This window comes from Eutrema salsugineum, unplaced genomic scaffold, assembly GCF_000478725.1.
Source record: "Eutrema salsugineum unplaced genomic scaffold, Eutsalg1_0 scaffold_6, whole genome shotgun sequence".
Taxonomy (NCBI): domain Eukaryota; kingdom Viridiplantae; phylum Streptophyta; class Magnoliopsida; order Brassicales; family Brassicaceae; genus Eutrema; species Eutrema salsugineum.
The window spans coordinates 11,691,740-11,763,828 of NW_006256547.1; the positions used below are offsets into that span (position 1 = coordinate 11,691,740).

At 41.6% G+C, this 72,089-nt stretch overlaps 1 protein-coding gene and 4 non-coding genes across 8 annotated transcripts; 1 reads left to right on the forward strand and 4 right to left on the reverse strand.

The window, feature by feature from the left end:
- Positions 1–788: 788 nt before the first annotated feature.
- On the reverse strand, positions 789–895 carry LOC112083658. The gene has a single exon (XR_002897794.1). It is a non-coding gene; the product is annotated as a small nucleolar RNA R71 (small nucleolar RNA).
- A 23,987-nt stretch (positions 896–24,882) lies between these two features.
- LOC18011566 lies at positions 24,883–28,148 on the forward strand. Of its 4 annotated transcripts, none has more exons than XM_024151867.1 (11): positions 24,883–25,287; positions 25,718–25,812; positions 25,967–26,160; positions 26,430–26,469; positions 26,727–26,808; positions 26,899–26,976; positions 27,081–27,206; positions 27,308–27,429; positions 27,510–27,549; positions 27,695–27,769; positions 27,869–28,148. In XM_024151867.1, exons 1-11 carry the CDS (start codon positions 24,995–24,997, stop codon positions 28,011–28,013), a joined length of 1,290 nt encoding a protein of 429 aa, XP_024007635.1. In that variant the 5' UTR covers positions 24,883–24,994; the 3' UTR covers positions 28,014–28,148. The 4 variants fall into 4 exon arrangements, with proteins under 4 accessions (XP_024007635.1, XP_024007636.1, XP_006396007.1 ...); XM_024151868.1 differs by having other exon boundaries at positions 27,895–28,148; XM_006395945.2 differs by having other exon boundaries at positions 25,721–25,812.
- A 19,437-nt stretch (positions 28,149–47,585) lies between these two features.
- Positions 47,586–47,692, reverse strand: LOC112083569. Its single transcript, XR_002897706.1, has one exon. It is a non-coding gene; the product is annotated as a small nucleolar RNA R71 (small nucleolar RNA).
- Positions 47,693–54,572: 6,880 nt separating this feature from the next.
- LOC112083782 lies at positions 54,573–54,679 on the reverse strand. Its single transcript, XR_002897910.1, has one exon. It is a non-coding gene; the product is annotated as a small nucleolar RNA R71 (small nucleolar RNA).
- A 9,503-nt stretch (positions 54,680–64,182) lies between these two features.
- On the reverse strand, positions 64,183–64,289 carry LOC112083570. Its single transcript, XR_002897707.1, has one exon. It is a non-coding gene; the product is annotated as a small nucleolar RNA R71 (small nucleolar RNA).
- Between the last annotated feature and the right edge of the window lie 7,800 nt (positions 64,290–72,089).

Consider the following 72,089-nt stretch of genomic DNA (forward strand, 5'->3'; position numbering starts at 1 on the left):
CCTTCAGTGCATCGAAAATAACTGGAGATCTAACCGTTGGATTGCTTTGATTGCACTTGTATTAGAAAGCTGATTGTCTCATCTATCTTGTGTCCAGATTTGGGGATGATCAGACTGTGGGAAGGCCTCAATTTGTTTAAAAAACTTCTGACGGTCCAAATTTATCCAAAGATGTGCTTTTTGCTCCCAAGTGCATCCCTTTTGTCAAAATATCCTGAAAACTCTTTTTAGACTCTAAAATATGGAAATCACTTAAAAACCTTTAAAACTGAGTAAAAACACTTGCATAAGATATTGAAAGGATCCATAAAAGTGGTCAAAATCAGGTGTTATCACAGGTCCATCAGGGACAAGCTCAGGAACACTAGAACCAGCAAGGGCATCAGGTCAATCAACCCCACCCTCAACCTCCCAGGCGTCAAGAGCCACCACATGTCTTTGTTTGAGAGAATGACAGGGCTAAATACAGAGCAGGAATCCAAGCTCCACCAGTCCAAAACAACAATTTTGAAGTAAAAGCATCACTTCTAAATATGGTGCAGAATTCAAAATTTCATGGGCTGCCTATAGAGGATCCACTTGAGCACTTTAATCAATTTGACAGAGTCTGTGATCTGACAAATATTAATGGGGTCTCAGAGGATAGCTTCAAGTTAAGACTGTTCCCTTTCAGCTTAGGAGACAAAGCTCATCAGTGGATGAAGAACTTACCAAGAGGTTTAATCCAAACATGGGAGCAGTGTAAGCTGGCCTTTCTCTCTAAATTCTTCTCCACCTCAAGGACATCCAAGTTGAGGAATTAAATCTCAGGCTTTATCCAACACAACAATGAGAGCTTTCGGGAAGCATGGGAAAGATTTAGAAGCTATACAAACAAGTGCCCTCATCATGGGTTATCTGAAGCTTCTTTACTCAGCACTTTCTACCGATGAGCTCTCCCAAAGTTCAGGAATCAGTTGGATACACCTTCCAATGGCAACTTCCTTGCCAAGAAAATCAATGCAGCACTGGAGCTGGTAAAGAACTTGGCTATGAGCAATGACACCTATGGGGAGGATTATGACAGAGCCAATAGAGGACAAGGCTCTAGTGAGGAGCAAATAATGAGAAAGGATATCAAGGAAATTCAGAGCAAGCTTGATAAGGTCTTACTGGCTACTCAGAAGCCACCACACTATGTTGGCGAGTTTGATGACCAAACCACATGTTTTTAAAATGTCAATGAAGATGCCTTGACTCAGGAGGAACTCCACTACATTGGGAACCAGAACAAGTTCAACAGGTTCAACAACTACAATCAGAACATCAGCTATAGAAACCCTAATGTAGCCAACCATGGAGACCAAATGAATCCTCCTCAGCAAGTCCAGAATCAGAGCTTTGTTCCCAAGAACCAGTTTCAAGGGAACTTTCAAAACAAGCAATAGTTTGTGCAGCAACCTCATCAATATGCACAACAGCCACAGCTTTAGGGGAGCAGCTTTACTAGTCAACCGCCTGTCAGCAAGTCTCCACCAGACTTTGGACAACAGGAAATGGGACAGCAGCAGCAGGTTCATCAGCAGATGGGTCAGCAGCAGGCGATTCAGCAGCAGATGGGTTCAGACTTGTGTGGGGTTCTATAGCAGCTGCTTCAAGGTCAACAAAGGGTTGAACATAGCTTTACTGATCTGGGTTCCAAGTATGAAGCAATGAACCATGAGATCAAATAGCTTAAAAAGAATCAAGCTTCTTCCTCTAAACGACAAGAAACACTTCTTGGGAAGCCTGAACCAAAGCCAAAGGAGTATGCCGATGCCATTACCCTAAAAAGTGGCAAGGATATACCTGAGATAAAACAACAAAGCCATGTGCTTATTGAGAACAATGAGCAACTTGGTAGGGAGGTGGCTCAAGGGAGTGAACCAGAAGATGAAGTTGCTAAGAATGACAAGAGCAAAGGTGAGGCAAAATAGATGGTGCCTGAGAAACCATATGTGCCACCACCACCTTATCAGCACAAACTTCTATTTCCAGGAAGGTTCAAGAAGCAGCTCTTAGATAAGGGTATAGCTGCTTTTGAGAAGCAATTGGAGAAGACTCAGTTCAACATGCCCATAATAGAAGCATTCTTTATGGTCCCTCAACTTGGGAAGTTCTTAAAATATGCTATTTTGAACAAGACAAAAGAACTACAAGGAATGGTGGTCTTAAGTCATGAATGCAATGCAATAATTTAGAGGAGGACAATCCCTAGGAAGCTATCTGATCCAGGGAGTTTTACATTGCCATGTACTATTGGTCCTTTGAAGTTTGCAAGCTGCTTATGTGACTTGGGAGCTTTACTGAGATTAATGTCTTTCTCTATTGCAAAGAAGTTGGGGTTCACAACCTACAAGCCTGCAAGGTTATCTTTGGTGCTTGCTGATAGATCAGTCAGGCTCCCCATTGGGATTCTTAAAGATCTTCCTGTGAAGATATGTGATTTTGAACTCCCAACAGACTTCATTGTGTTTGAAATGGATGAAGAGCCTGTTGATCCTCTCATTTTGGGTAGACCATTCCTTGCTACAGCAGGTGCCATAATTGATGTGAGAGGAGGCAAAATTGAGTTGCACCTTGGATCAGAATCTCTTATGTTGAGGTCGGTTTTCACCCCCACGATTTTAACAGCCTAAAAAGACTAAGTGTTAAAATCGGGGTTCGGAAAACCCAATTCTACGATTTACTGGAAAAAGGGGGCGAACCGAAATGAACCGATAAACCAAACGATCAGTTCGATTAAGCCGGACCGAACCAAATTCCACCTTGGACCGAGCCAAATTCCATCTTGGACCGAGCCGAACCAAGAGATGGTTCGACAAAAACCGAGCTAAATTGAGAAAGATCTCAGTTGGACCGAGCTAAATATACAAAGAACCATGAAATTGAGCCGAACCACACCGGTTCAAGAGATTCCCTGTGTACCCGAGCCAAAGAGTAATCCTGTTAACAAAAAGTACATTGGGCCGAAGGAGGAAGAGATTGGGCCAAGCCGGAGGGCCAAAAATATCGATGCGACGAGCTGCAGGATCGCAAAGGCCTGATGGACGAGTCCATGAGATTTTACCCTAAGAGAGATTGGAGTCGTCAGCCACACAAAAGAAAAGGAAAATTTCCAAGAATCTCGAGAGAGAATCTCGGTTAGGCGGCCTGTAGACTTAGTATAAATAGTCGATGTAATTCTTTCATTATGTAACTTTTACGCAATCACATAAACCCTAAGCAATAAAACTAATTTTACGCAATCACAACTCTTACGAGCCTTCCGGACCAAGCGACTCCCGACCGTCGGACGGGGGTGGGTCCAATGGGCCTAGAAAGAGGCCAACCGTTAGACAGTGGTGGGCCAACGGGCCTAGAGATAGAGGACGTTGGGTTCACTGGTAGGAGCGGTTGGTGGGCCAACCGGCCTAGAGAGAGGACGTTGGGCCTAGATTATACGGCGTTGGGCTCACTGGTAGAGACGGTTGGGGGCGTTAAAAGTTGATAGACAATCCAGATGAAAGGCGGATTCGGGGCTCATGGATTTGATAGCCGGTCCGTCTGGTTCCCGGTAAGGGAAGAAGGGAACGGGATCTCACAATTGGTATCAGAGCCTAGGTTAGCTAACCGGCTCGGACCCAGGTAGCGTCTTGGGACGTGGTTGAGAATTCGAGGACGAATTCCTTGGAAGTCGGAGAGAATTGTGACATCCCATTTTCGATATATGTGAAAAGACTTACAAGAATTAATTTGGCTACCTATGTCATCAAAGTGCACTTATCTTTTCCGGTCAAGTGTAAACTCCAGAGTTAAGCGTGCTTATGCTAGAGTAATCTCAGGATGGGTGACTTGTCGGGAAGTACTCTGCGGTACCGTGCGAGTGAGGACAAAGCACGGAGAAATATCACGTGATGATTGCAGGGATAGTAGACAACTCCTACGAGCCTCCCGGACCAAGCGACTCCCGATCGACGGACAGGGGTGGGTCTAATGGGCCTAGAAATAGGCCAACCGTTAGACAGTGCTAGGCCAACGGGCTTAGAGAGAGGACATTGGGCTCACTGGTAGGGGCGGTTGGTGGGCCAACGGGCCTAGAGAGAGGACGTTGGGCCCCAGATTATACGGCGTTGGGCTCACTGGTAGGGACGGTTGGGGGCGTTCAAAGTTGATAGCCAATCCAGATGAAAGGCGGATTCGGGATCTCATGGATTTGATAGCTGGTCCATCTGGTTCCCGGTTAAGAAAGAAGGGAGCAGGGTCTCACAATTGTGACATCTCGATTTCTGATATGTGTGAAAAGGTTTATAAGAATTAATTTGGCTACCTATGTCATCAGAGTGCACTTATCTTTTCTGGTCAAGTGTCTTGAGAGAACTCCAGAGTTAAGCGTGCTTATGCTGGAGTAATCTCAGTATGGGTGACCTCTCAGGAAGTAGTCTGCGGTACCGTGCAAGTGAGGACAAAGCACGGGGAAAGATCACATAGTGATTGCAGGGACAGTAGACACCTCTTACGAGCCTCCCGGACCAAGCGACTCCCAACCGTCAGACAGGGGTGGGCTGAATGGGCCTAGAAAGAGCCCAACCGTTGGACGGTGCTGGGCCAACGGGCCTAGAGAGAGAGGACATTGGACTCACTGGTAGGAGCCTTTGGTGGGCCAACGGGCCTAGAGAGGGGACGTTGGGCTCCAGATTATACGGCGTTAGGCTTACTGGTAGGGACGGTTGGGGGCGTTCAAAGTTGATAGTCAATCCAGATGAAAAGCGGATTCGGGGTCTCATGGATTTGATAGCCGGTCCGTCTGGTTCCCGGTTAGGGAAAAAGGGAGTGGGGTCTCACAGAGACGATCACTATCGATGATGAAGACGACCAAGAAGAGGAGCTCGCCCTTTAGCCGAGCCGCACTTCAGGACGCATTATCTGAGCCAAACTCGAAGAGGCGTTGGAAGGAGCAACTCCCGACCGTCAGACAGGGGTGGGCCGAATGGGCCTAGAAAGAGCCCAATCGTTGGACGGTGCTGGGCCAACGGGCCTAGAGAGAGAGGACGTTGGACTCACTGGTAGGGGTGTTTGGTGGGCCAACGGGCCTAGAGAGAGGACGTTGGGCTCCAGATTATACGGCGTTAGGCTCACTGGTAGGGACGGTTGGGGGCGTTCAAAGTTGATAGTCAATCCAGATGAAAAGCGGATTCGGGGTCTCATGGATTTGATAGCCGGTCCGTCTGGTTCCCGGTTAGGGAAGAAGGGAGCGGATTCTCACAGAGACGATCACTGTCGATGATGAAGATGACCAGGAAGAGGAGCTCGCCCTTTAGCCGAGCCGCACTTCATGACGTATTACCCGAGCCAAACTCGAAGAGGCGTTGGAAGGAGCAATGACTAACGAAGAGGATGACGTCTTGCTTCAAAATCAAAACCTGATAGAGGAGGAGGAAAATCTGTTATGGGTCGAGCAGATGGAACATGATAGCTTGGCACGAAAAGGAAATCAACGCGGCAATGCGTGCTGAGCAGCTCTAAACGGTGGCAGTACAGAAGACGAAGTCAACGAGTCGCGAAAGAACAACCAGATGAAGGAGATGAACGAGCTACTATAGCTCAGACGGCCGCCGAGATGAAGGCAGTCCGATCCCAAGTTCATCATGCAATTCCTTTGAGATGAAGGCAGGCCGCCAAGAAGAATTCCTTTCTACGAAGGGAAAACCAACCCGAAGACGCCCATCACAGCTTTTCGGAACGGAATGGGACGAGCCTTCTCGAGAAACACCCCCAATCTCAGCAAGACGAAAGAGATGCTAGTTTCTGCCTCCTATTTGTCGAACACTTGAAGGGTGCGTCATTGGAATGGTTCTCGAGGCTCGAGCGTAATTCCATTAAGAATTTTCAGCAGCTGTCTGCCGTTTTCCTGAAACAGTATTCCATGTTCATGGACCGAGGAACTTCCGATGCCGATCTATGGACTTTGTCTTAGGGACCAAACGAGCCATTGAGAGCTTACATGGCTCGGTTTAAAGCGGTGGTGTCGAAGGTGGAAGGAGTGAGTGACAAGGCAGCTCTCGAATCCCTGAAAAGATCACTGTGGTGTAAGTCCGAGTTCCGGAGGGAAATGGAGTTGAACATGCCGCTCACGATCCAGGATGCCCTACATCGCTCTGCTGACTTTTTCGTGAAGGAAGAAGAGATGAAGAACCTAGATGATGTGTCTACTGCGTGAGAGAATAAGTTTTTCCCTTAATAAAAACAAATGAAAGCTGAAAGTGCACAGCTAATCAATTGTAGTACTTAGGGATCGAATCCACAGAGATTTGTGTGCCTGGTATTCTTCTACAGTTTCTAACTTTATGTCTAGACTATATTGGTTTTAGATATTAGTTGTTTGTCACGGATTAAACTACAACTAAAAAAAGCGAATAAATCTATCTTAAAAAGCAAGTAGAAAATCGAATAAAAGGCAAATGAAGCAAAGCAGAATATCAAACTAAGGCAAATATAAGGCAGATCTAAATGAGCAAGTAAAAATCGATTGGTTTGTAAACTATAGTTAAAAACACTGAGCTTTTGGGAACTCTACAGGGATCATAATCGGGTTTCACACTAGGGATTATAGATTAGGATTGACGGATATCGAAATATAGGGTTCTAGAGCTAGAGTATGGCGGTATGACTACGTCACTGTCGTGATCATAACGAACTGTTTCTCGCAAACCTGACCAGTAGGTTTCCACTCTGGTCCTGGAAGGGAAAGAACGTAAGAGCTGAACAGGACTCGTTAGTACTCACGATTTCGCCGCAGGTAGGTTTCCACTCCTACGGAAAAATTACATGTTTCATTCTAGGTCGGATACTTAATGAAAACTTTCACAACACTACCTATCTAGATCAGATACGGAGTGATCAATCAAGGATACATGCAATAAGGACGAGAATAAACAGAGAACAATGTTAAAATCCCAGATCTATAAACCTAGATGTCTTAATCGATTATGAGAGCCCCTTTCGGGAACCCTAAGCCCAACTCGGGATCTACTCAGACATGGCTGAGGTTGACATCATCATTGGTTTTAATAAAAGCAATCAAAAACAGTAAAGAAAAGAGATGAAAGAAAGCTTCTCTATTGATGAACTCAGAGTTGAACAATCTTCTTTAAAATCACATAAAACGGCTGGAGAAAAAGGGTTTTTGAAAAAGTATGAAGGTGATGTCTAAAAACGACCTAAATGACAAGTATTTATAGTTTTCAATACTCCATGGTATTGAGGCAGAGAAATGACTTTGGGCTTCAGAAATATGGGCTTTTAATCGGAGATGGCCCGCCGCGGTCGAGAGTAACGTGGACGCGGGAAATAGAGGCTTGGCCGTTGTCGTGACTGCGGTGGATGGGTCGGTGGCCGCGGTCGCGTGACTTGCTGGCCGTCTTCGAGTGTGTGCGGGGCAAATGAAATATATCTTGATATCCAACCGTTGGAATGTCTTCAAACCAAATGCATTTGAAAGCTGGTTGATTCTTCTATAAGTTGTCTAATTTTGAGGGTAATCGGACGGTGAGAAGGTTTTCGTCTCTCCATGAGAGTTCTGACGGTCTGCATTTATCCAAAAGAATCTTTTTGTTCCAATTTGTGTCTCTTTATCCCAAATTACCTGAAAAGTCTTTTAAAATCCAAAAACATAGAAATCCTTTCAAAACCTTTAAAAATGGAGTAAAAACACCTATAAAGATATAAAAGTGATCCATAAAAATAGTCAAAATCCGGTGTTATCACTAGACGAGCAGTACGAGTTGACTAAAGCGGCAATCCGAAATTCTCTGACGACGCGTCAAAGGAATGTGAGAGGCAATGACTATGTGCATCACGAAGGGTCGTGGCTACAAGGAGCCCACAATTATCAAGTGGTAGCAGGACGAGGCAAAGGACCAAGGAACACTTACACTCTGAACCAGCATTTGCGAACACCACCAGTGCTACGGACACTCAACAGCAAACTGTCAGTTCTTGGCTGCCAGAATCGCCGCAAAGCGAACAGCAGGAGAGCCCAAAGAAACTGCAGCTGCCAAGGAACCTGAAGACGAAAAAGCGAGAAGGTGACGAAGTTAACCCCCCGAACCGGGAGCAAGGAAACCGAGGCGAAGCCCAAAAGCGAGGAAGGATGAATAACGAGGATCCGCGAGATGGCCCCAGAAGAAGGATCAATATGATAATGGGTGGATCGCAATACTGTCTTGGCACCGTATCGTCAATTAAAGCTTTGTAGTGGAGAGCCGATGCAAGTGTTAACTGGGCGGAGCCTCCGAGCTATCCCGCTATAATAATCTCGTTTTCGAAAGACGAAACAGTGGGAATCGACATGCCACATAGTGATCCCCTTGTGATCGAGCTTAGTATTAGGGATCACGATGTCGTCAGAATATTAATTAATATCTTCAGCGAAACCATTAGGAGGATGAAAATCGATTTGTCCGAAGTAACTGCCATCCCGAAGCTATTAACGGGATTCTCAGGGAAAACAACGATGACAATCGGGACGATCAGGCTTCCCGTGCAAGCAGAAGGAGTAACGAAAGTTGTGGAGTATTATGTAGCTGATCATTCGGCAATTTACAACGTAATCATGGGAACGACGTGGTTGAACTCGATGCAAGCCGTTCCATCAACATATCATTTATGCGTCAAGTTCCCGACTCCTGGCGGAATCAAGACGATATGGGGAAACCAAAAAGAGTCGTGTATGTGTTTTTTGGCCGAGCATAAGATGAGGAAGCCCATGGTAGACTCGATCGCAGACGAAAACAGGAAAAAGCTAAAGACGAACCGAGAACCTGCGAATGAGCTCGCCAAGCTCTTATAGCAATTACAGATCGGCGAGGCGCGTGAAGAGAAGAGCGCGCCGAGCTGTGATCCGGTGATCTCGGTATGCATAGACGAATTACATCCAGAGCGATGCGTAAAGATAGTAGTTCCATCTTTAAGGTCTCCAAATTTGAGCTGGATCGTACAGTGAGAAGGTCATCATTTGAGGGTGAACTTCTGACGATTTGACTTTGAGCTGAAATCCGGTCTTCTATCAATTTTGTTAAGCTTTTTCCTAAGTTTCCTGAAAAGAGTCTTGAAACTACAAATACTAGAAAAATACAATAAAAACACTTGAAAGCAATAAAAAATATAGAAAACGTATTTCAAAACGATCCATAAAAATAGTCAAAACACGTTGTTATCAAACTCCCCCAGACTTAAAACCTTTGTTTGTCTTCAAACAAAGCAAAAATCCAATCTGGTAAAATGGAAAAAAAAAAAAATAGGGAATGCACAAATCTCAGAGACATGAACTCCTAAGCTAGGACCATAGATCGTACATTAGTTCACAACTTAGTCTAGAAAATTCTCACCAAGACACAAAAGATACTAGTCCACTTTTTCCGTCATGCAAAACATAAACAATCTAAATCTCGATTCCAGTCAACTAGCTCTTTACATTCATTAAGTGCATAAGTGAATTCTCATCAAAGACGTCATCCAGGGTAGACGGCATTTGACATTTAAAGGCTGTTTAAGTGGTGGAGTCAAAGTGTTTCGGATTACCTGATGAATCTGGAGGATGCAAGATATTATGCACAACCGCAAGAGAGAGAGTGGACCTGTTGATATCCGCAATTTTCAGTCACTTCTTCTTGTCCAATGTTGTTGCATAATCCTTCCTCCATTGTTGTGAGCAGCTGTTCCCCCAGACTTAGATCTTTTCCGGGAATCAGAAAAATGATCTCCAAAACTCCATATAATCGAACTCTAACTTGCCCAAAGGATAAAATCGATCATCTTAGTCCCTCTAAGGTTTTATTTCCTTTCCTTTCTTATTTTCTTTTCTTTTTTGGATTTCTTTATTTATTTTTTTTTTAGAAAGGGGAAATAACCTTTTTAGAAAGAGAGAGAGAGTCTAAGGGACGAAAATGTACCAATGTATGGCGATTTTTCTGAAACAAGCTGAGTTTTGTCCTTTGTTGAATCCTTCTGGTAAAGTTTCCGGAAAATCGCAGTTCTTCGTCTTAGTGACTGAAAACTATGTCGTTCCTCTTTCTATCTGACGTTTTTGCACATATCTGCATATAAGACAATGGAAAAAAGAGTGCATGTGGTTCGAAAGAAGCTTTGTTAAGGTAGGGACTAGCTAAAGATGAACTAGCCATTCAGGATCAACAGAGCGTGGTAAAAAGGGTAAAGGAGTCCTGAATGTATGATTCGTTTCCCTGGTCTAATGCTCTAATGAGAAAATTAACATAATGTTAGTGTATTAATCCTTCATCTAAATCGAAATCATTTAAATTTCTCTGGGGTACTTCGTTTCAAATGTCTTCAGCTACCGCCTAGTCTAGTCCAAAATCATGAATGAGTATGTTACTAGGAACAGTCTAAAAGCATACAGTCAACTATCATTGATTCATGTTCACCATTTCCTTTAAAACGTATTTTGTTTTGAAAACCGTTTTTGAAAAATTTTAGAGAAAATGCAAAAAGTGTAGATAATGCAAGAGTCATGAAAGAAAAGTGGTTAAAAATGATGAAATTCTCCCCCAGACTTAAATCACACTGTCCTCAGTGTGAAAGAAGTCGAGCTTAGATGAGGAAACTGCATAGATATATCGAAATAGGTAAGCTAAATGGAACTTACCTGAATCCGGGATGCTGATGGGAATGAACCGGATCGATTCGGGAGGAGGCGCGAAGCTGATAAATGGAAGAGAAATGGTGATGGGAGGTGGTGGGAAGTGATGGATGAGGTGGAATTGGACTTGGTGAGGTGGAATGGATGAAAGTGGGTGGTTTGGGGTCGGGGGTCATGTGAACGACCATTTCCTGCGGTCAGGGTTTACGCGACCGCGGTTGGGATGTGTTTGGCTGCGGTCACAAGTACGCGGCCGTGGTCGATGTAGGCTTAGCCACGGTCCGAACTCATGCGACCGCGGGGGCTTAAATGCGGCATGTTCTTGCTTCTCCTTAGTTCCTGCTGGGCCGAGCAGTCGAGAACCATCCTTTTTATGTTTTTTTGAATTTTTTTTCATTTTTTTGGTTTTTTTTTATTTATAAGAAACACCTGAAACTAAGAAAAAGAAAAATATCAATAGAAAAAGAAAAAAAAATCATAAAGAAAACAATACCTAAATGGGTTGCCTCCCACTAAGCGCTTTTGGTTTAAGTCGTTTAGCTTGATTTGGTGTAGGACGTGATTTAGTCAGATGAAGAAAACCTTGTCCTAAGACAGGTCTTTTTCGAAATCTCCTTGTTTTGCTTAGTAAGTTCTTCCTCACTCCAAAGTTCTGCTTCAAAATCATCTGTTGCAGGACGTTTTCCCGCTTTACTGTTGTACGGGACAGCTTCTGTCAAGACATCTTTGTCGATATTAGCAAATGAGATCTTCCGGTTTGGCCAGTCCATGATGGCTCCGGAAGTTGCTAGAAAGGACCATCTGAGAATCACTAGACGTGTTGCGTCTTTTGTTTCGATAATGTAGAAGTCGATAGGAACAATGAAATCTCCTATCCTCAAAAGAATGTCATAAGCTACTCTTTAGGTGTTGCATTCGAATCATCAGCTATACTTATCTTCATCCTAGTCCTCCGCAGGTGCTTAATACCAATTGTCAAAGAAATTTCCTTGGACATCATGTTTAGACAAGCTCCAGAATCACAAAGCACATTGTTAAACATTTCACCTCTAATAAACAAGAGATGAGAAACTGACCTTGACCTTCGATTTTTTGAAGTGTTCGAACATCGAAAAATTCTTCTATTTCAGGAATGGATTCCTTGCTCTCACAGAAGTAATGGCCGATCATGAAGTCTTTGCAAGCTCTGGCAAAGGTGATTCCTTAAGGTAAACTTCGAATTACATCATTGAACTCATCAAGCTTTTCTTTGCTGGTTTTGTTGGTGTAGTAGCTGCATTCTTCAGGTCTTTGAAGGTGAATTGAGTAAACTGCAGCATCAGGTGATGTCCTAGGAAAGGACATGCGTCAGGCTCTCCCAAAGTAAGTTCCGATATCCTCCTTTGTCTCTTTCCTGTGCCTATAGAAAACTTGCAAACAACCAAGATCCCACACATCATCGAAACCTTTATAGAGAGGGATTGTGTTCACTAACTTGTTGAATTCAATGAGTCTCTCTCTAGATATTGGTGCTCCTAGTTCCACCAATCTTTCTTGATTGCCTCTTTCTATGAACAAACAATAGTCTTCGTCTTTAAAGTATTGTCCTTCATATGCATCTTCATAAGCTAAAGCTATGCTGCAAGGTAGTATCTCATCTTCTTCTTGAGATACTATGGATCTGATGGCGTACACTTTTTGCCCGAGGAAAGGGGTTCTGACTATCCCAGCATATGCATCAGATGAACACTAGCCTGTAAGAGTAGAGGAAAGCTGAGGCGAATCTGACCAATGGTTGGCCGCAGGTGGAGGAGGCGCGACCGTGGGAAACAGATTCGTGGCCGCGGGTGGATGCTTCACGACCGCGGCTGAGGGGCCATTGGCTGCAGTCGTGGGAGGTGCGACCATTGGTGAAAGACTTCAAGGTGTTTTGGTTGTTTCATCTTCCCCTTTGCCTTCTAAGTAGTTTTTTGGATCTTCCAGCTCTATGTTCTATTCTCTTGGGTCAAGATCATTGTTGGGATGTGTTGAATCATACGCTTCATGCCCTTACATAACCTTTTCGAAATTTTCTTTGATTTCATCAAGAGCATAGACTACTTTGTCTACGGTTGAGTCAATCTCTTCTGCTTTGTCTCAGACCTTGTGTACTCTATCCCATATTTCTTCCACGCATGAGTAAGTCTGGTTGCTATTATCATTGATAGTTTCTTCTGCTTCATCAAGTTTGATTTCTAAGGTGCGGATGTTTCCACTAGCCTTGCGAATGCCGACTTCGTTCTCTTCGCCCCGTCCTTCAACTGCGTCTATTCTTCCTTTTATAATCTCGGCATCTTGAGTCTTGATGGATTTGACTTGAGCAGAAAGATCTTCAAGCTTCTTATTGAAGTGAATTGACATATTGTAATTTCTCTCATGAAGGGTGGCCTTAGAGACGGCTTGAGCTTCGATGAACTGATTGATTGTGGCTTCAAGCTGCTCCAATTGATTACTGATCTGGACGTTCTTATCCTGCTGAAGATTTGGTGAGGTAGGCGATGCATAAGTGGTCTTGGGCTCACCATGGGAGGCGTGTAGGGTCGCCCAGGAATGCTCGGTAGTTTGGATCTGAGTTCTGAACTGAGTTGAAGAGGTCGCGTATATTTGGCTCTTCCCTTTGTCTGGTGGCTTGAGAAGTGTTGTAAAAACCACCCTCGTAGTAGGGATTTCGATTTATAGGGTTTATTGCTTCGGAAACTGAAACAAAAAGAACCAAAAAATGGAAATAAACAGAAAAAGAGTCAAGGAGAATCTCGAAAAGAAGACGGAGAAATACAAGCAACAAGCTGATAAGCACCAAAGAGAAATTACCTTTGAACCAGGAGATTGGGTCTGCTTACACATGAGGACCGAGAGGTTCCCAAATCAATGAAGATCAAAGCTCCTACCAAGAGGAGATGGGCCATTCCGGTTCTTAGAAAAGATCAATGAAAACGAATACAAGCTTGAGCTTTCAGGTGAGATGAACATTTCTCCAACTTTCAATGTTACTGACTTAGCTCCTTTCTATTCAGGAGATCATGTTCTGAGGCCAGAAACTTTTCAATAGGGAGGGAATGATGTGGACATCGAGAAAAGCACCATACAAGCTGATGAAGAGCTGATCACTATACCGACTAAGAGGCACACACCAAGGACAAGTTCACACACTAAGAGCTTAAGAGAAGAGTTTAACAAGTCAATAGAGGGGCTGATCACAATCATAGAATGATGTCTACGTGCGTGAGGGTTGTCAAGTTTTACTCTAAATGAAATCAATAAGCTGCAAGTGCACAGCTGATCGATTGTAGTACTTAGGGATCGAATCCACAGGGAAGGAGGTTTTTTTTTGCAAAAGCTTTCGAAAGAAATATTAAGTAAAGAAGTCTAGAACCAGGCGATTTTTATGGGCCTTGGTGGTGTTTTTAAAACGTTAAAATTAATTTTAACGGGAAAATGCGGAAATTAAAGTAACCTAATAACTAAACCTAATGAAATCGACTAAAAACGGGAAAACGTCTAGACCTAAGTTGCTTGAATGAAATCAGCTGGAATGAAGAAAAATAACCTAATGACTAAAGCTTGTATTGAAATTGGCAAAAAATTATACATACGAGACGCTGGATTTTCAGGGAAATTCTCTCTGGGGGATGAACTATTCAAAACATTGCTAAAAAGTAAATTAAAAGATCCTAGCCAAAAATTTTAGAACTCAAGTCACGAACATTTGAATACGCCACTATCGTGATCATAACCAACTATCACTCGCAACCCTGTCCATTAGGTTTCCACTCTGGCCCTAGAAGGGAAAAGATGCAAGCTTGCTTAAGACTCGTCAACATTCAGAGCTCTCTCATAGGTAGGTTTCCACTCCTATGGTTGATCTGCTCTTCTCAAACTAGATCTGGCCCCGGATGAATACTTTCACAAAACCAAGGACAGGGATCATATTGTAGTTCATGACGCTACTCACATACATTTAAAATAAGTTTAGAAGAAAAAGTTCTAGGATTCGGCTTCAATAGCTAATGGAATCCTCATTGAACATATATAGCCCCATCGAAAATCCCTTGAACCCAACAATAAAACTACTCACACATGATTAAAGAAAGCAAACACTTTGTATTGAAAAGCTGAGTAGAAATCGATATTGAAAAAGAAACAAAAAGGGTTCAAGAGATAGATCTCTATCTCCCTAAACTTAAGAGAAAGAAAAGTATTGAAAAACCTAAAAAATAGTCCTTAGCATAAAAGAGCATACGACTTATCAAGTCATTTCTGGGCATCACTTAGGGTTTATCCAAATGAAGGAATTATTTTGGGCTTGAAAATGGGCTTTAAGGTTGGCAAACCATTCTTCGCGGTCGGGAAAGACAGGACCGGTGTGAAATGGGTGTTGGCAGCAAAATGCTTGCCGGCTGGTTTACAAGACATCTTGCTTTTCGCGTAACTTTTGATTGAACCGTTGGATTACCATCTTTAAGGTTTCCAAATTTGAGCTGGATCAGACGGTTAAAAGGTCTTCATTTAAGGGTGAAGTTCTGATGGTTTGAGTCTGAGTTGAAATCTGGTCTTCTATCCATTTTGTTAAGCTTTTTTCTAAGTTTCCTGAAAAGAGTCTTGAAACTACAAATACTAGAAAAACACAATAAAAACACTTGAAAGCAATAAAAAACATAGAAAAAATATTTCAAACGATCCATAAAAGTGGTCAAAATATGGTGTTATCATAGAACATGAAGAACTCAAGGAGAAGCTACTCAAATGAGAGATCACCCGAGAAACACCAATGGAGCCTCTAACCGAGTTCAATACTCTAGAGACACAAGACTTGGAGGCCACGGCTAGATAAAATCTAGTGGAGTTCAAGGACCTTCAAGAGACCAAGAATAAACACCAAGCAACGATTACCCTTAACTCAAGTTTCAAACTGTATCATTCTTGGCGGTCTTACAAGGCAACGAGGAAGCAGCTATGTTTGTCATCTAAAACAAGTGGAAACTCCACTCCTCGAGCCAATATAAGTGTCTACATTACAGATTATTTCTCATGAGTTTCTTGTTTGTTTTGCAGGAACTTTTCCTTAAGTCGTTTTTAGAGTTTAGTAGTTTCTATTTTTCTTTAAGTTAAACGATGAGTTTCTTAGTATCCTTTTGTAACAATTTCGGCCAAGAGAAGCCACCAGTTGAGGAACCATTATATAAGGTTCCTGCTGAGCTTGTAATTATTACCTTTGATTCATAAAATAACCAAGTTTTCTTTAGAGAACAAAATCTTAGCCGTAGCTAGCTCTCTCTTCTTCTCTGGTGCGATTCCTTTGAAGCTGAGAAACCCTAACTTATCATAGAGCTCTCCATCTTCTGTGTGGCATCCTTCACTCCATAGTTACCTTGTGTCTTCAGTCCATCACCCATTCTCACCGAGTCTACTAGAGAGAGCTGTACGGCAAGCTAGAGATTCACCACCACTCACACTTGTGTAAGAACATCTCATAAGTGTTCCTACATCATAACACACCGACCGTCAGACAGTGGTGAGCCCACGGACCTAGAGAGAGACCAACCGTCGGATAGTGGTGTGCCTACGGACCTAAACAGAGACCAACTATCAGACAGTGATTGGCCAACGGACCTAAAGAGAAGGCGTTGGATTCAATAGGAGGGGCAATTGGTAGGCCAACAGGCCTTAAAATAGAATGTTGGGGCTTAGAGTGAGGCTGTTGGGCTCACTGGGAGGGACAGTTAGAGCATTAGAAGTCTATACGGCCGGTCCGTCTGGTTCTTCGAAGGGAAGGCGGGATCGAGGTATCACAGTTGGTATCAGAGCGTAAAGTTAGCTAACTGACTCTGACCCAGGTGGCGTCTTGGGACGTAATTGAGTTGAGAGAATTCGAAGAAAATTCCTTAGAAGTCGGGGAGAGTTGTAACATCTCGATTTCTGGTACATGTGGAGAAGCTTATAAAAATTGATTTGGTTACCTATATCATCAGATGCGCTTATCTTTTCGGGCACTGGTCTTAAAAGAACTCCAGAGTTAATGGTGCTAAAACTGGAGTAATTTCAGGATGGGTGACCTACCGTGAAGTGGTCTGCGATACCGTGTGAGTGAGAACAAAGCACAGAAAAAGATCACGTGTTGATTGCAGGGACAGTAAACAAGTCTTATGAGTTTCCAAAACTAATGCACCGATGATCAGACAATAGTGGACCAACAAATCTAGAGAAATACCAACTGTCAGACAGTGGTGGGCCAACGGATTTAGACAGAAAGTGTTGGAGTCTTAGAGTAAAGGTGTTGGGCTCACTGGAAAAGATGATTGGGGCGTTAAAAGTTGATACGGTCGATCCATCTGGTTCTCCGAAAGGAAGTGAGATATTGATATCACAAAAAAAAAAGACAAAAAAAAAATTGAGATGTTACACTTGTATCGAAATTTAGCTCTTTTCAAACATACAAATCTGTCAAAGATGTTATTTTCTCCTGTTCGAAGAGATTTGAAGTGTAAAAGCGACATTAGCCTCATCCAGAACATCAGCCTCCAAGCAAAGTGGTGTTTGGTTTCCTGGGTCAGTAGCAAATGCGAGTGCTGGTTGTTCTTTCAGACGTGCCGTCCTCACAGGCCATTAAAAACAGATACGCCACGTAAGCTATACAACTCAGATTTTGTTACGCTTATCTGAAAATCACTTGGTGCCACATCATTACAATCTCGTATGCCTAAGATGTGGTGCTCCAAATAGATACACCATAGAAAATAAAGTCAAAAACACGTAAGCCGAAAATACACCACTTGTCTCCATGTCTTGTCTACGCTTTTCTTATTCCTCCTATCCACAAGTGTCCACGTGCGATTATCAAATAGCGATGTCAAAAATCAAAGAGAGTGAAGAATAAACATGCTTACCCCTAAATTTGATAAATGTGTATGAATAAAAAAATAAGTAACTGACTGTAACCAATGTGCTATATATAGAATTTGGTGTAAGATCAAATCTTAAATGAAGATCATTAGAAATAACTAGTTAGTTAAATATATATTCTATAAAACAAAATATTGTGCATGAATGGTATTAACTACAATAATAAAATCAAGTATTTCATAAATATTTGAAATTTAAATATTATAACTGAAGTTTTGAGAGATCATATTTAATAATATAAAAAAAAGTATCATTTGAAACTAATTTATGTTATCAAAATAAAAAAATATATATATATATATATTTGTTTTATATAAAATAAATAAAATATTAATTGAATATTTACTGTGGTTGTGATTGTTTCACCCACGGCCAGCCTCCTCCATACCACCACCGCGATTTTTTCACCAACTACTGGTGTTAAGAAACATTTTTGGGCCCTTGAGCTAATATGCGACATCTAACTCGGATCTTGGTTATGAGAAGCATCATTTCGCAAATACACCAACAAATTGAACAAACCCATCACTTCTCCCTTTTCTAACCTGTGAGAGCAAGAAGGATAAAGAGGGGATGAGTAGTTTAGATTACCCAATAAAATGAACAAACACCAACACCAAACACGAAACATTATTTAACAAAATCTAAAACAAGGGAACAATTTTGTTTCAGAAATTCAAAAAGTCTCAACACATAAGACTCTATTATTTCCCATATAATCTTCCAAAGGATGCTCCACCCATCCATCGATAACAACCATCCATCGTTGAAAGTTCACACTCTTTTTATCACTTCTTCCAAATCATGTTCATACTTGAATATGAACTGGAACTTTTCTTTTGGTAATGCAGTTCCTCGCACAACATCCTACTTACCACTTGTAAGGCATATACCGATAAAGTTTTGACATTCCAGATTCAAAGTACGCTGATAATGCTCAATACTCACCATCTACACTGAGAAAATCATAGCAAAACTCTATCAGAATGCAAAAACTCAGACTAAGGGTTCTTTAAACAAAAAGAAGCATTTAAAGTACTCTAGAAAAAACTAAGCTAAATCCACACAAAAAGCAAATGATATTCACAAAATCCACCAAAATATTGTTATGATATGTCTAAATCTCGGCAAAATTGGCAAAACCCCCAAACAATCACTACAAGAAAATATACATGTTTCTGACGTTATTTCTGACAGAAAAAAGTCGTCGGAAATTTTCGACCACTTTCCTACAGATTTTCGACTAAAATAGAATTTGTCGAAAATCCGTCAGCTATTTCCAATGACCAACAAGTCGTCGGTAAACCGTCAGACATTTCCGATGAAATTCCAATGACAGGCCTCTGTTGAGTATTTTCCAATCGATTTTCGAAGGATCTCCCAACTGCTTTCCAACAGATTTTTGATGGATTTCGCTACCGTTAGAAAATTTAACCGTTACTAGTTGTTTGAGCGGTCGTTTGAAATCCATCAGAAACCCATCGGAATGGGACCTACTTTTTTTATATATATCCTCCTTTCTCTTTCATTTTCTCACTACATATAAAACCAAAACTCTATGTACTCACTAAACGAGTAAAAATGTCTACTTCAAATCCATATAATTATTTTTGATCAGATAATCCTCATCAAATTACGGAAACGAGCCTACTTATGGAAGAATACAAATAAGGTCTTCATCAATTCATGGCATTCGTGACTTCGCAGAAGAAAGCTATAAACTCCGGTAAAATCTATTGTCCCTGTAGTAAATGTCAGAATCATAGATTCATGGTGATAGATGATGTATGGTCACACCTGTATTGTAATGGATTTGTGTTTGGTTACAAAATTTGGTATTATCATGGAAAAAATGGTACAATGGTGGATTATGGTAGTACTAGTGAACCTATTGGTCGTGGCTTAGAAGAATCTGCAATGGAAGTTGAAAGTGTAGGTCATGTTTAGATGGTGAATGATGCTTTTCGTGAAAGTCTCCCATCGATTGCTGAGTATGGCCATATAGGTGAAGAACCCAGCCTAGAAGCTCGGAGGTTCTTTGATATGTTAGATGTTGCTGAAAATCCATTATATGATGGTTGAGAGGATCTCATTCCCCTTTATCAGCTGCAACTAGGATGATGGATGTAAAGACAGATTTCAATTTGAGCAAATAATGTGTATATGCAATAGCTGATTTTGTGAAAAACATTTCAACCTTTTTCTAATTTTTTGTTTCAATTATTAGATTAGTTCTTTGATTTGTTAGGTTGATTTGTAATGGATCTGTTAGATTGATTTGTTAGGTTGTTAGTATATAAGTTATGATGTTAGTTAATTTATAATTTAGATTAATTTTGGATTTGAAAAAATTAGGGTTTGTAGATTATATAGAATTTGGTGGTTTTAGAATTTTATTAGTTTGTGAATTAAAAAGGAATTTATTATTTAGGATTTGAAAAAGTTAAATAAAATTATCAAAATTATTAGTGGTTTATACTTATTTGAAATTTAGTAGTAGAATTATTAAAATTCTAAAAAATTAAAAATAAAAGTTTTTTTAGACGTTAACTATTATTTTTAATGCGAAAATATTTTTTAATAAAAAAGTAATTGAATAATTCATTTTATAATTAGTTAATTATTTATTGTTTATGTATATTTAAATTAATTTATTTCAAAAATTATTTATATTATTATTTTTATTAATAATAATTAAAATTTAATTTTTAATACTATTAATTTTTAATTTTAATTAAATTTTTTATCAATATTTTTATAATTTTTACTAAGGAACGATGAGACCCAAATCCCGGAGTTCCAGAGAGTTAGAGGTCCATTTGAGTTATATGTCTATTCAGACCCTTGTCCAGCAACCCAACTGGAAGCACTGCATCAAACTCGATTCGAAGCTGGAAAATGGAAATTGGTAAGATAAGTTTACGATGTAATTTATTTTAATTTATATTTTAATATTATTTAATATTTTATTTTTTGTTAATGTTTACAGGTTTAAATTATCTGTTGTGATCACAAAAGCGAATCTCCGAATGCTCCATACAATGTTGGGCAAACTTTACGAGATGTACAAAATCATGCCAAAAGTCGTGAAAGACTCTTGGCGTCGATATTTTGCTATAAATTGTGTAATTTTGTAATTAATAAGATGTTTTAACATTTTTGAATCATTAAAATTTTATGTGTCTTTAATTTTGTAGCAAGAGTTAACATGGGACCATACACATACCGATGAGGTGATCACAGCTTTCAACAAATACGCTGCTAAGATAATACTCGATACACATGTACGACCAGCCTAAGCCAGAAGCTCTCAATGACGACGTCTGGAAGGGCTTTTGCGTGCATTGGAGTAAGGATTCAATGAAAAAGCAGTCCAACAAAAACTCGAAGAACCGGAAGAATGACCAAGGAGGAAAAAGGATTTACATTCACAATGGAGGCACAAAATCGGTTGAACGTGAGACGGAGGAAATGGTAATTCTGTTATTCATTTTTTATTTTCTAATTTTTTTTTATTAGAAACTAATTATTTTTTACGCAGAGAAAAGCTGATGGGGGCATTTATATTATTAGATTTATATTATAAACAATTTAAATTTAAATTATTATTATTTAATAAAATTTCTTTTTTTATTAATTAAAATCGTCAGAAATTATCTGTCGATAATCTGTCAGAAATAGAACCGTCGTATTTCTGTAAGAAAGGTTATCAATGGATTATGGACGGAACATTTACGATGACTTTCCGACAATGTTATCACAGTTATACAAAAACAAATTCTGACAATAATTCATCGGATATTCGTCTCAAAGTTGTCAGAAAGTAAGTCGTCGGTTTCCCGTTATAAATTTTTGACTATTTTCCGACGACCCTTGATTCATTGGATATCCGTCAGAAAGTAATCGGAAAGCATGTCGTCGGTCTTTTCATCGGAAATTTATAACTAATTTTTGACTGCTTAATAATTTCCGATGATTTCTAACCGACAAATTTATTTGGTTGGAAATCCGTCAGAAAAGGTGCTTTTCGACAGATTAGCGACAGATATGGTCATCGGAATTGGGCTGTTTTCTTGTTGTGAATAACCTTACATTCCTTTAGAGCCAAAGGCTCTACTTTTAGAGAGTCCAAAGCCCAAACAAATGAGTCTAATTAATTATTGATATTCTTCTATTTTAATTATTGTACCTAGAAATACAACAGAGAAAATTTGTAAATAGGAGTAGTCGGGGGACTTTGGCTTTGGACAAAGTTTTTAGCTTTGAACATTAAAAAAAAGAACTGATGGACTATCAAGCAATAAACAGAGAGACTGTTTCTTAATGAGAATATATAGGATTCAAGAGCGTTTTAGACCAAGTTTTTTGCTGAGTAAACTAGTTTAGTATTTCGATCCTCAAAGAAAGACAAATGTTCGAGTCTAGAGCTAGCTGTAGTTAAGAGTGCTCTTGAGAGATCAAAACTTTGTCCTTTGCACCTTGCTCTTGTCCTTATTTTATACTATGATATTGTGTCTAACGTTTCCGACTGTTACATTTAAGTGTCTTCATTCACCGGTTTTAACGAGTCTTTGGTCTTGACAGGCTTGAACAATGGTTCTGTGTTTAATTCGCTTTGAAAGTATATATTAACTCTAGTAAGTTTTTCAGCACGATCTGTCACCTCGTTTACTCATTTGACCTTGCAGGTCTCTTTGACTTTGCTGACCTTTTTACCTTAGGTTAACTGAACTTTATTTACTAGGCCAGGTTTTTACCCCTCTAGTAATAAAATCTGTGTCTCGAATTGAATAAAAAATATATGAAAGTTGTAAAAAAATCATCAACTTTTACCACAAATGTAGTCTAATTAATTATTAGTATTCTTCTATTGTGATTATTGTACCTAGAAATACAACGGTGAAAATTTAGAAATAGGAGTAGATGGGGATTTGGCATTGAACTTTAAGAAAATAAGAATTGATGGACTATCAAGCAATAAACATAGAGTTTGTTTCTAGATGAGAACATATATTCAAGAGCATTTTGGACAAAGTTTTTGCTGAGTAAACTGGTTTAGTACTTTGATTCGCAAATAAAGACAAATGTTTAAGTCTAGAGCTAAGCTGTAGTTAAGAGTGCTGTTGAGAGTTCAAAACTTTGTCCTTTGCTCCTTACTTTTTTCTATATTTTATAATATGATATTGTGTTTAACATCTCCGACTGTTACATTTAAGCGTTTTCATTTACCGGTTTGAACCAGTCTTTGTTCTTGACAGGTTTGAATAATGGTTCTGTGTTTCATTCGCTTTGATAGTAGATATTAACTCTAGTAGGTCTTTCAGCTCGATCTGTCACCTCGTTTAGTCATTTGACCTTGCAGGTCTCTTTGACTTTGCTGACCTTTTTACCTTAGGTTTACTGAACTCTATTTACTAGGCCAGGTTTTCAGCCCTCTAGTAATAAAATCTATTTCTAGAATTGAAGAAAAAATATAGGAAAGTTGTAAAAAAATCATCAACTTTTACCACAAATGTAGTCTAATTAATAATTGGTATTCTTCTATTGTGATTATTGTATCTAGAAATACAACGGTGAAAATTTGTATGTAGGAGTAGATGGGGGACTTTGGCATTGATATTTAAGAACATAAGAACTGATGGACTATCAAGCAATAAACCTAGAGTTTGTTTCTTGATGAGAACAAATATATATATATATATATATATATATATATATATATATATATATATATATATATTCAAGAGCGTTTTGGACAAAGTTTTTTGCTGAGTAAACTGGTTTAGTATTTCGATTCTCAAAGAAAGACAAATGTTTGAGTCTAGAGCTAAGCTGTAGTTAAGAGTCTTGTTGAGAGTTCAAAACTTTGTCCTTTGCACCTTGCTCTTTTCTTTATTTTATACTATGATATCGTGTTTCACGTCTCCAACTGTTATATTTAAGCGTCTTCTTTCACCGGTTTGAACCAGTCTTTGGTATTGACATGCTTAACTAATGGTTCTGTGTTTAATTTGCTTTGATAGTAGGTATTAACTCTAGTAGGTCTTTCAGCTCGATCTGTGACCTCGTTTACTCATTTGACCTTGCAGGTCTCTTTGACTTTGCTGACCTTTTTACCTTAGGTTTACTGAACTCTATTTACTAGACCAGATTTTTACCCCAGGAAAGTTGTAAAAAAATCATCAACATTTACCACAAAAATGTAGTCTAATTAATTATTGGTATTCTTCTATCTTGATTATTGTACATAGAAATACAACGGTGAAAATTTGTAAATAGGAGTAGACTGGAGACTTTGGCTTTGATCTTGAAGAAAAGAAGGACCGATGGACTATCAAGCAATAAAAAGAGAGTTTGTTTTTCGATGAGGATATATATTCAAGAGCGTTTTAAACAAAAAAAATTTGCTGAGTAAACTGGTTTATTATTTCGATTCTCAAAAAAAGACAAATGTTTGATTCTAGAGCTAAGCTCTTGAGAGTTCAAAACTTTGTCCTTTGCTTCTTGCTCTTATTTTTATTTTATACTCAGATAACGTGTTTAACATCTCCGACTGTTTATTTAAGCGTCTTCATTCATCGGTTTAAACGAATCTTTGTTCTTGATAGGCTTGAATAATGGTTCTGTGTTTAATTCCTTTTGATAATAGATATTAACACTTTCGACTAAAAAAATAGATACTAACACTAGTAGCTTCTCCAGCTTGTTTACTCATTTGACTTTGCAGGTGTTTTTGACTAAGCTGATTTTTTTACCTTAGTTTTACAGAACTCTATTTACTAGGCCAGTTTTTACCTCTTCAGTAATAAAATCTAATTGAGGAAAAAATATAAAAAAGTTGTAAAAAGAAACATCAACTTTTACCACAAAAGCATGAACTAGAAGGAGAGTACGTAATTTGAAACAATCATAGTTTATTGACTTTAAAGTTAAATCATGAACTTTTAAAATCAGGAGATGGAAGTTGTCGATTTGGGATTTAACCAACAAAAACTAAAACGACAATGTATCGATTGTTTTTTTTTTTGTTTAGTCAACCAAAATTCATAACTTAAATTTAAAATCAACAAATTACGGTGTTTTAAATCAACAAATTATCCAAAATTGATGTTTTTTTTTTTTAACATATTTTCCCAAAAGGACTAGAAATCCAGTTGAGAAGATTTGCAATGATTAATTATATACGGCCAAATTTATTTTAAACCTACGAGATTAAAAAGTATTAAAGTAAATTAATTAAATCTGCATTTTTTCAGAATATAAATGTCGTCTCGGGTGTGCTGCTCTCCTACTACTGATTCACTTCTCTCTCTTTCTCTAGCTCGCTCGCTAGCTAGCTTCCACGGATCGAAAGTCTGCAATTCGCTTTCTAGGATTTCTCATTTTTCGAATTCGTTTTCCATGGCGCGTCTGTGAACAATGGCGGCTAACTCCGCAGTCTCTCTTCTTGATATCAGGCTCCGTCAATTCGGCGTTGGCACAAGTAATCATGAATTGAGCCTGAAAAAGTGGAGAAGTAGGCTGCTATGGTTTGATGGCGATCAAGCCAGTGCTCCGAGGCGATTTAGCTGCTGCGCAGATATGCTTTCACCGATGCGCCTCTCTGTGGCGGGTTTCGAGAACTCGGAGGAACGGCGTTTCGATCAGAAGACGACCGCTCATGGAGCCGGAATCAAAACTTCCTCCTCTGCAATGCCGTTTGCATCTCCCAAGTAAGTTATTTTTCGACTGTGCAGTGTAGAGATGGACTTGATTTCGCTCTGTAATTTGTTTCCATTCTAAGGTCAATTATATTTTTTCCAATCGAAATTCTTCCTTTGAGCACGAACTACACATTTGGTTTTATTGTGGTATCGGTCCTTGTGAAGATTCCTGTTCCAATTTAACATAAAAGCAGTGATATGTTTTAATGCTTCTGCCATGCCTTTTTTCCCCAAAGTTCATCTAAGAAATGTACAGTAGTCTCTTCATTTCAGTTCTGCTGCCCATTTATTTATTGATTTTGGTAGTCTTTTTTTTCAAGGTGCTAAGATGGTCTTAATCTCTTATTTTTTATGGCTGGTTAGGAAGTTTCTGATGTTGTTTATGCATGTCTCTATGTATTCAAATGACGAGAGACTCCTCATCAATTGTGGGTTTTAGCAGGTCTCGGTTTGTCTCCAAGCAAGAGAAGTTCTACCCTCGTTGCACTCCAAGGCTTACTGGCCCTCAGTCCCGTGATACTCCCCCTAAAAGAGGTGTGATTTACTTCTTTTTGTGTACTAGGTTTACCTGCATACCAAGTCATGTTGCTTATTTTACTAGTGTAGTGCCCATGCCATGTTTAATAATTGAGATGTCTTCTCTGACAGATTTTTTTTTGTTTTCACCTTGTCATTTTCATTACTCTAGACACTGGGATTGCTAATGAAAAGGATTGGGGCATCGATTTGTTGAATGAGAATGTGAATGAGTCTGGTAGTAATGAAGATGGCAGTACTTGGTTTAGAGAAAGCGGACAGGACCTGGGGGAAAATGGCTACAGATGTAGGTGGACAAGGATGGGCGGTCGATCCAATGATGGCTCTTCTGAGTGGACAGAAACGGTACAATTTCTTTAGAGATAAATTTGACAGACTGCCCTGGCTTTTCTTTTTATTATGGCTGTTGATAAATCCACACTTGACTATTGCTTGATTCGTAAATTGTGAGAAAACCTCTTGAGGTTAAGAAAATGCAAATGTTAGAGGCTTTATGCCTGTCCCTTAAATACTGTGTTCCATGAATTGAGTTATCCTGAGGTTATTCTTCGTAACCCCATGAAGTATCACCCCAGGTGGACGCGTTTAATTGGATTTATTGGTATCCTTGACAGTGGTGGGAGAAAAGTGACTGGACCGGATACAAAGAATTAGGTATTATCCTTATCCTACCACACTTGAGAGTGTTCATTTCTTATTACTTTTTGGAAAACATCATATCTGTATTTAATAGGTGGTAGACACCGGGAAGCGTTTCTACAAAGTTGGTTAAATAGGGATGTTCAATTGAGTTGTTCATTGGAATGTTATAAGTTGACTTCATCTCTGGCTCGTTTTGCCCCACTTCATTTCTCTTTTCTCTTTTTCCCTGGGTTTATGTTACTCACCCTACTGGAGTGAACTTCTTGTAGGCGTGGAGAAATCTGGTAAAAATGGTGAGGGTGACTCTTGGTGGGAAACTTGGCAAGAAGTCCTTCATCAAGATGAGTGGAGGTCTATGTTCAAACTTTCCCTTTTCCATATTTAGCATCTTTGCAAACATTTTTCTCAATGCTAGATTCTTATAGTCTTATCTAATTTCAGTAATCTTGCGAGGATTGAAAGGAGTGCACAAAAGCAAGCGAAATCAGGAACTGAAAATGCTGGTTGGTACGAGAAATGGTAAGTCAATAACAACACAGTTTGTTAATATACCCTGCAGTGTCTACTTTTGTTTGATATAGAGAGACTCTGCTGGACGAAAATTATCATTCAATAAAAACCAGGTGGGAAAAGTACGATGCTAAAGGGTGGACAGAAAAAGGAGCACATAAGTATGGTAGACTAAATGAGCAGTCATGGTGGGAGAAGTGGGGGGAACATTATGATGGAAGAGGATCTGTTCTGAAATGGTATTCTCTCACCAGATGAACATTTAGTCTGTGAGAATTTGAGATCAAAGAGATTGTGTTAATGGTTTTTGTTTTGGTTTTGTTATTGGTGAATTATTCAGGACAGACAAGTGGGCTGAGACTGAGTTGGGGACCAAATGGGGAGACAAGTGGGAAGAGAAATTTTTCGGTGGGATAGGTTCACGTCAGGGGGAGACATGGCATGTATCACCTAACAGCGACCGTCAGTTCCTTACTATAAAATTCTCTCATTTGACAATGTTTTTAATCCCGCCTAAACCAGATTATCTCACACGTTTCTAGGTTGGTCAAGGACGTGGGGAGAGGAACACTTTGGAAACGGGTTAGGAACTATTATTACGCAGGCTGCCTTTGTTTGTTTTCCTTCGCACTTGCATTTAGTGTATATTATTTTCGAAATAAATTAACAACATGCTTAAATTGGCATTTGAAGCAGTCGATGTCTAATATCAGATCCTTGATCACAGAAAAGTTCACAAGTACGGAAAGAGTACGACCGGAGAAAGCTGGGACATAGTGGTGGACGAAGAAACATACTACGAGTAAGAGCGAGAGAGAGAGAGAGAGAGAGAGCGTTTACATCTTAATAATTATGTGATTTGTAGTTTATTAGTCTATCCTGTGATCATGTTTTGATGAAGGGCTGAGCCGCATTATGGATGGGCAGATGTGGTGGGTGATTCAACACAGTTATTGTCGATTCAACCCCAAGAGAGACTACCTGGTGTCTACCCAAGCCTCGAGTTTGGGCCATCTCCGCCTCCTGAGCCCGACCAACCACAATGACATCGCCTGCGTTTGTTTAGAGCTTGTTATTAGCAGAATAGCCTTTTTGGCTGTTATTTTCCCTATAAATTTAGAACGTTGTGAATTATGGGTTTATATAATTTCTAATTCATTTGAGCTCATGCTCTTGCTCAAGTAATTGATATACTCATATTTTATGGCATATAGACATTCGTTTAGCTTTGCTTTTGTGTTTATCATCATGTTTTCTTACGTTTTATCTAATGTTCTAGCTTGTTTAGAGGTTCTTAAGTTGCATATACAGTAGAAATTTTATAAATTAATACTCAATAAATTAATAAACTATAAATTAATAATTTTTCATTGTCCCGAATTAGGTTAGTTCAAATTATAACACAATTCAATAAAATAATAAAATAATAATTTTAACAAAACATCTATGTAAATATATGGTTCTATTAATATCAGAAATTAATAATTATCATAAATAAAATTAAATATAAACATATAAATAAGATAATCTATTAAAATATGAGTTTAGTGTAATTTTTTATTTATCTTAAATTTAAAACTTTTTGAACTCATCTCTAATTTTAGAAAAAATGTTTTAAAGTCTAGAATCTATACAAAATCTCTTCTAAAATTAATAAAAAAAGATATTTTTTATTTAAAATCTATAAATTAATAACTTTATAAATTAATAAAATATCAAAATCCCAACATTATTAATTTATAGAGTTTTTACTGTAGGTCCTAATGAGTCTTGCATCACTTTGGAGTGTTTTCTAAGTACTCTGGAGACTTTGAAGGCTGGAAGACATGATGGAGATAGCATTGGACCATGTGGAGTTCAGTTTGAACCAGTGGAGAGTAAGGAGGATGAAAAGAGCAGCCGCAGCCAAGTGCCCTCGGTGTGACCAGCTCGAGGAAGCAGTGCCAAGAAGCAACCAGCCTCGGCGTGAGCTTTTTTGATATGATCATGGACAGCAACATAGATCAATGAGAGTTTGAACCTGAGGATGGAAAGCTTGTAGCTGAGCAAAAAGAAGAACCTTTGATCATTCCAAATGGACCTATGATTCGATCAAGAACCAAGAAACTCAAAGAAGCCGTAGGAGACATCACCAAGCAAGCTTACAAGACGGTTCAAGAGGGAAAAGAGTCTACAACAAATACATTGATTCTGATCCAAATTCAAGATGGCTAAGTGGCTTGTGATTTGATCTTGTATTCTTTTTTCCTATCTCTAGTTTTGTGCCAATGGGTTTTTTTAAGATAGGTTTTTAATGAGGCAAGGTTAAACCACTTATTTATCCTTAGTCCACTAGCCCAAGCCAACAACAAGTCTCGGCCAAGTGAAGAGAAGAGGAGCCAAATTCGAATTCAAACTTAACAACTGTTTTGTGTTGTTTCCGAGACTCATTTATGTTATTGGCTGACTTGTTCTTCTTTATCTTTGTCTTGTATTTTAATTTGTAAAAATCATCTTATCTTTTTATCAAATCTCTTTCAGTTAAGATCATTTGTTCTTTGAACATCTTAGCTTTAGAGTGTGTAATATATCTTTAGCAAAACCGATCTCAAGGTGTATCATATCCTTAAGATCACTCGGGAATATCAAGAGCCTTCTGCAATGGTAGACAAGAGTTTTTAGGTCTTGAGGGCTATCAATCCCTTTAATCAATGTAGTATAAAGGGTGTCAAACCAAGCATGTGGAAGCTAGACACTAGACTATATGAACTGTTTCTTAATTCAAGTAAACTAGTGAGGTTTTGATTAAACTAATGACTACTAAAGACTTAAACAAGATTAATGACTAAGCAAATGATCAAAACAAGTAGCAAATGACAAATGATATAGATATGGAATGATGGAAGCATGCGATTCTAAACATGATAGCTGGTTAGGGTGCTTTGGTGCTAAACTAGAAATGCTAATGACAATAATGAAACATGATTCAAAGGATTTAGAACTCTAATCAAGCCTTAATCTTCCCCAAGCATCAAGACAAAAATCAAGTTATTTCACATACTCAATCATCATTGGAGATCAAACAACAAGACAGCATTAAGAATCAGTTCTAAGTGATCATTTATGCAAATAACAAAACATCATCATGTGGTTAATGCATAAACCTCTAATATAGCTATTTCAGGAATTTCATCAAAAAATTGTGGTGCAAGAAAAACCCAGATTCAATATCACAAGTGATATGCAGGGATCTAGCTTAGAAAACAGCTATTTAGAGAGATGAAAGCATGGATCTAGCCCTAACCACTCCTAATCTAACACTTTAGCACTCTAACCTACACATAGAACCTCATTAGGTGACTACTCACTAATCATACTAATCTCTCTTAAACCTTTGCAAGTATAGTAGATTGGCATGATTAATGGATGGAAATGATGATAGAGAAGATAGATAAGACAGATTGCAGCTTTAAACACACAAAGATCTCTGATTTCTCTTGATTAAAACTCTCAAAAAAGGGATATTTCTCTTCAAATGAGTCTTTTTCACAAAAGAGGCAAAGAACAACAAAATCTGTAGGCACTTCAAAACCGCCTATCTTGACTGGCAGGTCCTCTAACATCCCAACAGGTAGCCTTACTGATCTATCAGCTAGAACAAGAGAGATTCTAGCAGGTTTGAACACTCTAGATCCAAGCTTTCTTGCTATAGAAAATGGCATTAAGCTGACAGATTCTCCCAAGTCACAAAGGCAGCCTGCAAATAGCAATGGTCCTATAGCACAAGGGAGAGTGAAGCTCCCTGGATCAGACAGCTTCCTTGGGACTGAACTTCTCTGAATGATGGCACTATACTCATGGCTAAGTACCACCATACCTTGTAGCTCTTTGGTTTTGTTCAAGATGGCATCTTTTAGAAACTTTCCAAACTTAGGCATCATCAGAACTGCTTCAATGAGAGGCATTGTAAGTGGTGTTTCATTAAGAGTCTTCTCAAAGAGTGCCCTTGCTTTATCTCAAGTGAGGTTTTGATTAAACTAATGACTACTAAAGACTTAAACAAGATTAATGACTAAGAAAATGATCAAAACAAGTAACAAATGACAAATGATATAGATATGGAATGATGGAAGCATGAGATTCTAGACATGATAGCTGGTTGGGGTGCTTTGGTGCTAAACTAGAAATGCTAATGATAATAATGAAACATGATTCAAATGATTTAGAACTCTAATCAAGCCTTAATCTTTCCCAAGCATCAAGACACAAATCAAATTATTTCACATACCCAATCATCATTGGAGATCAAACAACAAGACAACATTAAGAATCAGTTCTAAGTGATCATTTATGCAAATAACAAAACATCATCATGTGGTTAATGCATAAACCTCTAATATAGCTCTTTCAGGAATTTCATTAAACACTTGTGGTGCATGAAAAACCCAGATTCTAGATTACAAGTGATATGCAGGGATCTAGCTTAGAGAACAGCTATTTAGAGAGATGAAAGCATGGATCTAGCCCTAAGCACTCTTAATCTAACACTTTAGCACTCTAACCTTCACATCTAAAACCTCATTAGGTGACTACTCACTAATCATACTAATCTCTCTTAAACCTTTGCAAGTAGAGTAGATTGGCATGATTAATGGATGGAAATGATGATAAAGAAAATAGATAAGACAGATTGTAGCTTTAAACACACAAAGATCTCTGATTTCTCTTGACTAAAACTCTGAAAAAGGGATATTTCTCTTTAAAGGAGTCTTTTCACAAAAGAGGCAAAGAAAACAAAGGGATTAAAGCTTGTCCCTAGGGTAAAACCCTAAAAAAGTATTTATAGTCTCTTAAACGAACCGGGTCAGCTCAGGACAAACTGGGTACTGACCCTGCTTAAATGGGTAAAATTCCATGTGTGCGAGTTGGTCAGGTGCTTCCCATCTCGCAGGCCTGAGTCGCACAACCATAGAAACAGCCTTATGCGCCTTAAATCCTTCAGCCTCAGCCGCATGCCTATCTAGGTGTAAACCGCGAGTGTTTGTGCTGTTCAGGCTTTCTTTTCTTAAACTCGCACAACCAAGACGCATTCTGGAGAGAATATTTGTGCGAGTTTTTCCTCTTTAGCTCCAAGTCGCATGCCCAACTCGGTCTAAACCGCGGTACAGTTCACTGCTCGGCCAACTCGCATGCCTTAGTCGCACAGCTTGTGGACTTAGCATTTTTCCTGCTCGGGAGTCTTTGGTCTCACTCAGGATTTCCTTACCCGCACATCTCCACACGCAGCTCATTTCCAGAATTTAATCTTTGGCCGCTGCGAGTTAACCAAGACGCAGACATCTCGCACAATCTAAGTCTCCTCGGACCACCTCACCTTCGGGGGAGCGTAACTTCCAGGATATGGATCAAAATGGCATGATTCTAACTTCAGTGAAAAGAGCACTCAAATATCTCAAACTTTGGTGAAGAAACTTTTGGCGCTTGGGGATCGGAAGGTTCCCCTGACGGCTCATCTCTGAAGTGCATTGAAACGATCAAAAAGGAGCTCTTGGACCAGTGTTTACTCCGGAGACAGTATCTTTTAGCACATAGCTCTAAAATGGATGATCTAAGATGTTATGGACAGAGCACTAGGAAATCTTGAATCTTGATGAAGGCTCCGGCAACTCAATCGGACTGGAAAGGCATCGTCTCACGCAATCTTTGGGACTCATTAGATCGGTCTTGAAACTGTAGCGAAACAGGTGTGTCTTCTGGTAAGCTTAACTCTCAGCTCACGACTCCAACTCCAATGACTCCACCTGTTCTGGATCCGTGACCTGATCATATCAAACTTTTCTGAAGACCCTGTAAGCTGAATCGGACGTTAAAACTCCCCGGACAGGCAATCTTTAAGACGTATCGGATTGCTCCGGAAAGGATGCGAGACAGGTCTGTCTTCTGGTGGTCGTATCGTTTAGCTCGCTGCTCTAAATTCATCGATTCCAACTGTTCTGAAATCTAGACTCAATTATATTGATCTTTTCTGAATACCCCGTAGGCTGAATCGGCCGGCAAAACCTTCCGGTAACGTGATTTCAGAGATGTATCTGCACCCGAGATTTTTGGCCGAGAACCTTGAACAGCCAGTACGTGTTTTGACCGAGATATCTACCCGCGGTACATGAAAATCGCCGAGAAAAGCTTCCTGAGGTACAGTTTATCGCCGATAACCTCCAAAAGGCTGTTTTCACCATTTTTAAAGCTCCATTCACCATTTCTTCTCATGGCTTCATCTTTTCAGGTCCAAATTTGTTCCAAATCACTTGTAAACACTCCAAAACATGCAAAACTCACTTGGACCTAATGCAAACCCCTAAGTCCTAAAACAACACCTAAAGACCTAAAATGCATGAAATAAGACATGATTTAGAATGAAATGTACAACCTAAATGATGCAAATTATGAACATATCAACTCCCCCACACTTGTCCTTTGCTTGTCCTCAAGCAAAAAGAACAAATGAGAGAAAGAGGTTGAATGCATTGGGAGTTCGTATTTCCTTTGAAAGAGAGAAGTGACCACTAAGAGAATTCAAGTTCATGCTTAATATGCAATGCAAGACCATACTCTGATGTTTCAACTCAACAGTAATCTCCACAAGTTCTCATATTCCTCAACTCTTTGACATTCATTAAGCTTTCTACCAAGTGGATCAAATGATGCAATGTTTAAACAAGCAAAGTTTAGCTAGGGAGAGGTTATGAGATTAAAATGATCTCATCAATGCCTGAGTGGGTTCAATGTAGCAAGGGGATCTCTCTATGAATAATCAAACTTTGGCAGAATGCTAAAGGTGAAGGGCAACCTGTGCATAGAAGGGCAAGGACTCATCCCACCCCACACTCTACTCAAAGCTTTCTCACTTGCTCACTTGCTCACTTTCTCAAGAACCTCACTTTTCATACTCATTTTTCTCTCACTAGAGGACTTATTTTTCATTTTCACACTCAAGTGTTGGAGTTCAAACTTTACACAGCTCTTTTTCTTTTGCAACCTCTAGCCTCTTTTTCTTTTTTTAAAAAAATATTTGAGCTCTTTGGCTTCTTTTCTTTTCCTTTAACTTAGAGGCTAGACTCTTCCTTTTTAAAACACTAGAGCTCACTTTCTTTAACTCAAGACTCCAAGACTGATTTCTTTTCTTTTCTATCCCCTAGTTTTCACCACTCTCCTATTTCCGGTGTCTAGGGTTCCGGAATTGAGGCTGAGAAAATGATTTGGGCTTCAGAAATGGGCCTTCGAGTTTGGAGTTGGCTGGCCGCGGTCGGGAAGTGCGTGACCGCGGGGAATGGGTGCTTGGCCGTGGTCGGGAAGCCTCTGACCATGGTGAAATGGCTGTTGGCCGCGGGTGGAAATGCTTGCCGGCTGGTTTACGGGACATCTTGCTCTTCGCGTATTTTTTGATTGAACCGTTGGATTGCCAAGCTGTAAAGTGTGCTGGAAAGCTGATAGTTCCATCTTTGAGATCTCCAAATTTGAGCTGGATCAGACGGTGAGAAGGCCTTCAACCGGGGGTGAACTTCTGACGGTTTGACTCTGAGCTATAAATCTGGTCTTCTATCTATTTTGGTAAGCTTTTCCCTAAGTTTCCTGAAAAGAGTCTTGGAACTGCAAATACTAGAAAAACGTAATACCCTGTTTCTTTGTCTTGAATGCGCAGGTGTGTCTCAAGTCCACCATTTTAAGCTCGAAATACCCTGTTTTTCCTATCTGCCCTGCTCGTATTCGCCAACCACATTTTGGATCTGTGCATAAAAGTATAAAGCTTTTGGGGTTTGACCTGGGTTGCCGGGAGCAGAATATTTTCTTAATAGAGGAAACTGCTAATGCTATTTGGCACTCGGCCTTGCTCCCATATCTCTTCCCAACGAATAGGTGATCATCATCATCCGAGCCATCCAGGTCGGGAGTATCTGGAATAGAATATATGAAATCATCAAACAATGGAGGAATGTCAAAATCCTCATCTGAATAGTCCGAGAGATTCCGGGAACAGGTTGAGGGGCTCATGTGCTGCGTAAAACTTGTGTACAAGCTGGTAAGGGAGGGTATGTTGATGGGGGAAATGACGAAAGGTTGGTTTGAATCTGGGATAGACGGGATATTTGGCGGCAATTCCTCATCGTCCAATACAAATTCCGTTGGCAGATATTTGGAAATGCTTGCCGGCTGGTTTATGGGACATCTTGCTCTTTGCGTATCTTTTGATTGAACCGTTGGATTGCCAAGATGTAAAGTGTGCTGAGAAGCTGATAGTTCCATCTTTGAGATCTCCAAATTTGAGCTGGATCAGACGGTGAGAAGGCCTTCAACCGGGGGTGAACTTCTGACGGTTTGACTCTGAGCTATAAATCTGGTCTTCTATCTATTTTGGTAAGCTTTTTCCTAAGTTTCCTGAAAAGAGTATTAGAACTACAAATACTAGAAAAACGTAATACCCTGTTTCTTTGTCTCGAATGCGTAGGTGTGTCTAAAGTCCACCATTTTAAGCTCGAAATACCCTGTTTTTCCTATCTGCCCTGCTCGTATTCGCCAACCACATTTTGGATCTGTGCATAAAAGTATAAAGCTTTTGGGGTTTGACCTGGGTTGCCGGAAGCAGAATATTTTCTTAATAGAGGAAACTGCTAATGCTATTTGGCACTCGGCCTTGCTCCCATATCTCTTCCCAACGAATAGGTGATCATCATCATCCGAGCCATCCAGGTCGGGAGTATATGGAATAGAATATATGAAATCATCAAACAATGGAGGAATGTCAAAATCCTCATCTGAATAGTCCGATAGATTCCGTGAACAGGTTGAGGGGCTCATGTGCTGCGTAAAACTTGTGTACAAGCTGGTAAGGGAGGGTATGTTGATGGGGAAATGACGAAAGGTTGGTTTGAATCTGGGATGGACGGGATATTTGGCGGCAATTCATCATCGTCGAATACAAATTCCGGTGTGTTTAATCCACCATATCCAGTCTCTAAGAGGGGATTCCAAAATTCATGGTCGTAATTACGTGGATAAACTTGTACACTATCCATGCCTTCTCTTCCATCACCATCACTGTCTGTGGATTCGAAGTTGTGGTCATACTCGGCAATGTCTGATGGTTGTGGATTATGTGTATCTGGATCATCCGGAAGGTTCAAATCAAACTTTGGGACGTCTAGGTTAAAATCTGGTGTCGGATTATTGACTGCTTTCCTTGGCGGGAGCCGTGGAGGCCGGGTAAGCGATTGTTCAACCTGAAGCGCGTGCTGGATTAATTGATCGTCGTCCAAAACAGAAGACAATGAAGCATGCGGTGAAATGAAGGCAGCAGCAGAAGTACCAGGTTTCTCAGATGACGCGTAGTTAGTGTTGACCGGAGTAGACATGTTCAAGCTAATTCCATTAATTTAAATTCGGATTCGGCGACAGGATGTTCTCTGACACACATCACGCTCTATGGCCAGCTCATTATCTCTAATGAAATGCCTTTTAAAGAGAGAGAGACTAGAGGACGAGATTGTACCAAAATTTGAGATTCTTCTAAGGCAAACTGAGCTTCCTCTTGTGCTGAATCCTTCCGGGAACTTTTCCGGCAAATCGCAGGTCTCTGTCCTTGGTGACTGAAAACTGCGTCGTTCCTCTTTGTCTCCAACGTTTTTGCACTTATCTGCATACAAGACAATAGAAAACAAGAATGCATGTGGTTTGAAAGAGGATTGGTTATGGTGGGGAACTAGCTAAAGATGAACTAGCCATTCAGGATCAACAGAGAGTGGTAAAAAGGGTAAAGGAGTCCTGAATGTATATTCGTTTCCCTGGTCTAATGCTTCAATGAGAGAATTAAGTCCAAATTAAGTCCAAATAAAACAGAGCTGGTATATTCCTTCATCTAAATCGAAATCATTCAATTCCTCTAGGGTACTTCGTTTCAAATGTGCTTAGCTACTGCCTAGTCTAGTCCTAAATCATGAATGAGCATGTCACTAGGAACAGTCTAAAAGCACACAGTCAACTATCATTGATTCATGTTCACCATTCCCTTTAAAACGTATTTTATTTTGAAAACCAATTTTGAAAACTTTAAGGAAAATGCAAAAAAGTGTAGATAATGCAAGACTAATGAGAGAAAAGTGGTTAGAAAGGGATGCAATCCTCCCCCAGACTTAAATCACACTGTCCTCAGTGTGAAACAAGTCGAGATTGGATGAGAAAAATGCATAGATAATCGAATTGGTAAGGCCAAAGAGAACTTACCTGGATCCAGGATGCTGGTGGAGATGAACCGGATTCATTCGAAGAGGTTTGAGAAGGTGATATGTGGTGATGAAGGTGGTGGAGGGTAATGAATTAGGTGGAGTGGGGATTGGTGAGATGAAATGAGGTGAAGTGGGTGGTTTGGGGTCGGGTTTGATCTCAACGACCATTTGCCGCGGTCAGGAGCCACGCGACCGCGGCAAACCGGTGCTCGGCCGCGGTCAGAAAGACGCGGCCGCGGTCGATCATGCGTTTCCCGCGGTCAGAGCATCTGCGACCGCGGGGGCTTATATCGCGGCCTGTTCCTGCTTCTCCTTGGTTCCTGCTGGGCCGAGCAGTTAGGGACCATCCTTCTTTTTGGTTTTTTCGGGTTTTTTGATTTTTTTGGCTTTTTTGTTTTGTAAGAAAACCTGAAACTAAGAAAAAGAAAAAGATCAATAGAAAAAGAAAGAAAAATCCTAAAGAAAACAATACCTAAATGGGTTGCCTCCCATTAAGCGCTTTTGTTTTAAGTCGTTTAGCTCGACTTTTGGTGTTGGACGTGGCTTAGTCCAATGAAGAAGACCTTGTCCTGAGACAAGTGTTTTTCGACATCTCCTTGCTTTGCCTAGCAGGTTCTTCGTTACTCCAAAGTTCTTCTTCAAACTCTTGTGTTGCAGAGCGTTTTCCTACTTTGCTGTTGTATGGGACAGCTTCTGTGAAGACATCTTTGTCGATATTAGCAAATGAAATCCTCTGGTTTAGCCAGTCCATTATAGCTCCGGAAGTTGCTAGAAAAGACCATCTGAGAATCACTGGATATGTTTCGTCTCTCGTTTCGACAATGTAGAAGTCGACAGGCACTATGCAGTCTCCTATTCTCAAAGGAATTTCATGAGCTATTCATTGAGGCGTTGCATTGGAATCATCAGCTAGACTAATATTTGCTCTAATCCTGCGCAGGTGTTTAATACCAAGTCTCAAAGAAATTGCCTTGGACATCATGTTAAGGCAAGCTCCAGAATCACAAAGTACGTTTTTAAACATTTCTCCTCTAATAGAACAAGAGATGAGAAACTGACCTATAGTCTTGACCTTATGGAGAATTTGAACTTGCCTTTCTCTGTAGGTGTTGGCTGGTGTTTCAAACGCAGAATAGGATTCACAAAGAAAGCTGCAGCGTCATATTCAATGATTGAATCGATGTATGGCATCTTTATCTTGCTGCATATCGGGTCTTCTTGGATTGAAGAGTCAGCTGAATCTTCAACCCATTCCCTTGCCATCATACAAGGTAATGATTCCTGCCAATCTGTTTCTTCATCTGAAACTTGGTTTTCCTCTTCCTGAGTTGCTTTTTTAGGTGCTGGAGGTTGAAGTTGTGACAGAAGATGTATTATTTTTCTCTCAAATCCTGGAGGTGAATCTGAACGACCAACTCCCGCGGTCAGAGGCGTCGCGAACGCGGGAAAAGGAGCCTTGGCCGCGGTCGGAACGCTCGGACCCGCTGCTCCAGATATAATTTGCTCATAGTCCGTTTCTTCCTTCTTGTACTTGACACGAACTTCTCCAGCTTCTTTATTTGGTAGACCAGCATCATATAAACTCATACCAGGGCGTTGTTGTGCATCTTCATCAGGATCTTTGGGAGATTTCTTATAAAATCTCACAATTTGCTCAATGTTGGGCATCTGTTCCATCCTTGCATCAATCTCCCGTGCATTGAGCTCGAGTTTGTTCAGCCTGTTCTCGATCTCCTGAAATTCTTCGTCTGTCTTCTCTCTATACCAGGAGGCGGATTCTCTGACTTCTTTGATCTCCTGCTTCGATTCTACAATATCGCTTGAGTTTTGTATGATGTCATACCCTTGTCTTGTCTGCTCTGTTGCGACTTGGTGGATCATCCCAGCTAGTGTTTGTGCGTCCTTGTGGGTTTGTTCTTCCAGAACTCGAACATGATTGGCCAGATCATCGAATTTTCTGTTGAACTCTTCAGAGATTGAATCAATTCTCTTGAGCAGGGTGTTTTCGGTGAGAATCTGCTGATCAAGGAACTGGTTTATCATTCCTTCGAGGCGTCCCAAAAGCCTGCTGATCCTCAAGTTGTCCTCTTGCTGACTAGGGTTCTGCAGTGGAGGATTATAGGCGTGTGGCTCGAAGTAGATCGGAGGAGGACCATAAGGATCTTCCCGGCGTCGAAGAGGCTCTCTGCGCCGGTGGTATGGATGATTTGGCTGGCTGTATCGATCCATGTAGCTAAGATCTCGGGCTTGGTATTCTTCTCTGCGTCTGGTGGCTTGAGGAGTGTTGTAGAAACCTTCCTCATAGTTTGGATTTCGATTTATAGGATCCATATCTTCTGAAATGGAAACAAAATAACCAAAAAATGGAAATATGCAGAAAAGGGGTTCTAGAGTCGATTTACCAAACTTTCTTAGGGTTTTGCAGAAAAGAAAACGCGTGCCTTCCCCGGCAACGGCGCCAAAAACTTGATGTGGTGTGTCGTGAGGGTGTCAAGTTTTACCCTAAATGAAATCAATAGCCGCAAGTGCACAGCTGATCGATTGTAGTACTTAGGGATCGAATCCACAGGGAAGGAGGATCTTTCCTGAAAAAGCCTTCGAAAGAAATATAAAGTAAGGAAGTCTACAACCAGGCGAGAAACTACGGGAATTAAAATGTCCTTGTTGATGGAATTAAAATGTCCTTGTGAGGGTTTTGGTGGAATGTTTAAAACGTAAAAACGAATTTTAAAGAGAAACTACGGGAATTAAAATGACCTAATAACTAAACTTAACGAAAACGGGAAAAACGGCTAACCTAATTGCTTGAATGAAAATCGATTGAATGAGTGAAGAAACTAGACTAAAGCTTGAATGAAAATCTATAAGAAAAGAGGCGCTGGGGTTCAGGGAAGTTTTCTCAGGGGTATGAATGATTCAAAACATTGCTAGAAAGTAAATTAGATAAGATCTTAGCTTAAACTTTTCGAACTGGAGTCACGGACGTATGAATACGCCACTGTCGTGATCATAGACAACTATCTCTCGCAACCCTGACCAGTAGGTTTTTACTCTGGCCCTGGAAAAGAAGAGATGCATTATGTTTAAGATTCGTCAGCATTCAGAAATCGCCCATAGGTAGGTTTCCACTCCTATGTTTGTTTTGCTCTCCCAAACTAGATCTGACACCGGATGAAAACTTTTGTGTCACCAAGCATCTGGACCAGATTGTAGTTCATGACGCTACTCTCATGCAGTAAAAACGAATTCAGAAGAAAAAGTTCCAAGATTCGGCTCAATAGCCAATGGAATCCTCACCGAACATATATAACCCCATCAAAAATCCCTTAATCCCAACAATAAAACTACTCAGACATGATGAACGAAATCAAAAACATAGTATTAAAAAGTAGTACAGAAACCGAAATTGAAAAAGAAAGAAGAAGGGTTCAAGAGATAGATCTCTCTCTCCCTAAAAGCTAAAGTAAAAAGAATAAGAAAACAAGCTGGTGTAAAAGGTGATGATACGAATTAGGGTTCCTAAGACATGTATTTATAGTGCTCAAGACATCTCTGGACGTCACTTAGAGTTTCTCCAAATGAGGGAATCATTTTGGGCTTCAGAAATGGGCCTTCGGGTTCGGAGTTAGCTGGCCGCGGTTGGGATGGTTGTGACCGCGGGGAATGGGTGGCTGGCCGCGGTCGCGGTGGTTGTGACCGCGAGGAATGGTCTGTTGGCCGCGGGTGGAAACGCTTGCCGGCTGGTTTACGGGACATCTTGCTCAATGAAGAAGAACCCTTTAAAAACAATGAATTTTTATGAAGAAGAACCCTTTAAAAACAATGGTCTGTAGTATTGTAAACGACTTGCCACAGTATAAGATAGATACCCACATCTACCTAGTAGAACCCTTTAAAAACAATGAATTTTTAAGTAGAAGGAATTATTAATTTTTGGCTTCTCTTATCAACGTTTTTTTTTGTTACTCTTTAATTAAACTAAACAAAGGCAACTTAACGTGCACATTATGCTTTAAAGTTTGCTTTATCGAATACGTGGTCGGCGATGGGATGTCACCGAAGACCCAAATCAGAAATCTGCGCTTTTTGCTGGTAATGAATGGACATGAAGGTATAATATATTTCAATGGTACTGTTGACCACTGCTTTGTAATGTAATATCACTAACTTGACGCTCCATGCTGTAATTCAGATTTAAATATATTTCGATAACAACCACAAAACTGATGTGGAATACTGTATACGATATGGACAAAACCATTCTGAACGCTTCAACGAGAACACATTCATTCAATACGAGAGAGTATAAGTACAGAAAGGAAACTAAAATGGTAACGCAATGATACTAATTAGGTAATATAAACAACAACAAAAGACGTGAGTTGGTTTTGAAAACACAAATTAGGGAGAGGTTTAGACAGCTAGATTTATGTGGACATATAGAGAGGTGTGACAAGCTCTCGATACATGTCCATGGCGTAGGCCCTCTTGATAGATATAATGGTTGCGTCTGAAAACAATGAGCCATCTTTGATTACATCCCCGAGAAGGTGGTTCTCCATTAGTTTTACCGCTATCGGACCAGATTGGGCAATACTTGACACTTTGTAATTTCCCTTGACTCTTTCCCATTTGAACGGCTCAACCCCATGAGACTGCAATTGGTCATCACGACAGAACTTCTTCACAATGAATTGAAGCTGGTGAATGACAGGTTCCATGTATGTGCATAAGTCTTCCTTGTTGGTGAGAGTGGGAATCGGATCTAAGACGTAAATAAACCATAGCTTTAAACTGATAGCTAAACCGACCCAGTGATTGGCACCCCAAAGCATTGGTGTGTAGATAAAATCAACGTCATTAAACCAAGTTTTTCCTTGTGTCGCCACACATTTTTTGACTTTGTCGTCCCAGGTGAACAGGTCCTTGTTGATGGACTTACTGAATGACATGTATTTCGCTTGCAGCGTGGTTACAAGGTTTGGGGCAACGAAGGTACATCGCTTAGCCTGCAGAGTTCTTTCATGGCGTCTGGCGAGAGTAGTCATTAGCATGTCCATGTGCTGAAATTAAGGAAAATGTAGGCAGGTTTAATAAGTTAGTATGAAAAACCATTGTTGTATGAATAAGTACGGTAAACATAGTCCAACTAATTACTAGTGGCGTAGTCCATTCATCCTTATCCGCAAGAGCAATGAAGAAGTCGTTGTTAAGTTCTTGACCACTGGGTACTGTATGGGACCTTCAGAATATAAATCGAAAATTGGTTAGTTAACCGGAGAGTTTTCCAGATGCAATGTTGTTTAGCAAAGATAGATGGTTACCTGAACGGAGAAGAGCAAAGGACATGATGAAATTCTGTGTACTGTTCGTCAGAAATCAGTGGAAGAATCTCATTAGGATCCCGGGCGGTAGTTGAAGAGTGCCATAGTGAGAATTGGGAGTCAGCTGGCGCGGAATATTTTGAAGAATTGATATCTCTTCCAATTGTTTGCTCCACCTGCAATTTGACATTGATTTTCTAAGTTACAGAACAACGAAATTGTGTATGATCCACTAAGTAAAGGTGGGCCAAAATGGAAGTATTACATTGGCTGGGGGAGGCATTAGACTGTTTAAAACCGTTGTTGGATCCTGTGTCGAAAAGATGGTTAGGACCTGTTCTGGCTGGAAGGTATCCTGTATTCAATTATCAGTTGTTGCTATGTAAAACTCATGCACATTAGATGTATGATATTAGGCCATGTACGGAACTAGGTGGTTGCTACATGCATCAATGGATTAATTATATATGTGTACGAAATTATGTGGGTGGACATTCGTATGACTTACCGGTTTTACTAGTGGCATGGTCATATCCTTGATTCCTATCTCATCTTGCGGATTTGGTGGACATGGAAACTGCAGGTATTGAAAAATCATCACAATACGGACATCATTTTGGAGTGTAATCATGGACATGGATATTATTCGGGTGTTGGTGTACATAGAAATATACTAATGAATGGGATAATGTAGTAAACAACTTAACCCAAAATGTTAGTTTACCTCATCATTGCCAACTAAATCAGTAGTTGTACAAGGGTGGGAGATCTGAAATAATAATTTGAACGTCGTTGTAGGTTAGTTTAAAGAATTGAATAAACATGTATGATTTAACGAAATGTTAAATAAAAGATGTTACCTTCACAGATTCGGATTGTGTCTCGCGATTTATATCCTGCGTTAGTGGGAATTATGTTAGCACGAATAAAAGGTACAAATGTAGGCACTCAGCAATGGACCAACACTCACGTTAGTTGATATGGACATAAATGAGCCAGCTTAGAAAAGGACGGGTATGGTTTCCAACTACCGCAAAGATTGGATTGGTTACCTCTATATGTTCAAAATCAATCAAGCCAGCAAAATCTTTAGGCAGCCATGTGTTAAGAAAAGCAATAACAGTAGAGATGGCTTCATCATTATCAATGTAATACAGGCCCTAAGTTGAATACACAGAAAATGTTCACGTAAACACTACTATCGGTGGACATTTGGAAACCTGAACTAATCTTATTTGTTACCGCTAATTTTTATTGCTGGTCAGAAGTATTGTGTAGACCTTCTGCGGTATTGAGGTCGACCTATAAGCATTGCCGAGACACACAATTCCGCGTAAGTCTAAATGGAAATATAACTAGGCAAACATGATATTTTTAGATATGGCAATGCAACCAGCGGAAAACTAAACTGACCTTGTAACTAACCCTCAGATGGTGTAAGCACTTTCAATAACAATTATATCAGTATTACCTTAGCCACAATGTTCGTGTGCTCGGTCTGAACAACGCACTCTGCAGGATGTAATGAGTTATAAGAGGACAGAATCTGAAAATGTCAAAATACGAGGTTTGCTTGTGAGAGAAATAAGCTGGTAACGTTCTTGTATTCGCAAAATATGAATGGGATAGAATAATTTACCTGATTTAACCCCGTGGTATCCTTATCAGAAGAAGTATCATTAGTGGGGCGTTTTTCTTGGAGCTGATCTGAATACTTAGTGGAGTGGTGATATGTCTGTATTTTGCATCATTTAGGCTGCATTTTAGAGTCCATATCATGTGTTTTCTCATGTATATTGAGTCTTTAGGCATCAAAATAGGTTTTAGGACTTGCATTAGGTCCCAGAGAGTTTTGCATGTTTTGGAGTCTTTATCAGGTGCTTTGGAGGCTATTTGGAGCTCAAGAGGAGGATCAGGAATGAAAGCGGTGAAGAAAAGGGTCAAAAACGGTGAAAACCGCTTGGAGGAATTTCTCGGCCAAAATTTGTACCGGCTGTACGAATACCTCGGCCAAAATCATTACCGAACGGTCGTTATCGACTAAAAATGAGTATCGGGTGAAAATCTCATCAGGTAAAATTTTACGCCGAGGCGAGAAGATTTATCGGCTAAAACGCTTACCGCGGTACATGATTCTCGGACATTTTCCTTACCGCGGGAAGCATTTCTCGGCCAAAATCCATTTTCACCCGCGCACTTCAAAGATCACCAATCCGGGGAACCTTCCAGTTCGAATCAGTTGACGTGGTCTACATCAAAGTCAGAGATAATCAAGCCAAGATCCCAGAACAGTTGGATTCATGCAATTCGGACCAGTGAGAAGAGAGATATCGCCTCCGGAAGACGTGCCTGTCTCGCATGCACCCGAACGCCGATCAGCTGAGCTTCAAAGATTACGTGGGACAGAAACCTTCCGATTCGAACCAGTTCAAAGAGCCTTCATCTCTATGAATGTTCCTTCCGGAACACTTGGAGTCTTTCAATTCCGAGCGGTGGTTTGGAAGATACCATCGCTGGAGTACACATCGGTCCAAAAGCTGTACTTTCCGGTCATTCCAATGCGGTACAAAGATAAGCAATCCAGGAAGCCTTCCACCTCCCAAGCTCCGATGGTTTCTTCACCAAAGTTTGATCTGAATGAGTCATCTTCACTATGGAACTGGTTTTAAAGCATTTGGAGTCGTGTGCTGAATCTTTTTGCTTCCGGAAGACAAGCGGGTCGATACGAGCCCAAATGAGTTGCGATACGCGCTAAGTATTCTCTCGAGCCTCGACATCGTTACCTCGACATTGCTCAGGCCGAGGCTCATATTTTGAGAGGATTTTGGGCTAAACCTCGTACTGATCCCTCGGTATGTTGAGATCAAGGCATGCATGCAAGGAAAGTGAAGCTGAAAACGACTAAGTGTTGAACATGCACCTCGGTACAAAGACCTCGGCATTGCATGCCGGACTCCGTCTTCCTGAACCCCTCGACTACCAAGCTCCTCAGCATTACATGGAGAGGTCCCTTGTCATAACTCCGGAATCAAGAACAAGGTGACTTAAGAGAACACACGTGAAGATGGATCGAAGACTAGGGTTCATGCATGTTCTTGACGTGTTCTTCACGAGATCTCCATCTTGATCTTTGCTCACGTGCACCTCTCGGCATCAAGACCTCAGCTTCACACTCCGACACACCGTGGTGCTCACCCAACGACCCAAGAAGGCGGCTCAGTACCCGGTTTGTTCCGGGCTGACCCACAACACTTTCCCTTCTCTATAAATAGATTTTAGGACCAAAATCCTAGTTATCTTATCTCTTATCATCTTTTGGCTTTAAGAACTTGCCTCTTTTGTGAAATTTGATTAATCTAATCCGATATCTCGTATTTGCATCAGAATCTTGTTCTTACTTTATTTCTTTTATTCTCCAGCATTAAACTCCTTATCATGACTAGCTACACGTCTTGCAAAGGACTTAGTGAGCTCGTTATGATCAGTGAGTAGTCGTTTAAGCGGCTTTAGATAGGTAGATTAGGGTGCTTTCATGATAGATTAGTGAGTTTAGGGGTCTAGTCTTGCATGTTTCATTCTTTAACCGACGAGATCTCTAAGCTGGATCCAAGCACATCACTTGAGGTTCAGATCTGAGACATATCTTGCATCAAAAGTGTTTGTAGAAATGTCTGAACCACTCGGTTAAGGGTTTAAGAGTCTTTCATCGCGAGAGTGATAGTTTGTTCTCTTAAATAACTTATTGAACTGAATCATAATGCTGACTGATTCATGCTTCTCAAAATGGATTTTGGTATGAAAGAGGATCAGTTTAGATGTCTAATGCTTTCATGAGAAGATTAACATACTTTGAGTTCTTGTTAAATGAAACCGCTTGATAAATCTGATTCATTAACTTACTAGTCTAGCTTGGAAGCACCCGAGTCATATATCCTGTCTAAAGCTTCTGTCTTTATCATATATATTCATCATCCGAATCATCTGCTTATTTACTGTTAATCATTTGCATCTCGATCCAGTTTAATCCCCATCTTTTATTTCATTTTCATGTTTATTTGCTTGTGAAGTAGTTTAGCAAAAACCTTTACCTGTTCATCTTGACTTAAGATCACAAGTAACATAGATTAGTGCCTCAAACACAAGTTTGGATTGATAACCCCTTGTACTACAAGACAGGGGATTGATAACCTCTACAAAGAGCCTCAAAAACTCTTAGTTATCAATTGGCGCCGTTGCCAACTTGTGGGAGCATTAGTCTCTTATTTGTTCTTAAGATCAAGACTTTATTTTCTTTTATTTTCCTAACTCTTTTGCAAGTTCTGGCTTTGTTTTCAGGTGCATGAAAACCAGATCTCGCAGCACAGAACCGCCTCTGCCCTACGACAATAACATCAACAGGATCGAAAGGCAAGCTCGCGAGAGAGAACGGCACTTTGAAAGGCTTGGAATGGCAGAACAGCAAAGAATAGAGCAGCAGGCTCAAGATGCCAAGCACCAGGCTCAGGCTAATCAGGCGCAGGCAGAAACAAATGAACAACAAGCCTTCGTTAACCAACAACAGGCTCAAAGAAATGAAAGGCTTGCTCAGCAAAATCAACATCAAGCAAATAGAAATGAGCAGCAAGCCCATCATGTTCATCCGCCTCCGCCACCAGCTCAGAGACAACCTCCTCCGGTCTTTGTTGGAGAAAACGACCGAGCTAACGCGCACCAATATAGAGCTGGGATTCAGGCACCACCTGTGCAGAACAACAACTTTGAAGTTAAAGCTTCCCTGCTCAATATGGTGCAGAACACCAAGTTTCACGGTCTACCTGGAGAGGACCCTCTTGAGCATCTTGATCAGTTTGATCGGGTTTGCGACCTGACAAAGATTAATGGTGTGTCAGAAGATAGCTTCAAGCTACGCCTGTTCCCATTCAGCCTCGGTGATAAATCTCACCAGTGGGAAAAGAACCTCCCGAGGGGTTCTATACAAACATGGGAGCAGTGTAAACTGGCGTTCTTATCAAAGTTCTTCTCCACATCACGCACGGCCAAGCTAAGGAATCAAATCTCAAGTTTCACGCAGCACAACAACGAGAGCTTTAGTGAAGCCTGGGAACGGTTCAGGAGCTATACCAACCAATGCCCACACCACGGCTTCTTGGAGGCATCCCTCTTGAGTACTTTATACCGAGGTGCACTCCCCAAGATCAGAAACCAACTCGATACAGCTTCAAATGGAAATTTTCTTGGGAAAGAAATCAATGCGGCAATGGAACTAGTGGAGAACCTGGCCATGTCCAATGACACGTATGGAGAAGACTTTGACAGGGCAAACCGTTCAGAAGGATCTAGTGAAGAACAGCGCATGAAGAAAGATATCAGAGAGCTACAAAGCAAGCTTGACAAAGTTCTAATGGCTACACAAAAGCCAATACACTTTGTATGCGAGTTTGATGAGCAAGGGGCGAGCTTTGATAATGTCAATGAAGATGGTCTAACTCAAGAGGAGCTGAACTACATAGGGAATCAGCAGAAGTATCAGCGGTTTAACAACTATAGCAATAATCCAAACCTCTCTTACCGAAACCCAAATGTAGCTAACCCTCAAGACCAAGTTTACCCTGCTCACCAACACCAACAAAGCTATGCTCCAAAAGTTCCATTTCAGAATAGCTTTCAGCCCAAGCACCAATTCAGTGGGCAGCAGCAGAGTTACAGTCAGCAGAATCAACCGGCTCAAAGCAACACCTTTTACAGCCAACCGCAGCAACATAAGTTTCAACCAGGGTTCAATCCGCAGCCAATGGGTAATCCGCAACAGAACCAGGGAACGGGTCAGAATCAGATGGGAACTGACGTCTGTGGGATTCTACAGCAGAGGGTGGAGAGCCAACACGCTACAATGCAACAGGATATTAGAGAGCTTAAGCAGAATCAAGCCTCTACATCATCAAGAGGACCGGCTTTACCAGGTAAGCCGGAGCCTAACCCCAAGGAGTATGTGAACGCCATCACATTGAGGAGTGGTAAAGAATTAAAAACTCCAGAACCTAAGACAAAGCTCATTGAGGCCAATGAGCAACTCCGAGGGGAGGCAGCCTCAGATGATGCGCAACAAAAAGTGGTTTTGGAGAAGGAACCGATCAAAGACAAAGGAAAGGAGGTGGAGAGGACACCTGAGCTTGAGAAGCCCTACGTTCCACCACCACCTTACTAGCCCAAGATACCATTCCCAGGGCGTTTCAAGAAGAAAATCCTAGACAAGGCCAAGACGGTCTTTGAGAAACACTTGGAGAACACTCAACTGACTTTACCCATCATAGACGCTTTCTTAGCTATACCTCAGCTTGGAAAGTTTCTAAAGGATGAGATTCTCAACAAGACAAAGGAGCTCCAGGGTATGGTAATATTGAGTCACGAGTGCAGCGCTATAATTCAGAGGAGATCTATACCAAGAAAGCTATCCGATCCGGGCAGCTTTACCTTGCCGTGTGCCATAGGTCACTTGAAGTTCTCAAACTGCTTATGTGATCTAGGAGCTTCTGTGAGCTTAATGCCTTACACGGTGGCCAAGAGACTAGGATTCAAAAGCTACAAGCCGGCCAAGATCTCCCTTGTATTAGCTGATAGATCGGTTAGACTACCGGTGGGCTTACTTGAGGATATGCCTTTGAGAATCGGTGAAATAGAGATCCCCACGGACTTCATAGTTTTTGAGATGGACGAGGAACCTCTAGACCCCACTATCTTATGGCGACCGTTCTTAGCAACAGCAGGAGCGATCATCGACGTGAGAGGGGGTATGATCGAGCTACACATCGGTTCCGAAACTATGAAGTTCAACGTGAAAGAAATGATGAAGAAACCGACCATTGGAGGTCAGGTTTTCTATGTGGAGGCTATGGAGGAGCTAGCTGATGAGCTCCTAGAGGAGTTGAACGCAGAAGACCCATTAGACGTGGTCTTAACAAGGGAACAAAGCGAGCACGGGTATTTGAACGAGGAAAGCGAGGTGTACAAGCGTCTCTTGGACCAACCGAAGGAACTTGGAGCTCAGGAGAGGTTTCTGGAGCTCAGGAAGAGTGGCCTCGACATTTTAGACATCGGGGAGTCCACGAGCGTTGAGGAGACACCTTGGGATATCATGGCCGCGACAGCTTGTGCCGAGGTCGATGGTAAGCCGCGCGAGAAGGAAAAAGCCGAGGAAGCTGTTCCGGGCCATTGCAGCTTTGATGCCGATTGGAATGAGGCTGATGCACCCCCTGTTAAGCTCAAGCCTCTACACGCTTCTATAACACAAGGGACTGTGTTATCTAAGTGTGGGGGAGGAGCTTTGTGTTTGCTAATCTTGTTTTCTTTGTTCTTATTTGACTTTTGCACTCTTAAGTCTCATTTAGCTTAGCACATATGATAAAACCGAAAAACACAAAAAAATACATCATTCTAGTTGCATCTCGCATTTTAAGATCGAGTCTAGTTGCATCATGTAGGATTGCATCAGTGCAAGGAGCAATGATAGATTTTTTCCTAGAGAGTAAATCACTTGAGAACTTGAACTAAATATGCTTGTGAAACTCATTCTGTGCTTGTAAAGCTTGAAACGATTTGAATCTGAGAAGCAAGTTTGAATTACACTCAACTCTAGCTAAGTGATAACCCTGAACTTGAATTGTAAATATCTTTTGATGCATTGCTTGAGTAGGCTTGTGGATACCGATATACATACTTGAGCTAGAATCATTGTTTTTACCACCCTCCTTCCTTAGCTCAAGTACCTGAATCCGCATCATGGATCAGTTCCCTCACCTTGAACCCATCTTTCTTTCGAGCCAATATTTGTGTGTGAATTGTAAGGCCACCTTGGGCTGAACTTGACAGAAAGTGTTAGGTTTAGAGCGACAAGGGCTTGGCTCATTGAGTGATATGTTCCAGCATCAAGGAACTGAGAGTATTGGCGAGAAATAAGTGTGGGGGAAAAGACTTGTTGGTGAGTGGAAAAAGGTGAGCTGAGTGGAAAAGTGAGAGTGGAAATAGCTAGGGGAATGAATGAAAATGAATAAGTCCTGGATGTGAAAAGATAAGCTCTGAAATGAAAAGAAGCCAAAGGCTCAAGTGTTCTGAAATGAAAATGAAAAGAGGCTATACGCTATGAAAGAAAAGAGCTGTGTGAATAAGTGAAAACCAAGGCTTGAAAATAAAAGAAAAAGGCGAGTCCCCTAGTGAAAAGAAAACGATTGTGAAGAGTGAGGATTCTGAGAGGGTGAGCAAGTAAGAAACGCTTTGAGTGGAGTGTGGGGTGTGATGAGTCTTGCCCTTGTATGCATCAGTTGCTTTTTACCTTTAGCATTCTGCCGAAGTTTGGTCGTTCATAGAGAGATCCTTGTTGCATTGCACCCGCTTGAATATCGATGAGATCATTTTTTATCTCATGACCTTACCCTAGCCAAGCCAGCCTATTTGAACATTGCATCATTTGATTCACCGGTTACAAACTTAATGAATGTGAAAGAGTTGAATGTGATAATGACTTGTGGAGATTCCGTGCTTTAGTTGGAAAATATCTGAGTATAGCTTTGCATTGCATATTTGAGCATGAATCCGAGTTCTCTTTGTGGTCACTTCTTTCTAAAAAGGAAATATGAGCTCCAGCTGCATTACAACCTCTCTCTCTCATTTGTTCTTTTTGCTTGAGGACAAGCAAAGGACAAGTGTGGGGGAGTTGATATGTCTATATTTTACATCATTTAGGTTGCATTATAGAGTCCTCATCATGTGTTTTCTCATGTAAATTGAGTCTTTAGGCGTCAAAATAGGACTTAGGGCTTGCATTAGGTCCCAAAGAGTTTTGCATGTTTTGAAGTCTTTATCAGGAGCTTTGGAGACCAATTGGAGCCTAAGAAGAGGAACAGAAAAGAAAACGGTGAAGAAAAGGGTCAAAAATGGTGAAAACCGCTTGGAGGAATTTCTCGGCCAAATCTCGTACCAGCTGGTCGTAAACCTCGGCCAAAATGTTTACCGGATGCTCATTACCAGCCAAAAACCTTACCGATCGGCCAGAATCGAGTATCGAGTGCAAAAATACCACGGGACAAGTTTTTGACCGAGGCAAGGATTTTTACGACCAAAAAGCTTAACGCGGTACACAGCCCTCAGCCATTTTTCTTACCGCAGGAAGGTTTTTACGACCAAAAGTTGTCCTTGCCCGCGCAATTCAGAGATCAACAATCCGGGGAACCTTCCGGTCCGAATCAGTTAGCAGAGTCTTCACCAAAGTTGGAGATAATCAAGCAAAGATTCCAGAACAGTTGGAATCATCCAATTCGGACCAGTGGAGAGAAAGATATGGCTTCCGGAGCATACACCAGCATTGCGCGTACCCGAGAGCTGAACGGCGAACTTCAAAGATCATGGCGGACGGAGCCCCTCCTGTCCGAACCAGCTTACCCGATCTTCATCAAAGTTCGAGATCCATGGAAGATCTTCTCAGAGCCTTTGGAATCGCTCAATTCGGAGCAAAGGTTTGGAAGATAGGGTCTCCGGAGTTCACATCAGTCTAAAAGTCTATTTTCCGGTGATTTCAATGCGGCGCAAAGATGTGAAATCCAGGAAGCCTTCCACTCCCCAAGCTCCGATGTTTTCTTCACCAAAGTTCGAGCTTATTGAGTCATCATGACTGTGGAACTGGTCCCAGAGCAATTGGAGTCGTGTGCTGAAAGTTACTGCTTCCGGAAGATGACATGGTCGATACAAGCCTAAATGAGTTGCGATACGCGCTAAGTGTTTTCACAAGCCTCGGTATCTTTACCTTGGCATCACTCAAGTCGAGGCTCATATCTTGGAAGTATTCTGGACTAGACCTCGTGACAAAGCCTTGGCATGATTAGATCGAGGCATGCATACGTAAGAACTGAAGCTGGAAACGACTAAGTGTTGAAAGTACACCTCGGTGTAATGACCTCGGCGTGCATGCCGGACTGTGTTCTCCCAAGCACCTCGACATCTTGACCCCTCGACATTTTATCCCAAGGTCCCTTGTCACGAACCAGAATCAAGAACAGAATGGCTCAAGAACACACACGTGAGGATGGATCAAAGACTAGGGTTCATGCATGTTCTTGACGTGTTTTTCACGAGATCTTCATCTGGATCCTGACTCACGTGCACACCTCGGCATAAAGACCTCGGCTTCACTTTTCGACACACCGTGGCACTCACCCATCAACCCAAGGAAGCGGTTCAGTACCCGGTTTGTTCCGGGCGGACCCGTGACACTTTCCCTTTGCTATAAATACATTTTGAGACTAAAAACCTAGTTATCTTATCTCTTATCTGTTTTTAGCTTTAAGAACTTGCCTCTTTTGTGAAACTTGATTAATCTAATCCGATATCTCGTTTTTGCATCAGAATCTTGTTCTCTCTTTATTTCTTTTATCATCCAGCATCAAAACTCTTTATCATGACTAGCTGCACGTCTTGCAAAAGACTTAGTGAGCTCGTTATGATCAGTGAGTAGTCGTTTAAGCGTCTTTAGATAAGTAGATTAGGGTGCTTTCAAGATAGATTAGTGGGTTTAGGTGTCTAGTCTTGCATGTTTCATTCTTTAACCGACGAGATCTCTAGACTGGATCCAAGCATATCACTTGAGGTTCAGATCTGAGGCATATCTCGCATCAAAAGTGTTTGTAGAAATGTCTGAACCACTCGGTTAAAGGTTTAAGAGTCTTTCATCGCGAGAGTGATAGTTTGTTCTCTTAAATGACATATTTGAACTGAATCTTATTGCTGATTGATTCGTGCTTCTCAAAAGACATTTTGGTATGAAGGAGGATCAGTTTAGATGTTTAATACTTTCATGAGAAGATTAACATGCCTTGAGTTCAAAGTTAAATGAAATCGCTTGATAAAATGATTCATTAACCCATTAGTTTAACTTGAAAGCACCCGAGTCAAATATCGTGTCTAAAGCTTCTACCTTTATCATTCATTATCATCATCTGAATCACCTGTTTGTTGTTTGCATCTTGATTAGTTTAAATCTCTGTTTTTATTTAATTTTATTGCTTATTTGCTTGTTAATCATCGTCACCAAACTTTTACCTTCTTGTCTTGACTTAAGAGAACAAATGACATAGGCTAGTGTCTCGTTTACAAGCTTGGTTTGACACCCCTTATACTACTTTGACAAGGGGATTGATAACCCTTCTAAGAGCCTGGAAACTCTTAGTTATCAATTGGCGCTGTTGCCAACTTGTAGGAGCATTAGTCTCTTGTTTGTTCTTAAGTTCAAGCTTTTCTTTCTTTTGTTTAACTAACTCCTTTCCAAGTTCTTGATTTGTTTTCAGGTGCATGAATACCAGGTCTCGGAGCACAGGATCGCTTTTCCCATACGACGATAACATCGACAGATTAGAAAGGCGAACTCGCGAGAGAGAACGGCACTTTGACAGACTTGGAATGGCAGAACAACAGCGAATGGAGCAACAGGCTCAGGCAGCCGAGCACCAGGCTCAGGCTAATCAGGCGCAGGCATGAACAACAAGCCTTTGTTAATCAGCAACAGGCTCAAAGAAACAAACGGCTTGCTCAGCAAAACCAACACCAAGCGAATAGAAATGAGCAACAAGCCGATCATGTTCATCCGCCACCGCCACAAGTTCAGAGACAACATCCTCCAATCTGTGTTGGAGAGAATGACCGAGCTAATGCGCACCAATACCGAGCTGGGATTCAAGCTCCACCAGTTCAAAACAACAACTTTGAAGTTAAAGCCTCCCTGCTCAATATGGTGCAAAACTCAAAGTTCCACGGTCTGGCTGGAGAAGACCCTCTCGAGCATCTAGATCAATTTGATCGGGTTTGCGACTTAACCAAGATAAATGGCGTCTCCGAAGATAGCTTCAAGCTACGCTTGTTCCCTTTCAGCCTCGGTGATAAAGCACACCAGTGGGAAAAGAATATACCGAGGGGTTCTATACAAACCTGGGAGCAGTGTAAACTGGCGTTCTTATCAAAGTTCTTTTCCACATCACGCACGGCTAAGCTCAGGAATCAGATCTCAAGTTTCACGCAGCACAACAACGAGAGCTTTAGTGAGGCCTGGGAACGGTTTAGGAGCTATACTAACCAATGCCCACACCACGGCTTCTCAGAGGCATCCCTCCTGAGTACTCTATACCGAGGTGCACTCCCCAAGATCAGAAACCAACTCGATACAGCTTCAAATGGGAATTTTCTTGGGAAAGAGATCAATGCGGCAATGGAACTAGTCGAGAACCTAGCTATGTCCAATGACACATATGGAGAGGACTTTGACAGAGCAAACCGTACAGAGGGATCTAGTGATGAACAGCGTATGAAAAAGGATATAAGAGAGCTTCAGAGCAAGCTTGACAAGGTTTTGATGGCGACTTCAAAAGCCAATAAACTTTGTAGGCGAGTTTGATGAGCAAGGGCCAAGTTTTGACAATGTTAATGAAGATGGTCTAACACAAGAGGAGCTGAATTACATAGGGAATCAGCAGAGGTATCAGCGGTTTAACAACGACAACAGTAACCCAAACCTCTCATACAGAAACCCGAATGTAGCTAATCCCCAAGACCAAGTGTACCCTGCTCAACAACAACAACAAAGCTATGCTCAAAAGGCTCCTTTTCAGAATACCTTCCAGCCCAAGCAACAGTTCAGTGGGCAACAGCACGGATACACTCAGCAGAATCAACCGGCTCAGGGTAACAACTTCAACAACCAACCACAGCAACACAAGTTTCCACCAGGGTTCAATCCGCAGCCGATGGGTAATCAACAACAGATTCAGGGAACGGGTCAGAATCAGATGGGGAACGACGTCTGTGGGATATTACAGCAACTGTTACAGGGCCAGCAAAGGGTTGAGAGCCAGCACGCGACAATGCAGCAAGATATCAGAGAGCTTAAGCAGAATCAAGATTCTACATCATCAAGAGGCCCGGCTTTACCGGGTAAACCGGAGCCGAACCCTAAAGAGTATGTGAACGCCATCACATTGAGGAGTGGTAAGGAATTACAAACTCCAACGCCTAGGACAAAGCTCATTGAGGCCAATGAGCAATTAGAGGGGGAGGCAGCCTTAGATGATGCGTGTAAAGAAGCGGTTTTTGAGAAGGAACCGATCAAGGACAAAGGAAAAGAGGTGGAAAAGACAACCGAGCTTGAAAAGCCCTATGTTCCACCACCACCTTATCAACCCAAGATACCGTTCCCAGGGCGTTTCAAAAAGAAAATCTTAGACAAAGCCAAGGCGGTCTTTGAGAAACACTTGGCGAACACGCAACTCACCTTACCCATTATAGATGCTTTCTTAGCCATACCCCAGCTTGGGAAGTTTCTAAAGGACGCGATCCTCAACAAGACAAAGGAGCTCCAAGGTATGGTGATACTGAGTCATGAGTGCAGCGCAATAATACAAATGAGATCTATACCAAGGAAGCTATCCGATCCGGGCAGCTTTACTTTGCCGTGTGCTTTAGGTCACCTGAAGTTCTCAAACTGTTTATGTGACCTTGGAGCTTCTGTGAGCTTAATGCCTTACACGGTGGCCAAGAGATTGGGATACAAAAGCTACAAGCTGGCCAAGATCTCTCTTGTATTAGCTGATAGATCGGTTAGATTACCGGTGGGGTTGCTTGAGGATCTACCTTTGAGGATCGGTGAGATATAAACCCCCACGGACTTCATAATTCTTGAGATGGACGAGGAACCATTAGACCCTATCATCTTGGGCCGACCATTCTTAGCAACCGCAGGAGCCATAATAGATGTGAGAGGAGGAATGATTGAACTACACATCGGTTCCGAGACTATGAAGTTCAATGTGAAGGAGATGATGAAGAAACCGACCATTGGAGGTCAGGTTTTCTATGTGGAGGTAATGGAGGAGCTGGCTGATGAGCTCCTTGAAGAGTTAAACGCAGAAGACCCATTACAAGTGGTCTTGACATGTGAACAAAGCGAGCACGGGTACTTGAACGAGGAAAGCGAGGTGTACAAGCGTCTTTTGGACCAACCGAGGGAACTTGGAGCTGAAGCGAGGTTTTTAGAGCTCCACACGAGCAGCCTCGACATTCTAGACAGTGAGGAGTCCAAGGGAAAATAAGAGACACCTCGGGATATCATGGCCGTGACAACTCATACCGAGGCCGATGGTAAACCGCGCGAGAATGAAGCAAAGGCCGAGGAAGCTGTTCCAAGCCAATGCAGCTTTGATGCCGATTGGAATGAGGCAGACGCACCCCTTGTTGAGCTGAAGCCTCTACCAACAGGGCTCAGGTATGCGTTCTTATTTTCCTGTGATCATAAACGATAGCTTGCTTGAACATGAAGAACGTGCATTGCTTAATGAAATAAGGAAATTCAGGAGAGCCATAGGGTATTCCTTGGCTGACATTAGAGGGATCTCTCCTGATATATGCACCCACAGGATCCACCTAGAGGACCAAGCCATGTCCTCTATTGAGCACCAACGTCGACTTAACCCGAACCTCAAAGAGGTGGTTAAGAAGGAGATACTAAAGCTCCTTGAGGCAGGGATAATATATCCAATCTCTGACTCTCGGTGGGTATCTCCTGTACATGTTGTGCCCAAGAAAGGTGGGATCACGGTGGTGAAAAACGATAAGGATGAACTCATAGCCCAAAGAACTATAACCGGCCATCGCATGTGCATTGACTATAGGAAATTGAATTCTGCATCAAGAAAAGATCATTTCCCTTTACCATTCATTGATCAAATGCTTGAACGGTTAGCTAATCATCCTTATTTCTGTTTTCTCGATGGATACTCTGGATTCTTCCAAATCCCAATAGATCCAAGAGACCAAGAGAAAACCACATTCACCTGCCCTTATGGCACTTATGCTTATAGAAGAATGCCATTCGGTTTGTGTAATGCACTGGCCACTTTTCAAAGATGTATGATGCACATTTTCTCTGATCTAATTGAAGAGAAAGTTGAGGTGTTTATGGATGACTTCTCCGTATACGACTCCTCTTTCTCCGAATGTCTTGCTAATCTTTCTCAGGTTCTCAAGCAATGTGAGGAGCATAGGCTTGTCTTGAACTGGGAGAAGTGTCATTTCATGGTCCGAGAAGGCATTGTCTTGGGACACAAGGTATCAGAGAAAGGCATCGAGGTGGATAAGGCCAAGATCGAGGTGATGGTGAACCTACAAGCCCCAAATTCTGTGAAAGGAATAAGAAGCTTCCTTGGCCACGCTGGGTTCTATAGACGGTTCATCAAGGATTTCTCCAAGATAGCCAGGCCCTTGACCAGGTTATTGTGCAAAGAAGTGGATTTCAACTTTGATGAAGAATGTGAGGAAGCGTTCAAGAGAATCAAGGAGGCTTTGATCAGTGCACCGATTGTACAAGCCCCTGATTGGTCTTTACCATTCGAAGTGATGACTGATGCATCTGACTATGCCGTGGGAGCTGTCTTGGGGCAGAAGAAAGATAAGAAGCTCCATGTGATCTACTATGCAAGCCGCACCTTAGACTCGGCTCAAGAAAAGTATGCCACCACCGAGAAGGAAATGCTTGCCATTGTGTTTGCATTTGATAAATTCAGGAGTTATCTAGTGGGATCAAAGGTTACAGTTTACACAGATCATGCAGCCTTGAGATATCTGATGGCTAAGAAGGACGCTAAGCCGAGGTTGTTGAGGTGGATCCTATTACTCCAAGAGTTTGATATGGAGATACTTGACAAGAAAGGCATTGAAAACAGAGCCGCAGATCACCTCTCCAGGTTGAGGATTGAAGAACAGGTCCCAATTGATGATGCATTACCAGAGGAGACCCTTATGATAGTCAGGTCTTACCTAGAATTGGAGGAAGCCAACACGATCAAAGAAAGAAGCCTACCATGGTTCGCAGATCTAGTGAACTACTTGTCTTGCGGTTTAGAGCCACCGGATCTTGATACCTATCAGAAGAAGAAGTTCTTTAGAGATGTGATGAGGTATTATTGGGATGAGCCGTACCTTTACGTGCTTAACAAGGACCATCTCTATAGGTGATGCTTGGCCGAAGAAGAAATTCATCCGGTGCTACAAGAATGCCACGGCTCATCGTATGGTGGTCATTTAGGTGCGTTCAAGACAGTTGCCAAAGTTTTACAGAGCGGTTTCTGGTGGCCGACCATGTTCAAAGACGCCCAAGAAGTAGTCTCGAGGTGCGAAGCTTGTCAAAGGCACGAAAACATATCCAAAAGGAATGAAATGCCCCAAAACCCAATCTTTGAGGTAGAAGTCTTTGACTGTTGGGGCATTGAATTCATGGTTCCCTTTGTAAGCTCATATGGGAATCAATTAATATATCCTTGTAGCAGTGGATTATGTGAGTAAATGGGTTGAAGCGGTTGCATCTCCGACCAACGATTCAAAAGTGGTGGTAAAACTCTTCAAGAGTATCATTTTCCCACGGTTTGGAGTACCAAGAGTAGTCATCAGTGATGGGGGAAGCCATTTCATCAACAAGACTCTTGAGAGTCTTTTGAAGAAGCACGGAGTAAAGCACAAGGTGGCCACCCCTTATCATCCGCAAACCAGCGGCCAAGTGGAGGTTTCCAACCGTCAGATAAAGGCCATTTTGGAAAGGACCGTGAACTCATCTAGGAAGGATTGGAGCAAGAAACTTGACGATGCTCTGTGGGCTTACAGAACCGCCTACAAAACCCCCATTGGAACCTCACCGTTTAACTTGCTCTATGGGAAAAGCTGTCATCTACCGGTTGAGTTGGAATACAAAGCCTTGTGGGCAGTGAGACTTTTGAACTTTGACATCAAGACCGCACAAGAGAAAAGAGTTCTACAGCTTCATGAGCTTGAGGAGATCCGGTTAGATGCTTTTGAGAGCTCTAAGATCTACAAAGAAAGAACCAAGGCGCTCCATGACAAGAAGATACACAAGAGAGAGTTCAAAGAAGGGGACCAAGTTCTGTTATTTAACTCAAGACTGAAGCTATTCCCTGGGAAGCTGAGGTCTAGGTGGTCCGGTCCGTTCACGATTCTTGAAGTAAGACCCTATGGAGCCGTGGTTTTGAAAGGAAAAGATGGACAAGGTTTTGTGGTAAACGGCCAGAGGGTAAAGCATTACTTGGCATCAGAAACAAAGGAGGGAGCTACCTCAGTTCCTCTACTTGAACCGGAATCAGCCTGAAAAGGTATGAAAAGTCAAACTTAGCGACGTTAAACAAAGTGCTATTGGGAGACACCCCAAGCTTATCCATGTACATATTTCGTTTTTCATTTTCATTTTCTTTTTATTTGAAGCTTTTTGAAGGGTTTGTTAAGTGTTTCAGGAGTTTAGACAGTGAACCTTGAGGGTGAAAGTGAGAGAAAGCTTGAAAAAGACACGGCCTGATGAATTAAGTCAAAGAGCATACATAGCCTCGGTATCGACCCTCGGTATATTCATACCATGGTCATCTTTTACCGAGTGACTGAGAACCTCAGCTAGATTCCTCGACTTAATTTCATCATGGTCGTGTCTGAGAAGATTTATGGTAAAATAACTAAGTGTGGGGGGAGGCTCACGGTGTAAACACCTCGGTATAAGTATACCGAGGGGCGACGTTCACTTAAAACAGTCAAAAACCTTGATCTGAGGCCGCGACCAGTTTACACCAAGGCCAGCCTGGCTAAACCCCCAAGCTTCATGTGTTCTTTGCTAAAAACAAGTGACCTCGGCATGATGCCCTCGTGGTGGAGCGTGCCAAGGTACTCGGTTTCAAGAAATGATCAAAAGCAAGAACACATGAAACACTTAGAACGAAGAAGAGGCTTTGCGAGGTCCAAAGAAGAGACGTGGAAGCTATGGGGATTTACTCGTTGGCACGGGTTCAGACAACTCGGCTTGGTACCCTCGGGGTGGAACAAGTCGAGGCAGCTCAGAGTAACACGAGAAAATTTGGCTTGGTCCGTACAGCCCACGTCATCCCCATACCGCGTCCATTTGAAGGGTTGCGCGGCATTTCAAATTTGAAACACCCGGTCAAAGTAGTTTTTGGCGCGGTCAACGGCTGGAGCTGGAGCACAAGAGGGGACCAGTCCCACAACAGTCCAAATGCCAGCTGGAAAGCGCGCTCCAGCCCATACCAACCTCCATACTTAGCCAAAACGCAGAGTTTGCCCTCTTGACTCTTTTCTCTGCATTTCACGAACACAACTCACTCATTTGTCGTTCATTTTGCGTGATTCCAAGCGTTCTAGACTCGTTAGGGTGTTGTCTACTCTGCATAAGCATCTCATTCAGCTTAAATCTTGCATTCCCAAAGGTATTTGCATCTTAAAGAACTCATCTTTTTCCTTCATTCTTTGCGAGCTTAAATGTTTGTAAAATGTGGAATCGATTCTTTTAGAGTATATCGGCCTTTGGGAACAATTTTGTAAATTCCACCAGGGTAGACAACACACGAAAAACCGGTCTTTGCATTTAATATCACTTGCTCTTGAGTTTTTAAAATTCTTGAGGAAATGCGCTTGGAATCGGTCTTAATGATGATTTGTGTGTTTGAGCTGAAATGTCTAGATAACTTGTCTCTAATCGGTTGTTCTGGCTTGTTATTACTTTCCTTGATGTTTTAAAAAGCTATGAATACCATTTCTGTTAGAGAAAAAGTTTTGTACTTGCCAATCTTGAGATACATGTGCTTAACGATATACTTGGTTCTGACAGTTTCTTTGAGAATCTCCCTTGCAGATGGCCGGAGACCGAACCGTTCCTACCCACGAGACAAACAAAAGTGCGGGCCGGAAGAGAGTCTTGAATGGAAAAGCCGTTGCCGTGCCACATAGTGGAGGGACCAGTAAGAAACCCTCGATGCGATCTGATGACGAGCCAACCCCCAAACGAGCAAAAAATACTGAGCTCACTCTGGCACCAGCTCTCGAATCAAAGAGGAACGGGAAGAAGGCAGCTGTGGGATCGGATGACGACGAGCCCAGAGCCTTAGTCCCTTATGTAGACAACGGTGACAAAAAGTCCAAGAAAGAACCAAAGGCCGAGCCCGAGGAAGAACACTTCCCAACTACTGAAGAATACTTGGACCACTTTAACTCAATAAGAGTGGCTCAAGGTCGCTTCCCTGACTTGGAGTTGCTGAGGAAACTCGAGATACTTGATGACGTGACCCTCATTTTTGAGAATATGGGCTTGGCAAAGTTCTTTGAGATGAGCGATGTTGCCTATGAAGGGATTACACAGCAGTTTCTTGCAACCTTGGAGGTCATCATCTACCCCAAGAGAGATCCAAAGCGTTTACATGGCAAAGGATTCGGCCACATTGAGTTTGAAATGGATAGCGTGCACTACAAGGTCAGTTTCAAGGAGCTTGATGAAATCTTTGGGTTTGAAAGGAATGGAAGCTCGCTTGACAAGTTTGTGTACCCTCGTGATGAGTTGGCCGCCTTGTGGGAAACGATATCTTTTGGACCTTACCTCGGAGGCAAGAGCAAGACAAGCTGCATAAGGAACCCTGCGATCAGATACACAAACCGCGTCCTAGCATCAACATTCTTCTCGACCTTTAACCCTGGTGTTATTCACACGGCCGAGCTTGAACTGTTGGGACTCGGACTGAAGCCGTTCATCACTCAAATAAAGAACAAGAAAGAGTTCCAAGGGCCGCTGCATGTACCATCATTGGGTGCATTCTTTGCCATTCAAATGCTCACTTATCGGCACAATGTATGGTGCGACCGCAAGAAGCGAGGAGCAAGAAGACTTCAGAACGGTTGGATAGTCACCAAGATCCTGAGGGCTCAAGGGTTTATATTCCCTGATTCACCAAAGAAGCCGAATCTCATTGATGAGTTATACCTAAGTAAAAGTGGTTTCTTCGGAGGCAAGTCAGGGGACAAATGGGTTTACAACTTCACCCTACTGCATAGAGACGGCACGCAGGTTCTACTGCCTAACCGAAGCCTCACCATGCTCGACAAGCAGTGTAACATCTCATTCTATGTCCTCAAAGATCAGTTGTGTAACCCAGCTCTCGACCCACCAACACGCAAATGCACCAAGGACTTGCAAAGGACTTAGTGAGCTCGTTATGATCAGTGAGTAGTCGTTTAAGCGGCTTTAGATAGGTAGATTAGGGTGCTTTCATGATAGATTAGTGAGTTTAGGGGTCTAGTCTTGCATGTTTCATTCTTTAACCGACGAGATCTCTAAGCTGGATCCAAGCACATCACTTGAGGTTCAGATCTGAGACATATCTCGCATCAAAAGTGTTTGTAGAAATGTCTGAACCACTCGGTTAAGGGTTTAAGAGTCTTTCATCGCGAGAGTGATAGTTTGTTCTCTTAAATAACTTATTGAACTGAATCATAATGCTGACTGATTCATGCTTCTCAAAATGGATTTTGGTATGAAAGAGGATCAGTTTAGATGTCTAATGCTTTCATGAGAAGATTAACATACTTTGAGTTCTTGTTAAATGAAACCGCTTGATAAATCTGATTCATTAACTTACTAGTCTAGCTTGGAAGCACCCGAGTCATATATCCTGTCTAAAGCTTCTGTCTTTATCATATATATTCATCATCCGAATCATCTGCTTATTTACTGTTAATCATTTGCATCTCGATCCAGTTTAATCCCCATCTTTTATTTCATTTTCATGTTTATTTGCTTGTGAAGTAGTTTAGCAAAAACCTTTACCTGTTCATCTTGACTTAAGATCACAAGTAACATAGATTAGTGCCTCAAACACAAGTTTGGATTGATAACCCCTTGTACTACAAGACAGGGGATTGATAACCTCTACAAAGAGCCTCAAAAACTCTTAGTTATCAATTGGCGCCATTGCCAACTCGTGGGAGCATTAGTCTCTTATTTGTTCTTAAGATCAAGACTTTATTTTCTTTTATTTTCCTAACTCTTTGCAAGTTCTGGCTTTGTTTTCAGGTGCATGAAAACCAGATCTCGCAGCACAGAACCGCCTCTGCCCTACGACAATAACATCAACAGGATCGAAAGGCGAGCTCGCGAGAGAGAACGGCACTTTGAAAGGCTTGGAATGGCAGAACAGCAAAGAATAGAGCAGCAGGCTCAAGATGCCGAGCACCAGGCTCAGGCTAATCAGGCGCAGGCAGAAAGAAATGAACAACAAGCCTTCGTTAACCAACAACAGGCTCAAAGAAATGAAAGGCTTGCTCAGCAAAATCAACATCAAGCAAATAGAAATGAGCAGCAAGCCCATCATGTTCATCCGCCTCCGCCACCAGCTCAGAGACAACCTCCTCCGGTCTTTGTTGGAGAAAACGACCGAGCTAACGCGCACCAATATAGAGCTGGGATTCAGGCACCACCTGTGCAGAACAACAACTTTGAAGTTAAAGCTTCCCTGCTCAATATGGTGCAGAACACCAAGTTTCACGGTCTACCCGGAGAGGACCCTCTTGAGCATCTTGATCAGTTTGATCGGGTTTGCGACCTGACAAAGATTAATGGTGTGTCAGAAGATAGCTTCAAGCTACGCCTGTTCCCATTCAGCCTCGGTGATAAAGCTCACCAGTGGGAAAAGAACCTCCCGAGGGGTTCTATACAAACATGGGAGCAGTGTAAACTGGCATTCTTATCAAAGTTCTTCTCCACATCACGCACGGCCAAGCTAAGGAATCAAATCTCAAGTTTCACGCAGCACAACAACGAGAGCTTTAGTGAAGCCTGGGAACGGTTCAGGAGCTATACCAACCAATGCCCACACCACGGCTTCTTAGAGGCATCCCTCTTAAGTACTTTATACCGAGGTGCACTCCCCAAGATCAGAAACCAACTCGATACAGCTTCAAATGGAAATTTTCTTGGGAAAGAAATCAATGCGGCAATGGAACTAGTGGAGAACCTGGCCATGTCCAATGACACGTATGGAGAAGACTTTGACAGGGCAAACTGTTCAAAAGGATCTAGTGAAGAACAGCGCATGAAGAAAGATATCAGAGAGCTACAGAGCAAGCTTGACAAAGTTCTAATGGCTACACAAAAGCCAATACACTTTGTAGGCGAGTTTGATGAGCAAGGGGCGAGCTTTGATAATGTCAATGAAGATGGTTTAACTCAAGTGGAGCTGATCTCCATAGGGAATCAGCAGAGGTATCAGCGGTTTAACAACTATAGCAATAATCCAAACCTCTCTTACCGAAACCCAAATGTAGCTAACCCTCAAGACCAAGTTTACCCTGCTCACCAACACCAACAAAGCTATGCTCCAAAAGCTCCATTTCAGAATAGGTTTCAGCCCAAGCACCAATTCAGTGGGCAGCAGCAGAGTTACAGTCAGCAGAATCAACCGGCTCAAAGCAACACCTTTTACAGCCAACCGCAGCAACATAAGTTTCAACCAGGGTTCAATCCGCAGCCAATGGGTAATCCGCAACAGAACCAGGGAACGGGTCAGAATCAGATGGGAACTGACGTCTGTGGGATTCTACAGCAACTGTTACAGGGTCAGCAGAGGGTGGAGAGCCAACACGCTACAATGCAACAGGATATTAGAGAGCTTAAGCAGAATCAAGCCTCTACATCATCAAGACGACCGGCTTTACCAGGTAAGCCGGAGCCTAACCCCAAGGAGTATGTGAACGCCATCACATTGAGGAGTGGTAAAGAATTACAAACTCCAGAACCTAAGACAAAGCTCATTGAGGCCAATGAGCAACTCCGAGGGGAGGCAGCCTCAGATGATGCGCAACAAAAAGAGGTTTTGGAGAAGGAACCGATCAAAGACAAAGGAAAGGAGGTGGAGAAGACACCTGAGCTTGAGAAGCCCTACGTTCCACCACCACCTTACCAGCCCAAGATACCATTCCCAGGGCGTTTCAAGAAGAAAATCCTAGACAAGGCCAAGACGGTCTTTGAGAAACACTTGGAGAACACGCAACTGACTTTACCCATCATAGACGCTTTCTTAGCTATACCTCAGCTTGGAAAGTTTCTAAAGGATGCGATTCTCAACAAGACAAAGGAGCTCCAGGGTATGGTAATATTGAGTCACGAGTGCAGCGCTATAATTCAGAGGAGATCTATACCAAGAAATCTATCCGATCCGGGCAGCTTTACCTTGCCGTGTGCCATAGGTCACTTGAAGTTCTCAAACTGCTTATGTGATCTGGGAGCTTCTGTGAGCTTAATGCCTTACACGGTGGCCAAGAGACTGGGATTCAAAAGCTACAAGCCGGCCAAGATCTCCCTTGTATTAGCTGATAGATCGGTTAGACTACCGGTGGGCTTACTTGAGGATATGCCTTTGAGAATCGGTGAAATAGAGATCCCCACGGACTTCATAGTTCTTGAGATGGACGAGGAACCTCTAGACCCCATTATCTTATGGCGACCGTTCTTAGCAACAGCAGGAGCGATCATCGACGTGAGAGGGGGTATGATCGAGCTACACATCGGTTCCGAAACTATGATGTTCAACGTGAAAGAAATGATGAAGAAACCGACCATTGGAGGTCAGGTTTTCTATGTGGAGGCTATGGAGGAGCTAGCTGATGAGCTCCTAGAGGAGTTAAACGCAGAAGACCCATTAGAAGTGGTCTTAACAAGGGAACAAAGCGAGCACGGGTATTTGAACGAGGAAAGCAAGGTGTACAAGCGTCTCTTGGACCAACCGAAGGAACTTGGAGCTCAGGAGAGGTTTCTGGAGCTCAGGAAGACTGGCCTCGACATTTTAGACATCGGGGAGTCCACGAGCGTTGAGGAGACACCTTGGGATATCATGGCCGCGACAGCTTGTGCCGAGGTCGATGGTAAGCCGCGCGAGAAGGAAAAAGCCGAGGAAGCTGTTCCGGGCCATTGCAGCTTTGATGCCGATTGGAATGACGCTGATGCACCCCCTGTTAAGCTCAAGCCTCTAACAACAGGGCTCAGGTACGATTTCTTGGGTTTAAACTCCACATATCCCGTGATCATTAATGATAGCTTGCTTGAACATGAAGAGAGTGCATTGCTTAGTGAGATAAGAAAGTTCAGGAGAGCCATAGGATATTATTTGGCTGATATTAGAGGGATCTCTCCTGACATATGCACCCACAGGATCAAGACTAGGGTTCATGCATGTTCTTGACGTGTTTTTCACGAGATCTTCATCTGGATCCTGACTCACGTGCACACCTCGGCATAAAGACCTCGGCTTCACGTTGGGATAATTTACCCAATCTCTGACTCAAGGTGGGTATCTCCTCTTCACGTTGTGCCCAAGAAAGGTGGGATCACGGTGGTTAAAAACGAAAAGGATGAGCTTATAGCCCAAAGAACCATAACCGGTCATCGCATGTGCATAGACTATAGAAAACTGAATTCTGCTTCTAGAAAAGATCATTTTCCTTTGCCATTCATTGATTAAATGCTTGAGAGGCTAGCTAATCATCCTTATTTTTGTTTTCTTGATGGTTACTCGGGTTTCTTTCAGATCCCCATAGATCCCCGAGATCAACAGAAAACAACATTTACTTGCCCTTATGGCACTTATGCTTATAGGAGAATGCCTTTCGGTCTTTTTAATGCACCGGCCACTTTTCAAAGATGCATGATGCATATTTTCTCTGATCTAATTGAAGAGAAAGTGGAGGTGTTTATGGATGATTTTTCCGTATACAGCTCCTCTTTCTCCGATTGTCTTGCTAATCTATCTCAGGTTCTAAAGCGATGTGAGGAGCACAGGCTCGTCTTGAACTGGGAGAAATGCCATTTCATGGTCCAAGAAGGGATTGTCTTGGGGCACAAGGTATCAGAGAAGGGCATAGAGGTGGACAAAGCTAAGATCGAGGTTATGGTGAACCTACAAGCTCCAAACTCAGTAAAAGGAATAAGAAGTTTCCTTCGTCACGCAGGGTTCTACAGAAGATTTATCAAAGATTTCTCCAAAATAGCTCGACCCTTGACGAGACTATTGTGTAAAGAGGTGTAGTTTATCTTTGATGGTGAATGTGAAGAAGCGTTTAAGAGAATCAAGGAAGCATTGATCAGTGCACCGGTTGTACAAGCCCCTGATTGGTCATTACCATTCGAAGTGATGACGGATGCATCTGATTATGCCGTGGGGGCTGTCTTGGGGCAGAAGAAAGACAAGAAGCTTCACGTGATCTATTACGCAAGCCGCACCTTGGATTCAGCTCAAGAAAAATATGCCACCACTGAGAAGGAAATGCTCGCCATTGTATTTGCATTTGATAAATTCAGGAGCTATCTAGTGGGATCAAAGGTCACAGTCTATACAGATCACGCGGCTTTGAGGTATTTGATGACCAAGAAGGATGCTAAGCCGAGGCTTCTAAGATGGGTTCTGTTAGTTCAAGAGTTCGATATGGAGGTGCTTGATAAAAAGGGTATTGATAATGGAGCTGCCGACCATCTCTCAAGGCTGAGAATTGAAGAACAAGTCCCTATAGACGATGCTTTACCCGAGGAACATCTCATGCTGGTCCGGTCTTACTTAGAAGTGGAGGAAGCCAACACGATCAAAGAGAGAAGCCTCCCATGGTTCGCAGATCTGGTGAACTACTTCTCATGCGGTTTAGAACCACCTGATCTTGATACTTATCAAAGGAAGAAGTTCTTTAGAGATGTGATGAGATACCATTGGGATGAGCCGTATCTATACGTGCTTAACAAGGATCATCTCTATAGGCGATGCTTGGCCGAGGAGGAGATCTATCCAGTGCTGCAAGAATGCCATGGTTTGACGTATGATGGTCACTTAGGTGCATTCAAGACGGTCGCCAAGGTTTTACAAAGCGGTGTCTGGTGGCTGACCATGTTCAAAGACGCTCAGGATGTAGTCTCAAGGTGTGAAGCTTGTCAAAGGCACGGTAACATATCCAAGAGGAATGAAATGCCTCAAAACCCGATTTTTGAAGTAGAGGTCTTCGACTGTTGGGGCATTGACTTCATGGGTCCCTTTGTAAGCTCATACAGGAATCAGTATATACTTGTCGCGGTGGACTATGTAAGTAAGTGGGTTGAAGCGGTTGCATCTCCGACTAATGATTCAAAGATTAAGGTAAAACTCTTCAAGAGCATCAGTCTCCCAAGGTTCAGAGTCCCAAGGGTAGTTATCAGCGACGGGGGAAGCCACTTTATCAACAAGACTCTTGAGAGTCTTTTGAAGAAGCACGGGGTAAAGCACAAGGTGGCCAGCCCTTATCATCCTCAAACTAGTGGCCAAGTGGAGGTCTCAAACCGCCAGATCAAGGCCATTTTGGAGAGAACCGTGAGCTCATCTCGGAAAGATTGGAGCAAGAAACTAGATGATGCTTTGTGGGCTTACAGAACCGCATACAAAACTCCCATTGGAACCTCACCCTTTAACTTGCTCTATGGGAAAAGCTGTCACTTACCGGTTGAGTTGGAATACAAAGCCTTGTGGGCAGTGAAGCTTTTGAACTTTGATATCAAGACAGCTAAAAAAAACAGAGTTTTACAGCTTCATGAGCTTGAGGAGATCCGTTTAGACGCTTTTGAGAGCTCCAAAATCTACAAAGAAAGGACAAAGGCGCTCCATGAAAAGAAGATACACAAGAGAGAGTTCAAAGAAGGGGATCAAGTTCTGTTGTTCAACTCAAGACTTAAGCTGTTCCCTGAAAAGCTAAGGTCTAGGTGGTCCGGTCCGTTTACGATTCTTGAAGTGAGACGTTATGGAGCCGTTGTTTTAAAAGGAAAAGCTGGACAAAGATTTGTGGTGAACGGTCAGAGGGTAAAGCACTACTTGGCATCAGAAACAAGAGAGGGAACTACCTGAGTTCCTCTTCTGGAACGAGAACACATTCATTCAATACGAGAGAGTATAAGTACAGAAAGGAAACTAAAATGGTAACACAATGATACTAATTAGGTAATATAAACAACAACAAAAGACGTGAGTTGGTTTTGAAAACACAAATTAGGGAGAGGTTTGGACAGCTAGATTTATGTGGACATATAAAGAGGTGTGACAAGCTCTCGATACATGTCCATGGCGTAGGCCCTCTTGATAGATATAATGGTTGCGTCTGAAAACAATGAGCCATCTTTGATTACATCCCCGAGAAGGTGGTTCTCCATTAGTTTTACCGCTATCGGACCAGATTGGGCAATACTTGACACTTTGTAATTTCCCTTGACTCTTTCCCATTTGAACGGCTCAACCCCATGAGACTGCAACTGGTCATCACGACAGAACTTCTTCACAATGAATTGAAGCTGGTGAATGACAGGTTCCATGTATGTGCATGAGTCTTCCTTGTTGGTGAGAGTGGGAATCGGATCTAAGACGTAAATAAACCATAGCTTTAAACTGATAGCTAAACCGATCTAGTGATTGGCACCCCAAAGCATTGGTGTGTAGATAAAATCAACGTCATTAAACCAAGTTTTTCCTTGTGTTGCCACACATTTTTTGACTTTGTCGTCCCAGGTGAACAGGTCCTTGTTGATGGACGTACTGAATGACATGTATTTCGCTTGCAGCGTGGTTACGAGGTTTTGGGCAACGAAGGTACATCGCTTAGCCTGCAGAGTTCTTTCATGGCGTCTGGCGAGAGTAGTCATTAGCATGTCCATGTGCTGAAATTAAGGTAAATGTAGGCAGGTTTAATAAGTTAGTAAGAAAACCCATTGTTGTATGAATAAGTAAGGTAAACATAGTCCAACTAATTACTAGTGGCGTAGTCCATTCATCCTTATCCGCAAGAGCAATGAAGAAGTCGTTGTTAAGTTCTTGACCACTGGGTACTGTATGGGACCTTCAGAATATAAATTCAAAAATATGGTTAGTTAACCGGAGAGTTTTCCAGATGCAATGTTGTTTAGCAAAGATAGATGGTTACCTGAACGGAGAAGAGCAAAGGACATGATGAAATTCTGTGTACTGTTCGTTAGAAATCAGTGGAAGAATATCATTAGGATCCCGGGCGGTAGTTGAAGAGTGCCATAGTGAGAATTGGGAGTCAGCTGGCGCGGAATATTTCGAAGAATTGATATCTCTTCTAATTGTTTGCTCCACCTGCAATTTGACATTGATTTTCTAAGTTACAGAACAACGAAATTGTGTATGATCCACTAAGTAAAGGTGGGCCAAAATGGAAGTATTACATTGGCTGGGGGAGGCATTAGACTGTTTAAAACCGTTGTTGGATCCTGTGTCGAAAAGATGGTTAGGACCTGTTCTGGCTGGAAGGTATCCTGTATTCAATTATCAGTTGTTGCTATGTAAAACTCATGCACATTAGATGTATGATATTAGGCCATGTACGGAACTAGGTGGTTGCTACATGCATCAATGGATTAATTATATATGTGTACGAAATTATGTGGGTAGACATTCGTACGACTTACCGGTTTTACTAGTGGCATGGTAATATCCTTGATTCCTATCTCATCTTGCAGATTTGGTGGACATGGAAACTGCAGGTATTGAAAAATCATCACAATACGGACATCATTTTGGAGTGTAATCATGGACATGGATATTATTCGGGTGTTGGTGTACATAGAAATATACTAATGAATGGGATAATGTAGTAAACAACTTAACCCAAAATGTTAATTTACCTCATCATTGCCAACTAAATCAGTAGTTGTACAAGGGTGGGAGATCTGAAATAATAATTTGAACGTCGTTGTAAGTTACTTTAAAGAATTGAATAAACATGTATGATTTAACGAAATGTTAAATAAAAGATGTTACCTTCACAGATTCGGATTGTGTCTCGTGATTTATATCCTCCGTTAGTGGGAATTATGTTAGCACGAATAAAAGGTACAAATGTAGGCACTCAGCAATGGACCCACACTCATGTTAGTTGATATGGACATAATGAGCCAGCTTAGAAAAGGACGGGTATGGTTTCCAACTAGGATTGGTTATCTCTATATGTTCAAAATCAATCAAGCCAGCAAAATCTTTAGGCAGCCATGTGTTAAGAAAAGCAATAACAGTAGAGATGGCTTCATCATTATCAATGTAATACAGGCCCTAAGTTGAATACACAGAAAATATTCACGTAAACACTACTATCGGTGGACATTTGGAAACCTGAACTAATCTTATTTGTTACCGCTAATTTTTGTTGCTGGTCAGAAGTATTGCGTAGACCTTCTGCGGTATTGAGGTCGACCTATAAGCATTGCCGAGACACAGAATTCCGCGTAAGTCTAAATGGAAATATAACTAGGCAAACATGATATTGTTAGATATGGCTATGCAACCAGCGGAAAACTAAACTGACCTTGTAACTAACCCTCAGATGGTGTAAGCACTTTCAATAACAATTATATCAGTATTACCTTAGCCACAATGTCCGTGTGCTCGGTCTGAACAACGCACTCCGCAGGATGTAATGAGTTATTAGAGGACAGAATCTGAAAATGTCAAAATACGGGGTTTGCTTGTGAGAGAAATAAGCTGGTAGCGTTCTTGTATTCGCAAAATATGAATGGGATAGAATAATTTACCTGATTTAACCCTGTGGTATCCTTATTAGAAGAAGTGTCATTAGTGGGGCGTTTTTCTTGGAGCTGATCTGAATACTTAGT

Excerpts from the sequence above, each read along its gene's own strand:
- LOC18011566 (XM_024151867.1), top strand. The coding sequence starts at position 24,995 with ATGGCGGCTAACTCCGCAGTCTCTCTTCTTGATATCAGGCTCCGTCAA. Across the intron at positions 26,161-26,429 it reads CTTCTGAGTGGACAGAAACG|TGGTGGGAGAAAAGTGACTG; the intron begins GTACAATTTCTT and ends TATCCTTGACAG. Across the intron at positions 26,977-27,080 it reads GCTGGTTGGTACGAGAAATG|GTGGGAAAAGTACGATGCTA; the intron begins GTAAGTCAATAA and ends AATAAAAACCAG.